Genomic DNA, 56648 nt, shown 5'->3' with positions numbered 1-56648 from the left:
TTCAAAATCCTAACGGACAATCCGAACCATTCATCTTGTTATCCATATTAATATGTGTTTGAAGACCAAATTTTACATTTTTTTAGAAATTTTTTACTATTTTTTAAGATTTATTGAATATTAATGGCTTTTAATGGTCCAGATTTGTCTGAAAAATAATGATTTTCAATAAATCTAAGAAAATTTCAAAAAATGTAAAATTTGGTCTCAAAAAAAAAAAACGCTTCCAACATTTACTCAAAAAAAAAAAAACATTTCAATAGTTGGATGACTGGACTTCCAACCTTTACTCAAAAAAAAAAAAAAACGCTTCCAACTGTACAAGGATTTGTTCACGAATTGTTTATCAAGCTTATATACTACTATTTTTTTTTTCTTATGTATCCTTGATATAAATACCTAAAATAATATACAATATGATCTATAATTAATTCTATATGCATATACATTGTTTTGGTTTTGTTCTCCTCACATTATATTAACGAAGTTCATCCATGTACGGCATCATATATTAAAAAAAAATTGGTTGCGGCATAGCCGCAATGACGTATATAGTTCTTCTCAATTATTCATAATAATTCTTAAGTACGTATTTTTGGCGTTTTAAATTACAAATATTTTTTTATAGCTTTTAATTTTTTTTATTAAAATTGACGTCGCAGCAAGTTTTTTTGTGGAGACAGAGAAAGGAGAAAGAAGTGTTTTGCATGATCTATCATGCATTTTTTATTTTAAATACATCTTGAAATGTATAAATAATAATAATCATAAATATTATAAACATAAGTAAAAGTTTCTCAAAAAATATATATATTTTTATTTTTTTTCTTACTAATAATGTGTGAATAAGACATAGCTTTAGTAATTATATTTAAAATTTCATGTTAGTTGCGCAATAAAATATCAGAGAAAATCTAGACCAATTTTTTGAGATTTGTAAAGTATATACACGGGTTACAAAGAATTTTTTCATTGAAGAAGAACAAAGATTGTAAGGATATAAATTATTTAGGTGAATGAGAAAAAAAATATGTGCACTAAAAAAAGTTTGAGGGTTAAAGATTATTGATATCGTGGTGCAAAAAACATTTTACTCACCAAATGGGTTATGCAAAATCGGAAAAGAACCCGAGGCCATTAGACCACTAAAATGAGGTTACTATTTAACATTAGAGAAGCAGATTAAATCAGAGCGGGCAACTACAACTTTTACTTATTAAAAAACTTGGCAAATTTGTCGTTCTTCCATGAATGCTTAATAAGAGTTGATGTGCAATGTGAATTATCATGTAAATTTGAATTATAATGTAGTAAATTTGATAAATTATGATACAATAAGGTAAATGTTTGAGTTGGAAACTTAATTAATAGTGTGTTGTATCATGTCTTTGACCAATCAACATAATAAAATAACTTAAAACGCATCTTTATTTAAAAAAATATATATTTTTTTCACAGGAAGACGCATGTATAGATAATTTAATCTAATGAAGTAGATTGTGCTTCTTTACAAATTTAATCGTCTCTTGTGTGAATAACCATGTTTCATGGATATGGATATAGGTATTGTGTCGGATACAATACATATATGACGATATACATTAATTTTTAAAATAATTAAATACAATACAACTATCATATATGTGTGTGTCTACACATAGACATACAGAAAGAGAGGAGTTGGCTAATATCAAAATGTTAGTTCCTAGACCGTAAAATAAACGCTTCAGCTTTTACATTTTTAAAGTCTAAACAGTAGTCGATCCAACCCGTTTAACATTCAATCGATAATAAAATGTGGTTGGAGACCAAATTTTACATTTTTTGAAACTTTTTTACTATTTATTAAGCTAATTTTAAAATTGTTATTTTCAATGATTCAGAATTTTTTTAATGTTTATTAAAATCAATAATTTTAAAACTGACTTAATAAATAGTAATTAAACAAGTTCCAAAAAAATGTAAAATTTGGTCTCCGTGCACATCTAATGGTTTGAATCGGCTATTTGAACTTTGAAAATTGAAAAATCAATTAATTGCACCATGACTCTAGAACAAAAGTTTTGATATTAACCCCTCTCCACATCATATGATAACTTAGATTATATATGATATTATATGTTGACAGTTTCTAAAGCTAGTTTGATGTCATTATGGTAACTTGGAGGTTGAAGGGCAAAATTGTCATTATATATAAACCAACACTGTTGTGAGAAATAAAAATGTAAGACCAGTAAAGGTGCAATCTCAAATTTACTAGTAGTTGTCAACTTGTATTGGTTGGGTCATATAATTGAGTGAGGCTGTGGTAATATCCATATTACAGGTCAATATATTAGACGAGGTGGACCGACTAATTAACACAATGAGCGATTCTAATCCTCGTGAGGTATGTAAACTATTTTTGTTGTTAGTTTACTATTATTTAACTTATTTAGTGTAAAATTTGTAAGTTGGGTTAAAATGACTGATATGCAAGTTGTAAACTATTTTCAGAAATGATGTGTTTATATTATGGAGAGTCCTCACTTTTTAGATACTGTTATTTTCAGGTACAGACTCTCTAGTCGATAGCATAGTCACAAGATTCGTTAATTAAATTCGAATAATTCGGTTGTTTGGTGATGCCGAACTAAACGCCGAATTGTTTGGTTGACCAAACTTTGATTGAATTAAACCTGAATAATTCACAAATTTTATAAACTTTTTATGAATTTTTTCCAAATTTTTCTTAGAACAATTTTTTTTTTCTTCTGATTTTTATTTTTATTTTTGCTCTCTTGGAAGACTGAAATCTCTGGTCCGAATAATTCCGAATTATTCCCGAATTATACTCAATTATTCCTGAATCACGAAATTTTAACCTTGTCAAACCGAATCCGAATAATTCATTTTGTCAATATAGTCCATATATAGGGATAACTACAAACTTGAAGAATTGATCGATTATTTAGTTTATCACCAGCACTGGGACCCATCATATATTGGCTCAAGCGCCCAATAAGAATTGCCTTGTAACATATTTTTCAAAAAAAATATATTGCCTTCTAACAATGGTTTTGAACTTTTGATGCAAGACAAAACGTACAATTTTTTTTTTCAGAAAATGAAGATTTCATTTGTCCTGTAATGTATTAACAAAGATATTCTTATAGAAATTGAATTTTACTGATACTGATTTGTTGTGGTAAATACAAAAATAACATTGCCAATGATATTAATTGTGGTAAATCTTCTATGTACCTGTCTAGAGATTGATTTGTTATGCATATTTACTTCAAGTATGAATCTATTGATAATAAATTAATTTGATAGTTCAACATCATAAATTAATTTAAATTGAAATTACTAAATATTGATAAGTACCTAACTACAACGAAACATATATGAAAAGTAACACAATAAAAATAAATTATTATATTAAACTAAACACAAACTAAAAACTAACAAAAAGCTTCAAAAGCCAACTACAACTGAAATTAATTACAAATTTTTTTTCGATAAGCAAATAATATCGCCTCTTTTTAATTGCAATTCATCTATTTCATTTAAGTCATAAAAGATTAACTCAACAACCAACTTATTTCAAAATAAATCCACATCAGCCTACAAAATAAGGAACACAAGTTAAATATTCCATAACTTCAAATTATACTAGCATTTGAGGAACATACTCTTTTAAGAAAAAAAAAATTAACATACCTATAAAAATGGTATTTTAATGTTATCACCATCCCAAAGCTACGAACATTTCAAACAAAAAATGCCACAGGAAATCCTAATGATTAGGATAAGAAATATCAGGTATATACAATTTAGATTTTAGAATCAAGTTAATTAAAAAACTTGAAATATAACTTGTTAATCATACCTATCAGATTGTTTTGGAATATCCTCTATTATTTTGATAGGCCATAATATTATATTTTCTGGAGGATTTTCCAATATTTTTCCGGTACTCAAAACCAAAAACATTTGAATTTCCAATATCTGTGCAAATAAAAAAATATTTTTTGATTTATGTTTTTTATTTTAAATAAAATTGTTGGTTTACTTCAATATCTTAATTAAATTAAGACTTCTGATTAATTCATTATCTTCCATATTTATCTAAATTAAAAATATAGTTGTTATAAAGACTTAGATCAAGGGAAACACCAAAAATGTATATGCTAAAAGTTGTGTTTGTTCACACTAATCAAATGTTTGAGACGCATGTTTATTACATGTTTCAACTAATATACAAGAAGAACCTTAAAAAAAAAATACTAATATGCAAGAAAAATACTGTGATTGATTAAATGAAAATGTTAATTAAATTTGTATGACCAAAAAATGACTAGAGAAAATGTAATTTGTAAAAAAAATATTTTTTAACTTTGGCTTGATGTATCGAGATAGGACGAAAAATGCCATAGAATGAATGAACTATAATTCATACATGATTTATTTAAAAAATAATGAAATAAAAATGATTGTGTGCATCATAAATATTTTCTTTTACCACTTATTGTGTGCAACGTAGATATATTTTCTTTATTGATCTGAACTTATTTTAAGTAATTAAATCGTCAAAATTGATAGTATAGTATATATGTTATGGATCTGTATATTTTCTTGGTTTTAGATGAGAAAATTAAAAGTAACAGTAATCGTATTAGTATATGCACATCCTACAATTATAATCTTATATTAATATTTGATGATTTTTTTTAGCCGCAGGTTCAGTCTAGCGGCACGAGCTTCCGTCTCTCCGTGGAGAGATACAATTTTAATTATCAAATTAAATAGCATATCATAACTCTTTAATAAAAAAAAATGGAATACTAAATGAAATGCATTTATATTTTGAACATTTTTTTTTACCACTTGACTCTATACAAAATTAGTTCAAAAATTAAATTTTTTTACTTGTAAACGCATCACTCGTAAGTAAATGGATTTCAGTAATTTAAATTTATCATTTTAAAATAATTCAGTAGATTTTAAATTACGAGTTCACAAAGATACACCGTACTTTAGGCCCAACAAGCACAACTAAAAAAATACCAAATTTGCTTAAATGTTAAAATAATTAGAGTGTGATTATTCGGCCACCTCATGTCTTCATCAAACAAACAAAATAAAAGATATCCAAATTAAGCCAAATGCATGTGGGTCCGGATCTCCTAGAGTAACTCAACTTTTGGTTTTGAATTGAGATCATTCGATTCGAATCTGTTGTTCGAGATTGCTTCGGGATTCGGATTAATTGCTCGAGATGTGTACCCTCCACTTCGGATATTAATTGCTCGAGATGTGTGAACTCTGTGATACCTTGGATTTGATAATTGATTCTTTTTTTTTTCTTCAATTGTCGTGGGGTCACACGCTGCCACATTGATTGGATCTAACTATTTTTATATTTTTTGCATTTGATATTCAGCTCCAAAAATTGCCTCATTATATCTTTATCAAAAATGATCCGGTTTCTGAAACATAGAAATAAATAATATAAACATATTGGCTTTCCCTTTCGGTTACCAAAAGAAGTTCATACATATATTAGCTTTCATTTTCTTTTATTGAAATGAGTTCACACGTTTTTAATCTGTTCAAATGTTAAAAGCACCCTTTTCAATTTTGCTAGTAAAATAAGCCTTTTAATAGGATTCTATTGTAGTCTATAAGTTATATAAGAAATAAATAAATTCGGTATATGCTGTAAACTATTATGCTTTCCGTCATAATTATTTCAAAGTGTAGGTTTTCAAAACATGAATAAAGCTAGCGTGGAAAATTTACCAAGATGGTTATGACTTTTAACTCCAAATGCATCGGTCTTGAAGTACGGATATAAATTGTCAAATTGATCAACATCACAAATAATATATTTATACAAAGTTTGTAATTTTTGAACATAAATGAATCTGAAATCAAGAAAATAGAAAAAAATATTTAAAAATAAACGTTTAAACCTCTATTGATTTAACCATCGCATTTTTTTTTATCTTGACAAATAATTTAATTTTAATTGACTGATCATGCATGAGTGATGAATATTCGACCGTTAAAAACTTTTTACTCAGACCATCCAAAGTTGCACATAAAATTTTCTTTCGCATCTATCTATTTGATTAGTTTAAAACTGTTTCAAATATTACCAGTTTTCTAGTTGAGATAGAACTAGTAACCAAAATAAATAAATAAAAAATAATGTACAAATATACTGTTCAATTTATATGTGTAAACGTTTCTTAAAATTAAGACAATTAATTAAGGGGATTACTTGGAGACTGGAATCATATCCAACAAAAGGTGAAAGAGAAAGGTTATGATGGTTTTTCTAATCAATTGAACTTATGTATGACCATCACTTAATTAATTAGTACCATCATTGTCATTTGGACTCATCACTTCGTAATCACTTACGTCAATAGGGGTGTCAACGGTAGTGGTTGGATACTCGGGCGGGTACGGGTACCCCGGGTATACCCGACTCGGGTACGGGTACGACTCGGGTACGGGTATAAGGGTATTCGGGTACGGGTATGGCGGGTATAGTTTTCAAAAACCATACCCTACCCGCCCTATACCCTTACCCGTGTACCCTTGACGGGTAAGGCGGGTACGGGTATTTTTTTTTTTTTTTTTTTTTTTTTGGTTTTTTTGTTGTTTTTTTTTTGTGTTGTTTTTTTTTTTTTTTCTTTTTTTTTGCCGGTTTTTCTGATGGTTTTTTTTTTTTTTTTTTTTGCTGTTTTTTTTTGGGTTTTTTTGTTGGTTTTTTGTTGATGTTTTTTTGGTTTTTTTGCTGTTTTTTTTTTTGCCGGTTTTTCTGTTGGTTTTTTTTTTGTTTTTTGCTGTTTTTTTTTTCTGTTTTTTTTTCTGTTTTTTTTTTTTAACAATGTCGTTTAAATGTTATTACGTGTTTATAATTCGACTTTTAAAATATGAATAATTCAATATCAAATAGTGTGTGTATATATACATAAAATTATCAAGTCACATCTTTATAATTCCTAAATAATTAAAATTTGTAACTTATATATATAAATTATTCTTGCCAAAATTTGTTTGTTTAGTCGCCTAAGTACAAATGTATTTATTTATTTCTTTACACGAGTCATTTTATTTTATTTTTAAATTCTCGTTCTAATTATATAGTTTCATAATTTATTTATATCTCGAAATTTTTAAAACAATAGAAGTTACCCTCCTCCTTTATTCCGGGCTTGGGACCGGCTATGTAAAAAAACATAGGCGGAGTTCTAACTTTTTTTTTGTTAGTAATTCTTCTTTAAAATGAATAATTTAAAAACTAATTGAAATATTTAGAAATTTATAATTTAAAAAATAACAATAAAGACTAAAAGAGGTTAGAAATTTATACCGACACTACCTATCTAGAAGTTCTCATTCCTATACCATTCTTCGCTCTCTTCCGCACCGTCTGAATCCGAATTAGCCTGGTGCTGTGCCTCGGTACCGCTTTCTTCAGTGTCGACTTCGGATGATGATGCTTCAGGCACATGTTGCCTGCGCTCTTCAGCTTGAATCCAATCTTTCAAGCACACAAGTCTTTCAAAGACATGTGGACCCAACTTACTACGTTTATCGGAGAGGATCCTGTTTGCCGAACTGAAACAACTTTCGGAAGGGACGGTTGACACAGGCACGGCAAATACATCGCGGGCCATCATCGCCAGTGTTGGAAAGGCCCTTTGATGCCTCCTCCACCATGCCATGACGTCAAGTCCATGTTCACTTTCGTTCATCATCGATACATAGGTCACTAGCTCGCTTGTTGTTTGTGGTTCGATCTCCGACTGAAAATCTGCTAACAAACCACCACTGCTAGTGCTCCTGGAAGTGAAACTATTAAAAAATTTAAAAAAGTTAGTGGACAAATAATGTATATATTATAAATAATAAAGATTAAAAAATACATGTATATTTATATTCATACCTAGGGGTGGCACGGGACGAAGACGGGTTTTGGTTGGCACTCATTCTTGAGTTGTATATGTTAAACATCTCTTCGAATTTCGAATCCACGTATGCCTCCACCCTGGTATTGTCTAAACGTAGATTATCTTTGTACCTTTGAACTACTTTGATCGTGTAAAACTTCTTGTATGCCGGGTTGAGGCAGTTCGCGATAATCGCGACGAGCGGTACATCTTCCCAATATTTGAGAAACTTTTGTTTCATGGCATCTACGATTGGTGTGAGAGATTTATCGTGGATTTCAGCTTGTTCCAAATGACAATACACCTTGGAGATGTCATAGAGATGTCTGAGCAACTGAAATGACGTCGGTGAGTATGAACAGGATAGTTGTACGGTTGCTGTAAAAAAGGTTTGAAGGAAATTGCATAGCCTTTGTAGTTGCTCCCATTCTCCATCGGTGAGTTCCAATTGTAGTGCCTCGGGGGTGGAGCTTCTCAAAAACTCCCCTATGACAGCTTTGTAAGGAATGCATCGGTTCAACAACCTATAGGTAGAGTTCCAACGGGTATCTATATCCTAAGGTACTTTCAACTTATCCAATCTATATTTGGCACACAGAGCCCCAAACGTTTGTTTTCTTTCTTGGCTCGAAACAATGTGGTTGAGAGCATTTTTAAATTTAATTATCAATAGTTTTACGGCTTCTGTTTTAAGAACGTTTTCTTTCTTGGCTCGAAACAATGTGGCACGCACACTTTTGGTGAAACATTTCACCATTCATGATCGGGTTTAGTGACCGTTTAAAAATCTCAATGGAAGCTATGTTGTTGCTCGCATTATCGAATGAGATAGAAAAAACCTTGTTAGCCATATCCCTCTTAAGGTTATATTCTTCTAAAACGGAAATAATGTATTTGAAAATTACATTTGCAGTGTGCGGGGAATCTAGCACTCCAAAACTTAATATCCTTTTTTGTAATAACCAGTGATCATCGATCCAATGCCCGGTAACACAAGAGTACCCAAGTCCATGTTTACCGGCAGTCCATATATCGGATGTAATCGAGACCTTATTATTTTGGTATGCAAATAGAGCTTTGAGGTCATCTTTCTTAGAGAGAAACTGTTTTTTTATTTCACCAACCATCTTAATATGATGCATCCTCTTGTACATTGGTTGGCCTAACCCCCGAATGCATAACCGGGAAAAACTCATGCAACTACCCATACTTATTGGTTGTTCTTTGTGGGTAATGTACTGAGCCAATTCACTAAGCATTTTTTATTCATCGAATTTTGGGTTGGTTCTGGTACCATCCGCGTTAATAAGGGTTTGGATTATTTTCGGTTGAGCATCTGCACTTGGTTCCTCATGCTTTTTTTCATGCATTTCGGAATGTCTTTTAAAACTGCTCATACCACTACCTCCTTTATACTCAAAATGTCTATTGCAATTTTTTACCAGACAATCTAGATATTTCATAATACCTCTTTCATCTTTGGTAATCTCATAAAATCTCGCCCACGGTTGATTGTATTCGGGAGGAGCTCTTTCTCTTTTAGTCTTCTTTTCTGTTGGTGCTTCTGGGGGTCTACTTGTCGAAGGAGCGACAACTTCTTCTTGAATTTCAGGTTCAGCTGTCGAAGGGGCAGTGTCAGTGAATTGACTCGATGCTACAGAAGAGCCCATGCCTCCATATGTATACGATGGTGTCGGTTGAAGTGATTCTTGTGGAATGAATACGTTTGGATCATTTGAAGTATAATACGGTGGCGGTGTACTCATTTGTGGGGGTTGTTGATAATTTAAATCTAGCATTTGGTCCCTTCTTTGATAATTTTGTGGATAATTGTGTGGATAATTTTGTGGATAATTAGGTGGTGGCATTTGGGAGGAAGAACTATCAAGATAATTAGGTGGATAATTTTGTGGATAATGAGATCGTGGCATATCGGGGCCAAAAAATGAGGCCGACAATCTCGAGGCAAAATCTTCTTCCCCGTCCCGAGGAGGAGTTGTCATATTTTAAACCTATTCAAAAAATAGAAACAAAAAAACAGAAATTAAAAAACAGAAATTAAAAAACAGAAATAAAAAAACAGAACTAAAAAAACAGAAATTAAAAAACAGAAATTAAAAAACAGAAATAAAAAAACAGAACTAAAAAAACAGAAATTAAAAAACAGAAATCTAAAAAACAGAAATCTAAAAAACAGAAATTAAAAACCGAAATTAAAAAACAGAACTAAAAAAACAGAAATAAAAAAACAGAACTAAAAAAACAGAAATAAAAAAACAGAACTAAAAAAACAGAAATTAAAAAACAGAAATCTAAAAAACAGAAATCTAAAAAACAGAAATAAAAAACCGAAATTAAAAAACAAAACTAAAAAAACAGAAATAAAAAAACAGAACTAAAAAAACAGAAATAAAAAAACAGAACTAAAAAAACAGAACTAAAAAAACAGAAATTAAAAAACAGAAATCTACAAAACAGAAATAAAAAACAGAACTGAAAAAACAGAAATTAAAAAACAGAAATTAAAAAAGAGAAATAAAAAAACAGAACTACAAAAACAGAAATTAAAAAACAGAAATTAAAAAACAGACATAAAAAAACAGAACTAAAAAAACAGAAATTAAAAAACAGAAATCTAAAAAACAGAAATCTAAAAATCAGAAATAAAAAACCGAAATTAAAAAACAGAAAATAAATCTAACTTATTCAAAATAAATCTAACATTTTCAAAAATAAATCTAACATTTACAAAAATAAATCTAACCTATTCAAAATAAATCTAACATTTTCAAAAATAAATCTAACCTATTTAAAATAAATCTAACATTTACAAAAATAAATCTAACCTATTCAAAATAAATCTAACATTTACAAGAATAAATCTAACCTATTCAAAATAAATCTAACATTTACAAGAATAAATCTAACCTATTCAAAATAAATCTAACATTTACAAAAATAAATCTACATAACAGAAATAAAAAAACAGAAATTGAAAAACAGAACTAAAAAAACAGAAATTAAAAAACAGAAACAAAAAAACAGAAATTAAAAAACAGAAACAAAAAAACAGAAATTAAAAAACAGAAAATAAATCTAACCTATTCAAAATAAATCTAACATTTTCAAAAATAAATCTAACATTTACAAAAATAAATCTAACCTATTCAAAATAAATCTAACATTTACAAAAATAAATCTAACCTATTCAAAATAAATCTAACATTTTCAAAAATAAATCTAACATTTACAAGAATAAATCTAAAAAACAGAAATTAAAAAACAAAAATGAAAAACACAAATAAAAAAACAGAAATAAAAAAAAACAGAAATAAAAAAACAGAAACAAAAAAACAGAAATTGAAAAACAGAAATTAAATCTAACCTATTCAAAATAAATGTAACATTTTCAAAAATAAATCTAACCTATTCAAAATAAATCTAAAAAACAGAAATTAAAAAACCGAAACAAAAAAACAGAAATTAAAAAACAGAAACAAAAAAACAGAAATTAAAAAAAAGAAATTAAAAAACAGAAAATAAATCTATCCTATTCAAAATAAATCTAACATTTTCAAAAATAAATCTAACATTTACAAAAATAAATCTAAAAAACAGAAATTAAAAAACAGAAACAAAAAAACAGAAATTAAAAAACAGAAACAAATTTAATTACTTTACATCTAACAAATCTAACATAAACTAAATAAATCTAACATATTCAATAAATCTAATAAATCTAATTACTTAACAAATCTAACATAAAATAAATCTAACAAATCTAAATATCTAATTACTTAACATCCAATAAATCTACATAAACTAAATTTACTCTACAAAAATAAATTAATCTAACATGAAATAAATATAACCTTTAAATCTCGCGGAAAAATCTTGCGGAAGCTCCCGAACTTCGTAATTCCGTTTGCTTATTTGTAGAAGGAATTAAATGAACAACTATATATTTTTTTAACAATAAATTTAAAATTTGAGAATTATAGAAATTTAGATTAAGAGAATAAGAGAATGAGAGAATGACAATTGAGATAGAGATGTAAAAATGAAGGGAGGAAGAGGGGTATTTAAAGAAATTTTGGTTGGAGGGATAAAATTTAAATTTTTAATTTTTAAAGAATAACAGTAATAGTAAACAGAAAACAGAAACAGAAACAGAAAAAAAAAAAAAAAACCGTCCCATCCGGTCGGTCGGGTCCGGTCGGGTCCGGATGGGATGGCACTGGTTTGGGGGGGGAAAAATCAAATTTTTTGAATTTTGAACTGTGGTGAACAGTACTCGGGTATACGGGTATGGGTACTCGGGTAGTCGGGTACGGGTTTAGTCGGGTACGGGTTAACTCGGGTAGGGTAAACTCGGGTATTGGTCTAAAATAACGGGTCCGGTCCGGTTTTTGCCCGTACCCGCGTACCCGACCCATACCCGGGCTCGGGCACGGGTACCCTAGGCGGCGGGTATGGGCGGGTATACCCGTTAAGGGTATTATCCAACCACTAGTCAACGGTACATAACTGTCACATGGGCTGTACCGTTCCGTGCCATTTTGTGCCGGAACCGGCTCCGCTGTGCCATTTTTCCCACTCTACCTACAACTCATCATTTCTCTTTTGATTATTTCTTAGTGTATGCAACATCATGTCCCATGTGTAATTAAATATATATGTAGCATCTCTTTTGGCTAAAATTGCAACCTCCTTTCTCACTTCTCAAGTCCAAACCTCCAAAGATCACTCAACAATTCAAATAGCATTAAATATATATACTCATGGGAAAAAGAGTGCTATTATTGTTTCCACTGCCTTATCAAGGCCACATTAATCCCATGCTAGAACTCGCTGCACTTCTCCATTCTCGCGGCTTCTCCATCACTATCTTTCACACCACCTTCAACTCAATAGATTCCACCAAATACCCTTCGTACCGCTTCATCTTGGTTGAAGATGGAGAAATAGCAAACCGGTTCACATCCACGGTTGATGACACGGTGCTTCGAATGATAGCTTGGAACAATAGTTGTGAGCAGCTATTTTATGATTGTTTGACAAGTGTACTTTCGGAAAAAAATGAAGAGCCCAACGCGTGCTTGATCATGGACATGCACTGGTACAACTTGCAATATCTTGCGAATAGGCTTCGAGTTCCGACTCTGGTACTTAGGACAGGTAGCGCAGCCACTCTAAATTGGTTCATGACATATCCTCAGTTAGTCCAGAAAGGCTTCATACCAGTGCAAGGTTAGTATATATATATAGAGAGAGAGATTTCCTGCTCAACAATAACACCACTATATAGATAGACTTCTACATGTCCATTACTGTAACTAATATATTTATTTGTTGAATTCATATTTGAATAGAGTCACAACGGAACATGCCAGTAATCGAACTTGCCCCTCTCCGAATGGGGGACTTGATTCGTGTTGACAATTGCAGCCACGAAGTGTTACGTGACTTATTGACACACGAGATGGATGCTATAAGAACATCCTCAGGGGTCATTGTAAACACTTTTGATGCCATTGAGAGTACAGAGGTAGAGAAGTTCCAAAAAGCAATACCAGTTCCTGTGTTTTGTATCGGTCCTCTCCACAAGTTTACTCCGCCGGCCAGAAGCAGTTTGCTAGTTCCAGATCATAGTTGCTTAGAGTGGTTAGACACACAAGTTGTCGGCTCTGTGCTTTATGTGAGTTTTGGTAGCCTCGCTTGTATGAACTATGAGGAGTTCATTGAGACTGCATGGGGTTTGGCTAACAGTGACCAGCCATTTGTTTGGGTGGTTCGACCGGGTTCAATCCTCGGAAAGGATGAGGTTGATTTGCCTGACGGGTTCATCGAGGCAACAAATGGCCATGGGAAGATAGTCAGTTGGTCCCCACAACATGAGGTCTTGGCACATGCTGCAGTTGGTGCCTTCTGGACACATAATGGTTGGAATTCGACACTCGAGGCTATCTGTGAAGGTGTTCCCATGATCTGTAGGCCCCAGTTTGCTGATCAAATGGGAAATGCTCGATATGTCACGGATGTTTGGAAGGTTGGTATCATATTAGAGGGGAAACTAGAGAGAGGGATGATTGAAAAGGCGATCAAACGGTTAATGAGAGACGATGAATTTGGTGCTGAAATTAGGCAAAGAATGAGAGCTTTGAAACATGAAGCATCTTTATGCATCAAGAGTGATGGATCTTCTTCTATCAATATTGACAAGCTCGTCAACTTCATATCATCCTTTTAAGATTCTTTAATGCTTCTCATCAAAAATTGTTTTACTTTGACTTGATTATTACCGAACTTATATTATCAATAATTCTTACTGGTCGAAGAAACTGTGTTGTATCTATGAAAACATGCATATGATTTATTTACTGATTTTCATTATACTAAAAGGTGTTGTGCTAATTTTGATAGTATAATTGAGATCAGGACTAAATAAATTATGATAGTATAATTTTATTTTAAAGGAGAAGCTAAAATGTATAAGTATTTATATAAATTATAAAATTTTAAGAATTGAAGTGCTAATTTATAATTTATAAGAAGGGCACGGCTAAATTGCTGCCGGCAGCATTTCAGCGGAGGTGCTGCCGGAGCAATATCGTAATTTGTGATGTTCAAACAACAAATCCAAACTGTTAGATGTTTAATTTATATTAAAATCTACTTGGAGACCAAATTTTACATTTTTTGGAATTTTTTTACTATTTATTAAGCTGGTTTGAAAACCGCTGTTTTCAATACTGCAGAAATTTACTGAAAACAGCGATTTTCAAACCAGCTTAATAAATAGTAAAAAAATTCCAAAAAATGTAAAATTTGATCTCCAAGTAAATTTTAATATAGATTAAACATCTAACGGTTTGAATTTGTTGTTTGAACATCACAAATTACGATATTGCTCCGGCAACACTTGGCTAAAATGCTGCCGGCAGCAATTTAGCCGGACCCTTATAAGAGTACTAAGTCACCTCTAACTAACACATAGTTCCACCACTGAATAGCTCATTCGTTTATTACCTATCTTTTTATAAATATATTAGAAACCTAATTACTTTAAAACATTGAACCTAATTTATTGAATACGAATGTTTGAAATTTTGCAAGATATTTAGGAGATTTATATATAATAAAGCCAAGAAACTCATTGTATCATGTCATTTTTTCACCTATATATATATAGGTATGAGCATGAAATTTCAATGAACTCATTTCATCTCTAGACAAAATAATTTCGGTCAATTAATTTGTGTGGCTGAAACCCATTATCAAACCCAATGTATCATGCATTGGGCTTTGCATATCTTTTCTTTTGTACACTCTCATTATTTTAACATTTAAGCGAATTTGGTGTTTTTAGTTTGTACTTGTTGGGCCTAAAGTAGGGTGTTTTTAATTATGTTTATTAAGTATTTTTTGTGAAGTCAATTCTATTTTTTTTTTAATTGTCTTCAAATGATAAGTTTAAATTATTGATCATATATTCAGACGAAATCCAGCTTACAACAATTTTAAAAATATATATATATTGGGAAAAAAAAAGGATCTAGTTAATGGTCAGATCCATTGAAATTCTGATATTTGAAATACCGGTCCACAAAAGCGATATATATGTATAAATTTATTAATTATTTCTTGATTCAATTACTTTAATTATTTTGTTTTACATATGTTAATCAAGGATAATCCCTTGAATTGAAACTTCAAATTTCTTCAGTCTAACATGATACTTAATTTGTATTAACCAAAAAAATAAAAGATAATTTTCTTTAATAAACAGCAAATTCCATTACAACCTCAAAAGTCAAAACTAAACAAGCAATACATTAATTATATATCCTAGCAAAGAAACTTACATTAATTATATATCATCTAAATAACCCCTAATGTATACATAATATCATCTAAGAAACCGTAATTTAAAGTCATTAATCAGGCTCCAGCTGCTGCTCTATTTGTTTTCCAAGCTTTTTCCGAAATCTGAAGGTTTAAACATTTGTTATTTTCAATTTACTCCCTACACTTACATTTTTCTAAAATTGGTTTTAAACCCAGATATATTTGATAATTCAATTCAATTCAACAAAACTCTGATAGATGGCTCGTCGGAATAAAGTACTTGGCAACGCAAGCAAGATCGCTTTATTATCTAACAAAACAAAAAGAGTTTCAAATATAATTTTATTCAATTTAAGTTCAACAATAAAAGAAGAACAAATTAAAAAAATAATAATAATACCTCAGCCACACTTGTTTTCAACAGTTTGCTATTTGAGCAAGGCAAGAAAATATGAATCATGTGTTCACCTCATCAAAAGAGATGGATATCCTGAGAAAATATGAATAGAAAAAAATATTGTTTGTTATTAACTTATTATTGTAATTGTTTCTCATTTAGTTAGAAGTCCCCAAGACCCAAACTATCTTTCATTAATATAAAAATTAGTAGAAGCCAACAAAAATGTTTCCCTAAAAATATTATTGGTTGTTATTGTTACTGTTTCTCATTTAATAAAAAAAAGTCTCCTTAAAAATTATTACTTTATTGGTTTGGGATAACTTTTTGGATCCACTATCATCCAATTAAACCTAACAGAAATTAATTGAACCCAACAAAATTGTTTCCCTAAAAAGAAAAAAAAAAGTAAATAAATGAAAGAAAATACAAGATTTATTCTGCACCTGTAAGTGGCTTGACTTTGTAATTCAAATATCCAACAACTGAGACAATAAAATGAAAAATTAGAAGGAAAAACAAATTAAGCAAAACACAAAATGAGCGTGTATTAATTAATTCTTACAATGAGATTAATCTAAATGCACACCTTTTAGAAGGGACCCCCGACACACGAATGCTCTACTATATTTTCATTAACCTGATTAAAAAATAAAACAAAGGAAAAATTTATCAGCTTTTTTTTAAAACATAAATGTATATACTAATTAATTAATCATTGATCACTGTATGAAGAACCATTTTTCTTTTTCTTTTTTTATAAAAAAATGTTAGACCCAAATTGAACTGCAATTTTATTGAGAAAAACCAGTTTCAAAAGATAAGACGTACATAACAACTACAATGAATGTTGTAAAGTCAGAAAATTCTCTGAGGCTGACAAATCTAAACTCTTGATTAGAAAAAATTGCTAAGACAGATGATGCCCTCAACATGTAAAGAGGTCCTAATGTAAACATATAAACTGCAACTGTCGGCCACACATAATATGAAATTTACGTCCCATGTACCATCTTCGGGTAGGAACTCTATTGATTTCCTCAAATATCTTAACAAATCAATACATATTATCTTTTACATCTTTCATGACATGTATTATATATCTTTTTATAAATTTATTAGCAACTTAATTACTTACAAAAATGAACCTAATTTATTGAATAAAAATGTTTGAAATTTTACAAGATAATTGGGATATTTGTATAGATAAAGTCAGCAAGGAACTCATGTTACTTATTGGATCATATCATTTTAATTTTTCACCTAAAGAGGTATGAGCATGAAGTTTCAATGTACTCATTTCAACCTAGACAAGAGGGTTTTGATCATTTAATTTGTGCGGCTAAAGCCTAGAAAGAATTAATTATTAAATTTAATATATCATTGGGCTTTGGATATCTTTTATTTTGTTTGTTTGATGAAGACATGAGACAGCCCAATAATAACACTGTCATTATTTAAACTTTTAATCAAATTTGGAATTTACAATTATACGATAAATACAAGTAATTGCAATTAACTTCTTTAATTCATTCAGTTACTTTTAATTGTTTTGTTTTACATATACATTAATCAAGGGTTTCCCTTAAAACTTCAAATTGATTGTGACAAGGGGTTGGTTGTTCATGGACAAGATGATGTTGTACCAGTATTCAGTTTCAGTTTCACAGAACACATAAATGGGCTTTTTTGGGCTCTAAGAACCTCATTAGACCTTTCTGTACTTTTTTTTAGTTTTTTTATCTTATCTAAATGGGTTGCCTGTGATCTATTTATTGGTTATTTAAGAAAATGGGTTCATGTGCGTATCCTCTGAGATATCTCAACTTTTGCGTGACCGACGTGTCCGGTGTCTATTCGGGGATGGTGTGGGTGGCCGTATTATGTATGCTTTGAGATTTGTACACAACGTATTTAAACGGTTGAGATTTTCCATAAAGTCACGCAAAGTTTGAGATAACTCAGAGGATACGAATTCCAATAAAAGAAGGCACAAACAAAGCAGGAAGCCTTCAGCATGTTTTATTGTGAAGTAAAATCTATTCTGTTAATATCATTACCCTTTTGTCCTCACAAATCCCGCAATCCGATCACCTCACTAATTTCAAACCCTTGGATCTATCCTTCTACCAACCGCTAGATCTCTGCCACCTCATCGATCCGCTCCCTTTCCATCCAACCAATCAAAACTCAACCCGTTCCCTTATAAAACACCAATTCAATCGAGTCTCTCTCTCTCTCTCTCTCTCTCTCTCGAATTAGAAAAATCAGAAATGGCGCCTAAGGCAGAGAAGAAGCCAGCGGAGAAGAAACCCGAGGCGGAGAAGAAGCCCGCAGAGAAGAAACCCAAGGCGGAGAAGCGCATCCCTACCAAAGACGGGGCTGGAGGTGAGAAGAAGAAGAAGAAGAAGGCGAAGAGCACTGAAACCTACAAGATCTACATTTTCAAGGTGCTCAAGCAGGTGCATCCCGACATTGGTATCTCTAGCAAAGCCATGTCGATTATGAACTCCTTCATCAACGACATCTTTGAGAAACTTGCCACGGAGGCGGCCAAATTGGCAAGGTATAACAAGAAACCTACCATTACTTCTCGTGAGATCCAGACCTCTGTTAGACTTGTTCTTCCTGGTGAATTGGCCAAGCATGCTGTTTCAGAGGGGACTAAGGCTGTTACTAAGTTTACCAGTGCATAGGGTTTTAAGGGCTACGGTTTGATTAGGACAATTAGGGGATCTGAATGTGGTAGCTGATCTGGTAACTGTGTGTATCAGATTGTGTATATGATGGTTGGATTGGAGGAATATATATCTCTTTTATTTTGCTGGAATATGAATTGACAATTTGTTCAAGTTCTTTGTTTTGTTAATTAATTTCAATGGAATTTTACTTTCATACCTGTGCTTAATGAGGAATTATCTCACTTTTCGTTTATAATCTTGTGAAAACAATTGTTATTGAAACATAATAACTCCATTTATTGGATATGAAATGAAAAATTAAAAGGTGTTTCAGGGGTATGAAGGCTGTTACTAAGTTTACCAGTATGTTGATTTTTTGGGTTATGGTTTGATTAGAGGTTGTAGTTGTTGATATTTAAATTTTCTTTTGTAGTGATGGAAACTGAAGGAGTTGTCTGATCTGGTAAACTGTGTATATTAATGAGGAATTATTAGCCCTTTATTTTATAATTCTTGTGAAAACAATTCATTGTTGAAGCAGTATAAATCCTTCATTTGACTCAAAATTAAAAGTTATATGCTGTTATGTTGAATTAGTTAAAAATTTGGATGGTATTGTTGTATTTGGTAATCATTTGTTTTTATTCTTATTAAAATTAGTTCTAATTTTAATTTTGGAGTCATAGTTAATTGTATAAAATTTCAATTTGCATTAGCAAGGTAAAATCAGATGTAAGACTTTTATTTATTTGCTTTTAATTGCAATGTTGATTTATTGAGATCAGCAAGAAGTAAAATTGTTCTTAATTCATATTTGCATAACAATGTATCTTTCTTTCTTGGTCTTTAGTTTGATTAGAGGTTTTCTAGTTGAGGGTAATTAGGGGAATCTTTAATTTTCTTTTGTGCAAGGGTGTTATGGGGACATTATATTAGTGATCAAAACTGAAGTTGTTATCTGATCTGGTAACTGAGTGTATCAGTGTGTATATGATGGTTGGATACTTGGATTTGATGAATATGTATCTCTTTTGTTTTGATGGAAAAGTGAATGAATTGATAATTGGTTCAAGTTCTTGATTTTGTTATTTAATTTCCATTCAATTTTACTTTGATTTCTGTGGTTAATGTGGGAATTATTACCCCTTTCTTTTTATGCCTCTTGGGTAAACAGTTTATTTATTTGTTTTTAATTTGAATAAACAGTATCTTAATCTAAAAGAGACAATTGCTTTAAATTCTGGTAAAATGGTATTGTATTGAGATATTGCTGAAAGAGAAGTATTTACTGGGTATTTGAAGAAACAATTTTGCATGTTTGGCTTCATGGTATATGTATTGTTTTTATTTTGCTGGAATAGTGAATGATTTGACAATTTGTTCAAGTTATTCATCTGGTCAAAAATACAAATTTTTTTTTTTTTAGATTCTGGTACCATACAGATAGGATGACAATTTCTTAGAATTCACAGATAGGTCCTCAGTTTACCAGAAAATATAAATATAACCCGTACCAGTACATCAGGGGTGTTCTGGTACAAATTGGTACCAGCATGGAGAAACACCAGAACTTGATTTGTAATTGATACTTCATAAAGAGGTATTAAGCCAATCAACTTTTTTGGCAATGCCATATCATTGTCATTTTTATCCATTTGATTCAATTTCTCTTTGTTTATATTTCGATTGGATGCCTCTTGTATCATGTTTTTTTATTGATAAGACAAGTATTTGATGTGTCTAAGATGGCATTATAAATTCTTAAATAATATAATTTTTGGAAGTCCTGGACTTTTGGTACAAACATACGCAAACTTCATAGAATTAAAAATATATAACCCATAATGGAAGAAACCACAAATAGTAGTTTCTCATGATAAAATGAACACATATATAAACAAAATAAAGAAAAATAAATAAAAGAAAGAAAGAAAAGATTGTAGTGCCTAGTGAATTGAAAATATCCAATTGGGCCAGACTCGATCCGGCCAAATCGTGGACCACCTCCGAACCGGTCCAACCCTAACTAGACTTCTGGACCGGTTCGGACTAACTCTAGGGTTGGATCTAACAAGGATTTGGGCCAGTTTTTTGAACTAGACCTCCAAAAACCTGACCCGACTAGCCTCGACCTGAACCAACTCGAGACCCGCCTAAACCCGGACCGGATCAAACCTGAACCGAATTGGACTAAACAGAAACAATGTTGTTTCAGCCAGAAACAGTACATTGTTTTTTTTTTTAAGAAAAACCAGACTCGGATTAGATTCGGACTCAACCTGCATGCTCGGATTAGATTTGGACTTGACCTGCATGCGACCCGTGCTAATTTTGGACAAAGGTCTAGCATGAATTTGATCCAACTCCCCCAAATTAGACCCACCGGACCCTGACTAACCCGTAGACCAGCCGGATCCGAAGACCGTGAGAACCATGGCCCAGGCGAGTTCGGACCGACGGGACCCGACCCGATGGTAAACACTAGTAGTGCCCCAAGTGACCCTAACCGATAAGGTAAGTTACCACTTTACCACCACCACCGGTCTTTACTAAATAACTAGCAATTCAATTATTTTATTTTTATATTTTATATTTTATTTTGCTATTTTTTATATTAGTTAGTGTAGGCAAAGGAGTGTATTTGATGGGCATCCGAATAAATCTGCTTGGATATTTCAGTTTAGATCGTTCAATTTGCTTTAAGATTAATGTGCAAACTAAAATTATAAATAATTCTATACATCTAAACGCTAAGCGCAAATTTCAACACAATTCGAACAATTTAGATATAACATCAGATCAAATTTAGTTTGATATCTATCGATTGGAGATTTCGCTCCCGTTAGCAATTGAAAATGCCGCTTATTCTTCTTATTCAAAAGCATTCAATTATGAGTCATCTACCTTTCCATTAATGTATTGTTTGAATTTAGTTCCGGATCGTTTGATCAGAATTTAAAGTAATCTAACCAATGCCTCTATTGTTCTGGGTCCTTTAATATCCATGTGGATTCCGATCAAACTGTTTGTTAATATGAATTCTGCAAATATTGGTTTGGAGTACACAAAGCTCGTAAATTAGAAACATTAACAAAGATATAATTTTTCTCAGTTTCAAGATTTTTCAGACCGGTGTTTTTAGCGTTTTTAAATGACTAGTAATTTTTTTTAATAACTTTTAGTTTTTATAACAAAAAAGTTGATTTTACAATAAGTATCTTGGGTATATAGACAAGGAGAGGATAAAAAAAATATGTTTTGCATGATCAATCACACGTATCTTGTTTTGAATACCTTATGCATTATATATAATGTTAACTATCATTTATTGTATATAGAAAACGAAAAAAAATTCTCAACAAATAAGCATGTCTTTATATTTTATTAAGAAAGTTGATAAAACATAGCTTTAGTAATTATATTTAAAAAAAATAAACGAGTTCCTAAATTTTTAAAATATAATATCAGAGAAAATCAATAAAATATATCTTTATATATAATTGTTATTATTGTCAAAAAACCGATTGATAAATATATTTATCTAAATATTAAGGCATCCAAACTCCATCCTTCCATAAACTAGTATATAATAAAGCGATCATTTCCTTTAAAACAGTAGCATAAATGTTTCACAACATTTGAATGGTCAAAGCTAGTGATTATCTTTAACTTATTTTGAAATTTAAAACACATAATTCTACAAACAAACAAAAAATTAAAACAAAATAACCTATCAAATTAAGATTACCTACCAAACAATTTTTTTTCTAAATATTTAGCTATTTATGGTCCATATTTTCCCTTTTCAAAACTTGTGGTTCTACAAATGCTATATACCATATTTGCATACTACCACAGTACAACTTAGTTCTTATTTATTTTTTTTTATTAATTTTTTCGAAAGTAAAACTTAGTTGCTGTGTTTAATGAACTAGATTTTTCATTTCAACATTTAAAGTTACAACAAAATAACCTATCAGATTAAGATTGCCTACCAAACAAAACAAATGTTTGTCTAAACATTTAGCTATATCTATTTTTAATTTATAAAAAAACTATCTCGCAGAGCATTAGCAAATGATTACTTTACAAAAAGTTATATTTGTTGTATATTTATTTGAAGTAAATGATTATTTCCTTCTTTCCAAAAAGTTATATTTTGTTGTATATTTATTTAAACGTTCATTGACCACAGTTATTGGTCATTACACACAATATATATGGTACATATTAGCAGATGGATATCTACAAGTACAACAAAAAAATAATATGCACTACAAGTTCATTTGGCATAACTCAAATTGTTTGAGATCATGATAAGGTTTCATTCACTTGATAGCAACTTTCCTTTCTCTTAGTACCATGATATACTGTAGCCTTCTCTCCTTTTGTGATTGTTTCCATGGACATAATAACATTTAAGATAGATTTATTGATTATTCTAAATTTTGTACAAGAATTCTAAAAAAAATGTAAAATTTAATCTACAAGTACATTTTCGAGATCATGTTGAAAATAAAGATATTGATTCATAATACATACCAAATTTGCGCTATGCATAGTATCGTGGATATAATAATTGTTTATAAATCTATGTTTATATTTATTTATAAACATAATAGTATTTCTTCTTTGTCAATCAACAAATAAGCATGTCTTTATATTTTACTAAGAAAGTTGATACATAGCTTTAGTAATTATATTAATTTTTTTTACACAAGTTCATAAAATTTTAAAACATAATATCAGAGAAAATCAATAAAATCTATATTTATAATTGTTATTATGTCCAAGTAACTGATTGATTTATAAATCTAATATATTTAAATATTAAGACATTCAGACTCTATTCCTCAAATATCTTAATGAGTCAATACATTCTATCTTTTAGATCTTTCATCACATTTATCACCTATATTTTTATAAATATATTAGCAACTTAATTACATTAAAACATTGAACATAATTTATTGAATAAAAATGTTTGAAATTTAGCAAGATATTTAGGAGATTTATATAGTGATAAAGCCAGTAAGAAATTCATTGAGTCATACCATTTTAATTTTGCACCTAAACAAGTATATATGAGCATTAAGTTATCAACTTTATTTATATTTCTTGTTTTAATATATTTCTATCTTTCTTTGTAAAATCTGATCCCATTAATTGATGTCCGTATTAATGGAATCTAGATGCCTGATCTTCATATTTCAATTTTTTTTATAAAAAAAGAGAACATGTGTTTCTTTCTTTAACCACTTCCATTATTTTTATTAATAAATATTTGCCTAGTGGGACCCGTACTTAAGTGGAAATCATAATAATTAATTTCTCAAATAATTACTTGTTTGAATGAACTTGATATTACAATGTTTCCTTTAGATGAAGAAAATGGAATATATATATTAACTAATCTTAGAACAATAATTTGTTGAATTTGTTTTTGTTCTAAGATTCAAAGCTTTATTAATTTATTTTTTTATGATCCAAAAAGTAGTATACAAAGGACCATATAAAAAGATGATAATTTAAAACTACTTTAATTTTTTTTTCCTAAACTATCTGATCATATTCAGACGAAATCAAGCTTACAACAATTTTAAAGCAATTATTGAGAAAAAAAAAGCACATAATTATCGGATCTAGTTAATCGTCAGATCCATTACGAAAATTTATTAGATTCATAATCAAGTCCATTAGCTGCAGTTAATGGTCAGAGTGATCTATTATGTACAAGTATATTTTTAAATATAAAATTGCAATTATGTTTAATTATTTCTTCATTTAATTACTTTAATTGTTTTGTTTTCATACGTTAATCAAGGCTAATCCCTTTAAACTTCAAATTTCTTAAGTCTAACATGACATTTTGTATCAACCAAAAAATAAAATAAAAGAGAATTTTCCTTAATAAACAGTAAACAATAACAACCTCAAAAATAACCAAACAATACAATAATTATATATCATAACTAAGAAACTAACTTATATCAGCTAAAATTAAACCTAATGTACCCTGATTAGGCTCCAGCTGCTCTTCTATTTGTTTTCCAAGCATTTCCGAAATCTGAAGGTTTAAACATTTGTTATTTTCAATTTACTCCTTACACTTATATTTTTCTAAAATTGATAATTCAATTCAATTTAATTTAACAAAATTTGATTGACAAAGAAGAAATGTACCTCAATCGTGTGGTGTTTCTCCAAATCAATAATTTTCAATACCTAGCTACTGTGAATTGTTCTTTCTATGTGCAATATGACAGTGCTGTCGCTGTGCCATTTGTATTAAAAACAAATGGGCTATAGTGATATACAATATTATCATTATGAATTGATTTGTGTTATAGATACATATCTCTATTTTTAATGTCTAAACAATGAACCGTTAAATAATTGTTATATAAAATCATTTTGTATTCTTTTACTATTTTATAAAATAAGCACACTTCATATAAAAATTATACACAAAGTAGTGATTTTTTATCTATCTAAATAAAAATAAAAGTGTTTAAAAATATGTAGATTTCAGTCTTTAAGTACATTTTCATATAGAGATCACGTATCGACTGATTCAAATTTAAAAATAAAGATATAAATCCAGAGCATAGGTCGACCCATAATATGCATATTACCATATATAACCTCACTCAACAATAAAAAATAATTATTTCCTATTATTCTAATTATTATAAGCAACTAACTTGATTTTTTTTTTCTAAAAACAAATACCGTAACAAAAGAACCAAATAAATCCTGTTAATTACCTTCTTATCCGGCTACAGAAGACCCCTAAATCGGTCCAATTTAATTTTAAACTTGTATTTAATTAATACGATTGCACGACAGGCCACTTCCCGGCACGCGTTTAATGACCAATTAATATCCCTAATTAAATCATATAAATATAGATAGAGTAAGGCTTGGGTGCTATATATATATATATATATATATGGATATGGATAGCAAAAGATTATCCGTGCTACGGCTTTAAAAACTTATCGTATAAACTTGAAACTTCTATTTAAGTATTTAAATAAATTGGTTATATAATAAACTCATAGAATACTAACTTTTACTATTTTTGAATTTTTTTTACTATTTTTTATGATCTATGAAAGATGACCTAGAAATAAAAGAAAATTGTCAATATTTTAAGCTATCTTTTGTCATTTTTCATTAATCATAAAAAATAAAAATAAAAATTCAAAAATAGTAAAAATTAGTATTATACTATATAACCAATTTATCGAGCTACTTAAATAGAATTTCAAGTTTATAAGATAAGTTTTTGAAGCCGTAGCACGGATGACCTTATGCTATCCATAGCACCCAAGCCTTACTCAATTAGCAACCAAAATCAATCTCAAACCCATCTTCATTCATTCAATTCATCATGCATAATATAGCATCAATCCTTCTCCTTCTCTTGCTGTGTGTTACAAACATTTCCTTCTCTTGCAGCACACGAACCGAACTGATCCACATAGATGCCGGCACCAACTACACGAAGCTCGAGCTATTACAATGCATGGTGCAGCATAACAAGACCCGAGCAAGATTCCTTGAATCAAGATACATCGATCCCCCCACTAGTACTAGTCAAATTAGCGTCCCGTCGTCATCCCCAAGCAACGGGCAGTACCTCATATATTTATCGATTGGTACACCGGCTCAACCGGTTGCTCTTACTTTAGATACCGGAAGCGACTTGATCTGGACTCAGTGCCAACCATGCCTCCAATGTTTCAACCAACATCTCCCTCTCTACAACCCGTCTAATTCCTCTACTTTCTCTGACATATCATGCGATTCTGAACTTTGTCAGGCACTACCGAACTCTGCATGTCATAACAAGTGTATGTATCTTTACGGATATGGAGACGGGTCGATAACAGTAGGTTCTCTAGGAATTGAGACTTTCACATTAGGATCAACCCAAGTTCAAAAGGTTGGTTTTGGATGCGGGTTTCTGAACGACGGTATTTTCCAATCAAATGAATCCGGTATAGCTGGTTTCGGCCGTGGACCCTTTTCATTGATATCGCAGCTTGGGTATCGAAAATTCTCCTATTGTTTCACATCCTTAGGTGAATCCAAGGGCAGCCCAGTTTTGTTTGGTTCGGCAGCTGAGTTAAACAGTACACAGACCAGAGGAAGAATTCAGTCGACACCATTCATAATCAATCCTGCTATGGCTACATTTTATTACCTCAATTTGACTGGTATAACAGTTGGTACGACACTTTTGGAAATACCCAAGTCGGCATTTTCATTGAAAGAAAACGGCACAGGTGGGGTGCTCATAGACTCGGGCACGAGCATTACTGTACTAGCAGAACCCGCTTACAATCAAGTAAAATTAGCATTTTTGTCCCAAATAAAATTACCAGTTGTGAACAGTACTGTCAATGAATTTGATCTTTGCTTCAGGTTGCCTTCCTCCTCATCTGACAAGGTTCAAGTTCCGAAATTCACATTCCATTTTGACGGTGCAGATTTCGAACTACCAACCGAAAATTATATGGTTCCAGATGCCAGTAACGGCTTGATATGTTTGTTCATGGAAATTTCTCTCGACGGAACAACGACAATCGGCAATTTCCAGCAGCAAAATTTTCATATACTGTATGATCTTGAAGGAGAGAAGCTATCTTTTGCCCCGGCACGATGCGACCTGTTGTAATGCTACTGAGTCCTGACTCTATTTCGGTTGAGGCAGTATTATGCCTGGCTGGCCAACGCCTGATATATTGGTCTTACTGCCTTAGACTAATTAATTAGTTTTAGTTGTATTACAAATATTCTTTTGATTTGTAGATTTTACTTGTATCAATAGATTTGAGGCAGCATTATGCCTGGCTAGCCGCACCTGATTTCATCATTGATCACGATATGAAGAACTATTTTTTTTTCTACCAATAAAGATTGAGTATTATACTATTTATTGTCAATTTTCTTTAGACTCAAAGTGAACTGCAATTTTATTGAGAAATGCTAGTTTCAAGAGATATAACATACACAACGACTACAAAAAATACTGATAAGCCAGAAAATTCTTTGAGGCCAACAAAGATTAGCTCTTAAATAATACAATTTGCTAACACTAATGATTTCCTCGAACGATGAAAATGCTCGGTTGCTAATGAACATGTTTCATGACGATTCTGTGGCGAGAATTACGTTTTATGCACTATAGTATAACTCTATTGATTTTCTCAAATATCTTAATGCATTATTACATATTATCTTTAAAATCTTTTATCACATTTATGATCTATCTTTTCGTAAATGTATACTAGCAATCTTATTACTTTAATTATAACATTGATCCTATATTTATAAAGTTGATCAAGTCAGCAAGAAACAAATTGGATCATATCATTTTAATTTATAACCTAAAAGGTATATATGTGCATGAAGTTTCTTTTTTTGAAATGCTTGATAGTGGCTATCAAGGTATAATTACAGTCTTTGTTCATGTTAGAAAACACATCTCAGCACTAGTAAGGCAAATGCAACAGTTGCATTTTTACAAAACTACCCAAAGAAAAACAGCCCCATCTCCCTTACTATTCTATGCCACTTCTGTTTTTGGAGCCCCTGCAATGTCACAGTCACAGTCCACTTTCAGTCAAACACTGATCTACTAGCAGTGTAGGTGGCATCAGTTTATTTCAGAAAATTTTCTCATTCCTTTGTCGCCAAATCAGCGATAGCACGAACATGAACCTGGATATATACCCATTCTTTCTTCGGCAAAGATCTGTGACTGGCGTAAGTGCATGAGAAGAAAAGGTGATGTGCTGTCTCGTGGTCACAGGATTCACAGAGAACACATCTCATCTCACAATGCAAATTAATACCGCGCGCTTTGCCATGACTTCATGAGTCAGGACTTTGTCTTGCAAGAGTAGATAAGCAAAAATTCGGACCTTAGATGGTGTGTAGCTGTTCCACACTTCATCACACTACAGCAGAAAGGATTTTCAGGGACCGTTATCAGCGGCCGGTGCTGACGTCAGTCACAGAAAATGATTTTCAGCGATCGGTATCAGCTGCTGCCAAAAGACTGTCTGTCATTAAATATTTCCAATGTATCATGCATTGGGCTTTGGATATCTTTCCTTTTGTTTGTTTGATGAAGACATGAGATAGCCCATTAATAACACTGTCATTATATATTTAAACATTTTATCAAAATTGGTATTTACAAATGATTGCAATTAACTTCTTTAATTTATTCAACATGGTTTGTGAAACCATGAATAAGGTTGGAATCAAAAGAGGGATTTCCTACCTAATGAACACAAAAGTATAATTTAATTGAGAAAACAAGAACTACATCTTAGCAAGCAACCACAATTTCAAATATCCTTACAAAATGGCATTGACAAAACTTTTAAAAATAAATAAATAAATAAAAGTTTTAAGTTAATTTTTTTTTGTTAATCCAAAATATATATTTCATTTATTCTTGTATTCATCTATACTGATGCGTGGCAACTAAGTGGATAACTTTGGATCCGAAAATAAAAATGAATTCCAAATTATTTTCTTTAATCCATCACTATTACGAAAATAACACAATTATTCTCCCTGTATTATTTAATAATAATTTAATTATATAAACAAAAAAATCTGGTTGTGATGAGCTTTATCTCATTACTACTATTATATTTTGTGTATATACCTAAAAAAAATTAAATAGATACTCGTTCTCTATTGTTACTAAAATGAATTACCTTTTTTATTTATAGTCTCAAACATACTTAAAAAAATATTTTGTGATGCATTCTATTATATGTGTATATATTTTTTAGTTTGACGTCAAGAAAGTTTTTGCTCAAATCTTTTTTTATTGTTGTTTAACAAAATAAAGTTCCGTTTACGATTAATACTTGTCCGGTTCTGCCATTTAATTTTCATTTTCCCTGTGGCATTGAAATTGTTGTCAATTGAATATATTTCTCCACCAAGCCCTGTAATCAAGAACGAATATTTATATATTCTTTTCAAAGCTTATTTTGTTAACCATCTTAATTAATGGTTTTGATCGTGCGATCTGTTTTATAATTTTTCAGCCTATTTTTTTTAACGTTTTTAAATTAGTAATAAAAAATTCGAAATTTTTTAATCTTTATTATAAATGATTCTGCAACAAATTTTTTGTGTCATGAGAAGGAGAAGAGAGAAGGGACGTTTTGCATGATCTTGTTTTGTATACGTTTTGAATTATATATATAAATAATATTTGCTACGATTTATTGTATATAGAAAAAACAAGAGTTTCTCAATAAATAAGCCTCCATTTATTATTTACTAAAAAAGTTGATAAAATATAACTTTAGTATTTCTATTCAAAATTTTATATTAGTTTTGAAATTCTTAAATTAAAATATTAGAGAAAATCAATAAACCAATTTTGCTAATCTGGTTACATGGACATTATACTTAACAAGGTTAAACAATCAGAATTAACCGTATAATTATTTCAAGTTTTACTATTATATAACATTTTTACGGTATTGAAAACCAAGATTGAAAATATACAAAAAGTCAAACTGCTTAACGATATTAATAGAGTCGATTTTTTTTATTAATATTCTTAATTAAATAAAAATTACACAAATACTTGCTGTTTTTTTTTTTTTTTTTTTCTAAATCTCCAAACTTCCAAAAATTATGGTAGTCCTGAGTGTGTGTGTCTATATATATAGAGAGAGAGGCGGGCTACGGTGAGTTGCGAAGTAAAACGACTATTTTACTTCACGCTTATATTATGCGATTTTAAAGTTCAAAACATCGATCCGAACCGTTCATCTTGTTCTCCATATTGAAATGTGCTTGGAGACCAAATTTTATATTTTTTGAAATTTTTTTACTATTTATTAAGTAATTTTGAAAGTCGCTGATCTGATGGCCCAGAAAATTTTACTGTTTTTTACTGTTCACAGCAAAACAGCAATTTTAAAAAATGCTTAATAAATAGTAAAATAATTCCAAAAAATGTAAAATTTGGTCTCCAAGCACATTTCAATATGGATTAAACATCTAACGGTTCGGATCGATCGTTTGGACTTTCAAAATAAAAATACGGCGTGAAGTAAAAATGCGTTTTACTTCGCAACTCACCGTAGCCTATCTCTCTCTCTCTCTCTCTCTCTCTATATATATATATATATATATATTTGTAAAATTGAGAAGTATTTGAAGAGTAATTGAGTAGTAATTGAAGATAAATAGTGTTATATATTGTTGTGTTATATTGTTATATAATTTTTTTTTTTTGTGTTATATTGTTTTTTTTAATATATTGGCCGTTATGTTTGACAATGTTTTTTAGTACATGTTTATTTGTTATTTTTTAATGTTTGATAATGTGTTTTTACATGTTTATTTATGATCTTGTAATGTTTGACGATGTTTATATTAATTTTTTGATACAATTAAAGTTATATTTTGTTTTAGTAAAGAAGCATCCAGATAAATTAAAATCCAAACATAAAATATCAAACATAAAGTACCAAACATAAAATACCAAAAAGTATTTGATGTATATGAATTTGAAAGAGATAATTAAAGAAAACTATTCAGACACAATAAAAATAAGTATTATAAAATAATAGAATAAAAGTTTAAATAACAAAATTGATATGGAAGACTACAAATAGAATCTGATATTTATATATGAAGGTGTTCGGCTGGACCGTCCGATCAGCATCTAAACACAAAATTTGTGAACTTAAAGAGGTATGAGCATGAAATTTGAGTTACTCGAGTGAGGATGAAAATGTTTGAACTTCAAGAGGTATGAACATTAATAATTTATTGAATAAAATGTTTGAAATTTGCAAGATATCTGGGATATTTGTATAGATATATAGATAAAGTCAACAAGGAACTCATTGTATCATATCATTTCAATTTTTTTCACCTAAAGAGGTATGAGCATGAGGTTTCAATGAATTCATTGAAACCTTGACAAAAGGGTTTTGGTCATTTAATTTGTGGCGGCTGAAGCTCAAAAGGAATCAATTATTAAATCCAATGTATCATGCATTGGGCTTTGGTAATCTTTTTTTTTTTTTTTTTTTTTGATGAAGACATGAGATGACCCAATAATAACACTGTCATTATTTAAACATTTAATTAAATTTGATATTACTACTTGGTGAATGTTGGGCCTAAATAATAGTAGATTAGTAGTCCACCAACAAAGTAAAAAAGAAGAAGTTATAGACAGAATATCGGATACATATGGATACAGATTGGATATTAGATGGATAATCGGATATCAGATATCCATAGATTATATATAAATATTTTCATAATATATATTAAATTGTATGGTATATATCTACTATATATTCGGATAAATATAATTTAAAATTGATAATTATAGATACAGAGATATTAGACGGATACATATAGATATAGATCATAGAGTAAGGCTTGGGTGCTATGGATAGCATAAAAGCATCCGTGCTACGGCCTCAAAAACATATCGTATAAACTTCAAACTTCGATTTAAGTAGCTCAATAAATTGGTTATATAATAAGCTTGTAGAATACTAATTTTTACTATTTTTGGATTTTTTTTTTTTACTATTTTTTATGATTTATGAAAGATGGTCTAAAAATATAAAAATAAAAAATTGTCAATATTTTAAGCTATTTTAGGTCATCTTTCATAAATCATAAAAAATAGTAAATTTTATTTCAAAAATAGTAAAAATTAGTATTCTACAAGCTTATTATATAACTAATTTATTGAGTTACTTAAATCGAAGTTTGAAGTTCACACGTTATGTTTTTGAGGCCGTAGCACAGATACCCTTATGCTATCCATAGCACTCAAGCCTTACTCTATATATATCAAATATATGTAGATATATACATAAATATTTTCATAATATATATTAAATTGTGTTGTATATATCAACTATATATTCGGATACGAATAATTAAAATTTAAGATCATATATGTACCATTAGGGCCTGTTCGTTTGTCACGGAATTGTGCGGGATGAGATTTGACGGGAATGGGAATGCACTTTTAAAAAATGGGAACCCATGAGTACGGGAAAACACATGACTGATTATGAGAATATACTGAAATGAGTGTTCGGTTGTACAATGAGATTGGTTGTGAGAAATCGTATTTTACTTTCTAAATGTTTGATGTTATACAATTATTTTTATTAATAAAATTATTAATAATGCAGTTAAATAAAATAGATTAAATATAAATATTACTTATATTATTATTTTATAAAATATATATTTATAAACATTAAACAGTCGCAACTAACTTTGAAAATGTATGCTAGATAAATTGTGTCAACATCATATATTCAACATGACAATCGACATATGCAACCTATTATTTTGTTTTAAATATAACATAAAAAGAAGTATCCTTATATATACATATCATGATTTGTATTTGAGTGAGTCTATGGTACTATGCATATTACGATTTGTTACCGTGCTACGGCTCTATATTCGAGTTTTCAAATCCTAACGGTCGATCCGAACCGTTTATCTTGTTCTCCATATTAATATGTGTTTGGAGACCAAATTTTACATTTTTTGAAATTTTTTTAGATTTATTGAAAATCACTGTTTTTGGATGGTCCAGAATTTTCAGATCAAGTGATTTTCTAAATATCTAAAAAAATAGTAAAAAAATTTCAAAAAATGTAAAATTTGGTCTCCAAACACATATTAATATGGAGAACAAGATGAACGGTTCGGATCGACCGTTAGGATTTGAAAACTCGAATATAGAGCCGTAGCACGGTAACAACCTGTGATATACATAGTACCATAGACTCACTCTTTGTATTTGTTTGGCAGAAAAAGAGAAAGAATGTAACATTTCACAAGAGAAAGATCCTTCCTTGGAAGGAGAGAAATGTGGTCCCCTCAAGATAATCAAGATAGAGAAGAAATGGTGACTTGAGGATTTTGTACCCTTGAAATTACACTGAAATGAAGATTTTATTTGGCCAAAAATTGACTCGCCGAACACGGTATCGGTATATGAATATTCGGATTTTGAATATTCAAATCTAATTTTCAAATATGGGTTCGTTTTCACCCTTACCTCCAACGGTCATACAACTACTACCTTGTAGGAAAGCGAATTGGCCGCGTCTAATTGGTCAAATATTTGATGTCCAGGTCTTCTTTTGAAATCCACATTGGTTGAAAGTTAAAGTTTAAAATAATAATGTACCAACTATCAAGGGATCTACTGTGAATTGTTCTTCCTCTATGCAATATGCATAGTAACAAGATTTGCGTATTATATCTGAATTATATCTGAATGATTTGTTTTTTTGATGAAGCCGAATCGAATGCCGAATTATTCGGTTGACCGAACTTTGACCGAATTAAACTTGAATAATTCGTGAATTTTACTAATTTTTCTTGAATTTGACAAATTATTAGCAAATTTTTTTTTTTGGCTCTCTTGCAAGACTGAGATATCTGGTCCGGATAATTCCGAATGATTCCCGAATTATACCCGAATCACAAATTTTTGACCTCGCCGAACCGAGCCCGAATAATTCATTTGACACTATGGCAATATGACGGTGCTGTCGCTGTGTCATTTGTATTAAAAACAAAAGGCTATAGTAATATACAATATTATCATTATGAATTGACTTGCGTTATAGATCTATATCTTTATTTTTAACCTCTAAGCAATGAACCGTTAAATGATTTTTATATAAAAACATTTTATATTTTTTTTTACTATTTTATTAAAAAGACACACGTCATATAAAAATTATACACAAAGCAGTGAATTCTTATCTATCTAAATAATAGTAAAAGTGTTTTAAAAAAAATGTAAAATTTATTTTTTTAAGTACATTTTCATTTAGAGATCACGTATCAACTGATTTAAATTTAAAAATCAAGATATAAATGCAGAGCACAGGTCAAACCCATAATATGCATATTACCATAGTCTCACTCAACAATAAAAATAATTCTTTCCAATTAGAAAATTATAATAAGCAACTAACTTCATTTATTCATTTTTTTTTTCTGAAAACAAATACCATAACAAAAGAACCAAATTAATCCTGTTAATTACTTTCTTATGCGGCTACAGAAGATCCCTAATCCTAATACAAAGTACTTATACAGGCGACCATGCATGTCCAATACAGTGGTCTGGCTTAATTATTTAATACAATGCTCTGGCTTAATTATTTAATTTTAAACTGTAATTAAGCCACATGCTCTGGCTTAATTATTTAATACAATGGAACGACCCCTTCCCGGCCGGCACGCGTTTAATGACCAATTCATATTTATATATAGTTTCTCAATTAGCAGCCAAAATCAATCTCAAACCAATCTTCATTCATTCAATTAATCATGCATAATATAGCATCAATCCTTCTCCTCCTCTTGCTGTGTGTTACAAACATTTCCTTCTCTTGTAGCACACGAACCGAACTGATCCACATAGATGCCGGCACCAACTACACGAAGCTCGAGCTATTACAACGCATGGTGCAGCGTAGCAAGACCCGAGCCAGATTCCTTGCATCAAGATACATCGACCACACCACTAGTGCTAGTCAAATTAGCGTCCCGTCATCATCCCCAAGCAACGGGGAGTACCTCATATATTTATCGATTGGTACACCGGCTCAACCGGTTGCTCTTACTTTAGATACCGGAAGCGACTTGATCTGGACTCAGTGCCAACCATGCCTCCTATGTTTCAACCAACCTCTCCCTCTCTACAACCCGTCTAATTCCTCTACTTTCTCTGACATATCATGCGATTCTGACCTTTGTCAGGCACTACGTCCTCAGTCTGCATGTCACAACAAGTGTATGTATCTTTACGGATATGGAGACGGGTCGATAACAGTAGGTTCTCTAGGAATTGAGACTTTCACATTAGGATCAACCCAAGTTCAAAAGGTCGGTTTTGGATGCGGGTTTTTAAACAACGGTATTTTCCAGTCAAATGAATCTGGTATAGCTGGTTTCGGCCGTGGACCCTTGTCACTGATATCACAGCTTGGATATCGAAAATTCTCCTATTGTTTCACATCCTTAGGTGAATCCAAGAGCAGCCCGGTTTTGTTTGGTTCGACAGCTGAGTTAAACAGTACACAGACCAGAGGAAGAATTCAGTCGACACCATTCATAATCAATCCTGCTATGCCTACATTTTATTACCTCAGTTTGACAGGTATAACAGTTGGTACGACACTTCTGGAAATACCCAAGTCGGCATTTTCGCTGAAAGAAAACGGCACAGGTGGGGTGTTCATAGACTCGGGCACGAGCATTACTCAACTTGCAGAACCCATTTACAATCAAGTAAAATTAGCACTTTTGTCACAAATAAAATTACCAGTTGCGAACAGTACTGTCGAGGAATTTGATCTATGCTTCAGGTTGCCTTCCTCCTCATCTGACAAGGTTCATATTCCGAAATTCACATTCCATTTTGACGGTGCAGATTTTGAACTACCAACCGAAAATTATATGGTTCCAGATGCCAGTAACGGCTTGATATGTTTGTTCATGGGAAATTCTCACGACGGAACAACGACAATCGGCAATTTCCAGCAGCAAAATTTTTATATACTGTATGATCTTGAAGGAGGGAAGCTATCTTTTGCCCCGACAAGATGCGACCTGTTGTAATGCTACTGAGTCCTGACTCTATTTCGGTTGAGGAAGCGTTATGCCTGGCTGGCCGATGCCTGATATTTCGGCCGTAGACTAATTAATTATTTTTAGTTGTATTATAAATATTCTTTTGAGTTGTAGATTTTACAACTTGGTGATGGAAAATGATATGTGTACAATTGTGAATGTAATAAGATCTTATTTGTAAAATTTGCTGCTATCAATTGTTAATTAACTTTATTTTTTCCTGGTTGAATATGAAGTGCATATATAGTTGGGACCAATTGTGAATTTATTAGTGTGTTAGTTTCTTCAAGAATCAGTATGTTTGTTTCAGTCTTGTTAGGCACTGCACAACAATATAATGAAATGAGATCAAAGTCTCTATTTTAAATCCAAGTTGCTACTATGATTTAATGCAAAAAAAAAAAATCCAACGACTGAGACAAGAATATGAAAAATTAAATGGAAATAAAAAGAAAAAACAATATCTTATCAATAACTCGAAAATACAAATCTTATAGAAGGACTGTCAATACACAATTCTCTACTATGTCAAAAAATATCAGTTCTCTTAAACATAAATGTATATACTAATTAATTATTGATCACGATATGAAGAACTATTTTTTTTTTCCTAGCAATAAAGATTGAGTACTATGGTCAATTTTCTTTACACCCAAAGTGAACTGCAATTTTATTGAAAAATGCTAGTTTCAAGAGATATGACATACATAACGACTACAAAAACTACTGCTAAGTCAAGAAATTCTCTGAGGCCGACAAAGACTAGCTCTTAAATAATACAATTTGCTAACACTAATGATGTCCTCGAACAATGAAAATGCTCGGTTGCTAATGAATATGTTCAACAACTTGGCGACCATGTGGCGAGAATTACGTCTTATGCACTATAGTATAACTCTATTAATTTTCTCAAATATCTTAACGAATTAATAGATACTAAATTTAAATCTTTCATCACATTTATTATCTATCTTTTAGTAAATGTATACTAGCAACTTTCTTACTTTAAAACATTGATTGTAATTAATTTATTGAATAGAAATGTTTGAAATAGTGCAAGATATTTAGGAGATTTATATATTGATAAAGCAAGCAAGGAACTCCTTTGTACTCATTTCATCTCTATACCAAAGGGTGTTGGTCAATTAATTTGTGGGGCTGAAACCCAAAAGGAATCAATTATCAAACCTAAGGTATCATGCATTGGGTTTTGGATTTCCTTCCTTTTGTTTGTTTGATGAAGACATGAGGTGGCCCATTTAATTAAATTTGGTATTACTACTTGGTGCTTGTTGGGCCTAAATAAAGTAAGTTAATAGTTATTTCAATAACGGTATCTTTTATAAGTTTAGCTGATCTCATCAGGAAGATTAATGATTCACAATTTTCCAACTAGAGATATTAGCTTTCAATCGAGAAAAGGTTTTTGTCCACACTGTTTTGTTCACCATCTGTCAACAACACTAATCTAACGAACTGTCAACTGTATCCAACCTTCCTTTTATAAAAGAGATGCTAATCTCTTTTTCCGCTCTCTCTCTCTCTTCACAGAAGCAAAACTTCTTTCTCTCTTTCCGATCTCTCTTTCTCTCTTCACAAAAGATTCTCCTCTCCTCAACCCCTTCCCTCCGACGACCTCTCCTTTGACGGTCTCCTCTTCGACAGGTTCTTGATCGTGCAAATCTAAACGGCCTCATCTCCTATAGTTCATTTTTCAACGGCAATACCACTACTCGCTACTCGCCGACGCCACTACTCGTTAGCACTTTCTTCTCTCCAACAGACTTCTCTGGCATCTCTCTTAGATTCTAATGGAGAGAGACGATCTAAGAGAGGCAATCTGGAGGAGCGATTTGGTGGAGAGAGATGAGATTGAGGCGATCTGGAGAAGAGAGATAAAGAGCGAAGCGATCTGGAGCATAATCGGGTTATTTTACAGTATTCAATTAGTAGCTTTACAATATACATCTTGTGATTTTACAGTATTCAAAACAACTTGTTTATTTACTAATTTATTTAAGTTTCGTTCCTTCTATTGATTTGAATTGATAATCATGATTTCCTTGCTTCTATTGAAGTTTTATTTGAATTGATGTAGTCTCAGGTATGTATGCATTATATGAACATTGATTTGAATTTTAATTGTATCATTTACTGTTCAATAACGGATCTCGCATTATCTGATGGTCTGATTTGAAATGCATAGTTCATTTTCTTTATATCGTTGTTTTGAATTGTCTGATGTATGAAATTACATGATTCTATATTTTGTTTTACAGCATTCGATTTCACCTTCGAAAGAAGAACACGACGGGATTTTGTCGTCTCTGAAGTAGTCAATTAACATATACCACTTCAGATCTGGTGAAATATGTAGAGTATTTTTACAGGATATAGTTCACGTTTTTACATGACATATATGCACTATTTTATAGTATATATTATTATTGATGTTTACAGGTTTACAGTATATAGTTCACAATTTTACATGATATAGTTCACTGTTTTAGATGATACATGTGTTTTATATGATATAGTTTACAGTTTTATAGTACCTGCATGTAATAAATCCAATTTGTTACATTGTTTATTTTATTTGTATGCAGGATGATATCTCGAAAGAACGTGTGGTTTTGTGATGAGGCTTCTTACTCATCCCAACAATGTTCACAGGAAGTTGTTAATATAGAAGTTTTATTTTTTCATAGTTTGTTTGATGTTATTTTGGATGTTGAATGATATACATATGTTTGGTATTGTGTGATGAATATTATGGATGTATTGAACAGATGCTGTTGAACTGATGTGTTTTGTTGAGCAATTGTGTATTACAGTTTGGATTTATTATATTTGTAGTTAAGATGTGTCATTTTACAGTATTGAGCTATTGTTGTTTTTATTTATTTACTTTTTATTTTGAATGTTCTTAATGTTGTATACATGCAATTGATTTATAGTTTAGATATAGCAATTTTACAGTATTGGTTTTTATAGGTTGTATCTTTTACTTTTATAGTTTAAGTTGACAATTTTATAGTATTGAAATTTTGTATTTTTTACATTTTGTTTTATCGTTTTCATCTGCTTATTTTACATTATTGAAATTTTATAGTTTTTACGTTTTGTTTTCACAGTTTAAGTTGACAATTTTACAGTACTGAAAATTGATACTTTTTAAATTTTATTTAATCATTTTCATCTGCTAATTTTACATTGTTAAAAATTTATAGTTTTTATGTGTTGTTTTTACAGTTTAACTTGATATTTTTACAGCATTGAAAATGAATATTATTTAACATTATATTTTATCGTTTTCATCTGTGAATTTTGCATGTCTGTAATTTTATAGTTTGTACATTTTATTTTTATAGGTAAAGTAGTCAATTTTACAGTATTCAATATTTTGATGATTTATTTGTGTGTTCATTAAATCGATAAAAAAAAATAAAAAAATAATTGAAAATTTTAATTTTGTCTTTTTATCAATTTTTTTTAATCAAAATAACTACTAATAACTAACATTAACTGCCAATAACTTCCTAAAACTGCAATATCCGAAAGTACAATTTTTTTGCCATGTAGTGCAAGTTGCAATTTGTTTTTAACTATCATGAGACCACTTCAAATAGTTGCTGGATGTTTTGTGATTAACTGATATATTTTATGTGATATATTGTATAATTATATAACATATAGGAGTAGTTTTACAGTATTTGCGCATGTCAAAGTTGTAGACAAATGGTGGACAAAAGTCTGTGAACAATTTGACGCTTTCCAAAATTAAATATCCATGCATTACCCCCAGATTCCTTACCAAGTTTATTTATCTTCCTTGATTTTTTTTAATTTTTTTTACAAACTATATATGACACCTCAACATTTCTATGCATTAAACATCATTTGAAAAATGAAATGAACTTGTCCGACGATGACTAATTCTTCTCTGAAAAAAATATTTTAAAATGTAATTTTCAAAAATTAATTTTTTTTTTTTTTAGAAAGTTCAACTATCAGCGTTAATTTCTTCAAGAATTACTTGTTTGTGTTTGCTTTAGATGAATAAAATTTTGATTTTCCTTTAACAGTCAGGACTATATGTCGATATTATTTTTAAAAGAAATCATCTAATATTAGTAAGATTATTATTATAGGATGTGCGTATAATAATACGATTACTATTCAAGCTTTATTATTATTATTATTATTATTATTATTATTATTATTATTATTATTACTACTATAATTATTATTGTTGTTGTTATTATTATTTTTTAATGATCGAAATAGTAGTATAGAACAGACCATATAAAAAAAAATGATAATTTTAAACTACTTTCAAAAATTTGTCCAAAACCATCTGATTATGAACAGACGAAATCCAGCTTACAACAACTTTAAAATTATTACTGAATGAAAAAAAAAAAAAAAAAAAACGCGTCTCAGCAGTACATAATTATTGGATCTTGTTAATGGTCAGATCCATTACGGAAATTCAGAGGTTTTAAATCAAGCGGTTCACAAAAGCGATGTATGTATAAATATTTATTAGATTCATCAAGACCATCAGATGTAGTTAATGATTAGAGTGATATATGTACAAGTATTTACAATTATTTTTTGTAAATAAAAAAAATTGCAATTATCTTGAATTAATTATCCCTTGATACTTCAAATTGGCAAGTGACACAGGGTGGTGAAGATTTTAAAATTTATGGTATTTTAAAATTTTTTTGATGATCATTATTATTGGATTTATTAGGCTCATGATGAAAAATTACACAACAAGAAATATAGAAATCGTACAACTATATTCTAATTTGGCTAAAATTTCTTGAGCCTACCATGACATTTTGTATCAACCAAAAAATAAAAGAGAATTTTCCTTAATAAACATCAAACAATTAACACCTCAAAACTAACCAAGCAATACATTAATTATGTATCATCGCTAGCTAAGAAACTAAATTATATATATATATATATCACCTAAAAACCTCTTAATGTATAAAACCATCAATTAGCTAGCTAGGTTATTTTATACATTAAGAGGTTTCTCTCTATTTTATACCTAAAAACCATCAATTAGAGTCAGGCACTAGCTTCTCCTCTATTTGTTCTCCAAGCTTCTAAAAAGTCTACAGGTTAAAACATTTGTTATTTTCAATTAAAAAAAAAAAACTTGATTGACAAAGAACAAATGTACCTCAATCGTGTGGTGTTTGTCGAAATCAATAAATTTCAATATATGCGAACATCTAGAAAAAATCATGGCCCTTTTACTGAATTTTAAGGTGTTTATATCTTTAAATTTAAGTTGACTTGAGCAGGTGACTTCATATATATATTGACTGTCACTGTTGCCCATCAGATTGTTTGGTTAATGATGAAGACAACTAAGAAAAAATCACAGATGCATGTGGATGTTTGAATGAAAGTAAATTATTGATAATTGCCGATTTTTCTTCTGATATTTTTTTTATAACATTTGTTCCTAAAAAACTGATTAATTTATCCACTCATTAGGGATAATGAGTGTATATAGGGCTGACGAATAAATTCGTAGTTCGTGATTCGATTCGGGTTTGATTCGAGTTTAATTCGATTCGAAATGGTTTCGAATTGAAAGAAACCAAACCAGGTTCGGTTTGAAATTAATTCAAACCAAACTCAAACCTAGCCTAGTTCGATCGAAATGGGTTCGGTTACTTTTATAGTTTGAATCTCATAATAACATCAGCCGTCTATTTACCTGATGAAATTAAAATCCAAGATAGACATTCATAATTTAACTTAGCCGACACTCTCTCACTCTCAAATCTCAATAACCTAGTTCTCTCTCCACCTCTCCCTAACTCACTCTCCCTCTAGCTCTAAAATCTAGCCGACGCTCTCGGCGACTGGCTGTCTCTCCAGCTGTCACTCCTCTCTCCGTCCTAGATGACTGTATCTCCTCTCTCTTCGGTCGTCTCTCATAGTTCATACCAGGAAAGCCGTCTCTGATATATTTTTTCATGAACAATTTTTTAACTTAAAAACACTTATTTCATAGTTCATACCGGTAAAAGGAAGCCATGTGAATTTTGTCCCGCGAGAAAAAATTAATGTATAAACTACCGGTATAACTAGGGCTGCTAAAAAATATTTTAGTTTGTGATTCGATTCGGGTTCGATTAGAAAAATGTGTAGTTCGCAATTAATTCGATTCGAAATGGATTCGGTTCGAAACGAATCAAACCAGGTTTGATTCGAAATTAATTCAAACCAAACTCAAACCTAGGATAAGTTCGGTTCGGTTCGATTCGTTGCCACCCCTAAGTGTATATATGGACATTGATGAGTTTCAAAACAAAATAGTGATAAATTAATGTGTGGCTGATTAATTATTTTGAGATTATTATTACAAAATAGTGATATTAAAAATAGTTTGGAATTATTCAAAGGAATGAAAAGTAAACAATGACTATTCAAAATAGTGATATATATATATATGAATTAATGTATGGCTTGCTGGCTTTGAAATTTATTTTCATTCTATAATTATATTAAGCGTGTCCTTTTGAAGAGGTCATCATTTTGGAAATATCAGTACGTCTGATCGATGTTAACTAAAATTGAGAAGAGCCTCAAATTAAGTGTAGGAAAGCGAATTGGCCGCATCAAATTGGTCAAATATATTATCGATGTCCACCTTGGTTGAAAGTTAAAAGTTTAAAATATATAATGTACCAACTATCAAGGGATCTACTGTGAGTTGTTCTTCCTCTCCTCTGTGCAGTGTGCAATATAATACGACGATGCTGTCGCTGTGCCATTTGTATTCAAAACAAATTAATCCTGTTAAGTACTTTCTTATGCGGCTACAGAAGACCCCTAAATCGGTCCAATTTAATTTTAAACTTGTATTAATTTAATTAATACAATTGCACGACCATCACGGCACGCGTTTAATGACCAATTCATATCCCTAATTAAATCATATAAATATAAATATAGTTTCTCAATTAGCAGCCAAAATCAATCTCAAACCAATCTTCATTCATTCAATTTATCATGCATAATATAGCATCAATCCTTCTCCTCCTCTTGCTGTGTGTTACAAACATTTCCTTCTCTTGTAGCACACGAACCGAACTGATCCACATAGATGCCGGCACCAACTACACGAAGCTCGAGCTATTACAACGCATGGTGCAGCGTAGCAAGACCCGAGCCAGATTCCTTGCATCAAGATACATCGACCACACCACTAGTGCTAGTCAAATTAGCGTCCCGTCATCATCCCCAAGCAACGGGGAGTACCTCATATATTTATCGATTGGTACACCGGCTCAACCGGTTGCTCTTACTTTAGATACCGGAAGCGACTTGATCTGGACTCAGTGCCAACCATGCCTCCTATGTTTCAACCAACCTCTCCCTCTCTACAACCCGTCTAATTCCTCTACTTTCTCTGACATATCATGCGATTCTGACCTTTGTCAGGCACTACGTCCTCAGTCTGCATGTCATAACAAGTGTATGTATCTTTACGGATATGGAGACGGGTCGATAACAGTAGGTTCTCTAGGAATTGAGACTTTCACATTAGGATCAACCCAAGTTCAAAAGGTCGGTTTTGGATGCGGGTTTTTAAACAACGGTATTTTCCAGTCAAATGAATCTGGTATAGCTGGTTTCGGCCGTGGACCCTTGTCACTGATATCACAGCTTGGGTATCGAAAATTCTCCTATTGTTTCACATCCTTAGGCGAATCCAAGAGCAGCCCGGTTTTGTTTGGTTCGACAGCTGAGTTAAACAGTACACAGACCAGAGGAAGAATTCAGTCAACACCATTCATAATCAATCCTGCTATGCCTACATTTTATTACCTCAATTTGACAGGTATAACAGTTGGTACAACACTTCTGAAAATACCCAAGTCAGCATTTTCGCTGAAAGAAAACGGCACTGGTGGCGTGTTCATAGACTCGGGCACGAGCATTACTCAACTAGCAGAATCCGCTTACAATCAAGTAAAATTAGCATTTTTATCCCAAATAAAATTACCAGTTGTGAACAGTACTGTCGAGGAACTTGATCTTTGCTTCAGGTTGCCTTCCTCCTCATCTGACAAGGTTCAAGTTCCGAAATTCACATTCCATTTTGACGGTGCAGATTTCGAACTACCAACCGAAAATTATATGGCTCCAAATGCCAGTAACGGCTTGATATGTTTGTTGATGGAAAATTCTCTCGACGAAACAACGATAATCGGCAATTTCCAACAGCAAAACTTTCATATACTGTACGATCTTGAAGGAGGGAAGCTATCTTTTGCCCCGACACGATGCGACCTGTTGTAATGCTACTGAGTCCTGACTCTATTTCGGTTGAGGAAGCATGCATTATGCCTGGCTGGCCGACGCCTGATATATCGGCCTTAGACTAATTAATTATTTTTAGTTGTATTACAAATATTCTTTTGATTTGTAGATTTTACAACTTGTATCAATAGATTTGAGGCAGCATTATGCCTGGCTAGCCGCGCCTGATTTCATCATTGATCACGATATGAAGAACTATTTTTTTCTACCAATAAAGATTGAGTATTATACTATTATTGTCAATTTTCTTTAGACCCAAAGTGTACTGCAATTTTATTGAGAAATGCGAGTTTCAAGAGATATGACATACATAACGACTACAAAAAATACTGTTAAGCCAGAAAATTCTCTGAAGCCGACAAAAACTAGCTCTTAAATAATACAATTTTCTAATACTAATGATGTCCTCGAACGATGAAAATACTCGGTTGCTAATGAATATGTTTCAAAAAATTGGCAACAATATTGTGACGAGAATTATGTCTTATACACTATATATAGTATAACTCATTAATACATATTATCTTTTGAATCTTTTATCACATTTATTATCTATCTTTTTGTAAATGTATACTAGCAATTTTATTACTTTAATTTTAACATTGATTCTATATTTATAACGTTGATAAAGTCAGCAAGAAACAAATTGGATCATATCATTTTAATTTATAACGTAGAAGGTATGAGCATGAAGTTTCAATGAACTCATTTCATCGCTACACAAAAGGGTGCTGGTCATTTAATTTGTGCGACTGAAGCCCAGAAGGAATCAATTATTAAACCCAATAAGGTATCATACATTGGGCTTTGGGCTTTGGGCTTTGGATGTTTGTTTGATGAAGACATGAGATGGCCCAATAATAACACTGTCATTATTTATACATTTAATCAAATTTGGTATTACAATTATTTGATAAATACAAATGATTGCAATTAACTTCTTTAATTTATTAAATTACTTTTAATTGTTTTGGTTTACATACCTTAATCAAGGGTATCCCTTGAAACTATTTGATGTATTATTTCATGAACAATTAAAAGCAGTTGATGGTTTATCTGAAATTCACAATAGATACAACTCAGCTTCTCTCTAAACAAAACAGAGAAGTAACAGCGGGTTGAACAGTAAGAGGAATCTCAGAAGGGAACTGCGCACAGAGGCGAGAAAAAAGTGGGACCCACTGTTCTTATTATAAACTCAAGCCAGAAAAATGGGGCCCAGATGTCAATGAGATTGAAAATGCTTAAAACGGATTCTGACCCAGTACTGACTGTCCTGATATGATTGCCCGCTCTGCACAAGCTAACCGGAACCCTCAACTGGATAACCACCTCAGTGTTGGTACAATTTAATGGTCTGGTAATTTTTCAATGGATGCTTGCTTCTGATATTTTACTGAGAGAAAGCAACCTGCTCTGATACAATCTCTATTACAAAGCTTATACATATCTATCCATAGCTAAATCTCTTTTTCGACCGTGGGTTACTTTCTAATTTGACAAGATTTTATATGGCTTATTATAGTAATTAGTTTTATACCCTAATTAATCTAATTACAACGGCTAATTGATTGGTATGCATTGTTGGCTAATCTCTCAATTAGCGATAAGCTGTATAAATCACAAAGAAATAGATAAAAAGAACTGAGCGAAGGATACCGAGATAAAAACAAGAGCTATGATTGTCAGATTATTATAATCAAAGATTTCAAAGTGGATCCAAAGTCCAAACAATAGATAACATAAATTCACAATTATAAAATAACAATAGAAAATCATATCATAAATTTGATTAAGATTTAAAATCATCTCACCAACAACTACAACATACTGTTAATTGCCTTTGAACTAGGTAATATGTTTTGTATCTCAACTGCTGGTGCCAATTACCCACCGTCCTGTATCTTTAATTAAAGCCACCATTGCTGCCTCCTCCGCTAGCACCATTTCATCTCTTCCTCCTCTAATCAATGGTGGAAAGAACAACCAAAAAGCAGTCACCGCTACAAAACCCAGTGTTAGCGGTGTCGCCACTGCTTTCGGTGGGCTCCACCACTTTTGATACTTGGTCCACCACCGTTCCACAAGAACACAAATACTATGCAGCATGAAGAACGCCGTCACTTCTCCTGTCGGCTTTCTTAGTGTGTTGTAATAAAACATAAGCTCGTGCATTAAACCGGAGGTTAAAAACACGGCAAATACTCCAGCGTTAGGTCCAAAATAGATTTTAATGGGCTCATAGATCGACGGTCTGAGAATGGCAGAGACCATTAAGTTCCACCGTCGACCCCAGAAGTCTCTGAGAGAGGTTGTAAAATAGGGTTTGTTAAAATGAGGCTCTAATTCCATGCCAAGTGCTTGGCTAGTAATGGCCGAGGTGGAGAGAACTAATTCTAAGAATAAGTAAATATGAATACAATACACCAAGAGGAGGACATAGTAATTTAGTTCTTCCTTGAAACGGTAGATGGAGAATAGTGCAGCTAGGAGCGCAGCTCGAATGGCAGTAGAAATTACTAGTTTGGGAGAAAATGTTGTAAATGGTCTTGAGTTTGGGTTGTGATCTTGTAGTTTCACAGGAAGGGTAGAAAGAGCAATGAATTGGATGAGAGGAAGCGACGGGCCAAGTGGGCCACGGCCGAAGGAGAGTAAGAGAAGTTTGGTTAAACAAAGCCATGCAAGGAAGAACCCGGAGATGCCACGAAGATGGATTCCAGACAAGGTTAAAGGGAGAAAGGGGAGAAGAGAGACTACGGGAAGAAGAGAAAGGAAGCGTGGAAGGCCAGGGCGGAGAATGGACGATGCGAAACGGGCATAGGTAACTAAGATGATTACAGTTAGTATTAACTTTGGGAGGGTTTTCAGATCTGATTGAAGGGCTTCCATGGCTTCATCCATTTTGCTTCTTGGAATATATATCAGAGAGGCTTCAAAATTTGAAATGTACTTAAGAGGGACTGTGTCTGTATGACCCTTTGGAATTGAGAGTAGGTCCAATGCTCATCGGACCTATTTTGATTTGATGGGTTTAATGACCATCTGATTCACTTTGAGATGTGTGCGTTCTACTTTAAAATTTGTATGTACCGGTTCTAATTTTTGTGCGTAAAGATCTGAAAGCAGATCGGACGGTCTTGGAGCTTATTGGACCCAAAAATCAATTTGATGGGTATAGGACCTACTCCGTTCTTGACCCTTTGAGGTTATAATTAATGTTTTTTATTGAAAGGTCAGTAGAACTTAGGCCTGCTAATGGGCTGGATCCAACCCAAAACTCGGTCCGGCTCAATCAACCTTCATTAAAGGTCCAACTCGGACTCGGATCAAATATGAAGAAAATAGTCCGGCTCGACTGGGTCCATTTGCAGGCCCGAACTCGGCTCAGCCCGAACTTTTGATTCAGAGTCAATTTCCTATGCTGGTAGCTTCTACTGAAATGTAAAACATGAAACATGAATAATATTGATATACCACCAAATCGACCACTGATCATAGTGCCAAATTATAATCAGCATTGCATGAGGCAACATATGAATTTCTAAGATCATTGTGACTAATAAAGGTTGCACTAGTTGGTTATCAAATTTACAAATAGTGTTACTCAGCATGATCATGGATTATTCGGATTTATTCCATAGAACCATTAAGTATTGACAAGAATACAAAATTCATCAATATAAAAATATTTCACCAAAATCATAACCATGCTTTTAGAAATTCACTTTGCTACCAATAAAACCTAAGTCACAGAAAGTCGGGGATCATCAGCTAAAATTAGAAGTCAACAATTTAATTACCCTTTTACAAACCATGATGACATACCTGTAATCGATCGATCCGAGACATTTCCTCACAGCTAAAAATAAGACCGGAAGTATTTTTCATCAGTAAGAACACTCAAGCATGCTGCTCCATTTTCCTCATAGCTTTGAGCTCTAGCCACCTGTTGATTTGACCCATATAATATATTATATCAGCAAACAGTAAACATTCCCAGCAGGTGTGATCAAAAGATAGCTGGGTTTTCAGAGTTTCGATGATCTTTTGGTTCCATTACCAGAATCTTCACAAAGATAGGTGTGATCAAAAAAATTCTATTTTGTAAAAGAAAACAGAAAGGAATTACAAAATAAATAAAGGTTTTATGCTGTGACAACTGACAAGAGAAAGCGCACTTCACAAAGAAAAAAGTTAGAAGCAAAAAATTACAGCCAAGCAATACATTGAAACTTGAAAGTAACTTTTTTTTACTAGAAGTTACTGTTACAACAGAAAAGTATAATTAGATCTTAAAAAAGATGGGTGTTACAGATAATTTCATATCTCAACATGGGTTTTACAGGGGCCAAAACCCAGAATGGTCCCAAATTGTACCAGTATCAGCGCTACGATTGTACCAACTAGCTAGCGTTTTATCCAGTTCAAAAAATCTAAATGCAAGCAAGAAAGAATCTAAAATTTAAATGCAAGAATCCTAAAAATACAGCCAATTTAATTAGCAATTAAAACTATATGATTCATAAACTCTTAAGTTTTCAGGTTATAACTAGGTTATACATATATTTTTTTTAAAAAGCAGTTCGAGTTTAGCTACAAAGCACAAAATTTAAACGAGTCATTCAGAATTCTGAAATACCAGAATGCAACAGAAATAAATAGGAGATGGGGGGGCACCTGTAAAAGGGTAAGTTGAGCAGAGAGAGTGGTAGCCTCGGTCTGAAGGGTTAGCACCTTCCTCTCCAATTCACTTGTGTACTTTATCTTCCTTTCTTTTGACCGAGCAGCTGACAGTCTATTTGCAAGAATCCTAAAAATACAGCCAATTTAATTTAGCAATTAAAACTATATGATTCATAAACTCTTTAAGTTTTCAGGTTATAACTAGGTTTATCTAGAAAATCTGCTTGGTGTCTGTAAATATCAACAGACAATGAAACAGTACCAGCTGATGCCTTCATTCTCTTTCAGAATACATGGAAGTTAACAACATAGTCATAAGCTCTAAGTTCGGCACAGCAACTCAGCAAGGCCTATAGTGCCGATTGTTGGCTGAGAAGGTTCTACATGATGTCCTGATTGCATGTTTTGGAAAAGGAAATTTTAATGTGAAAAGTTTGTGAAATGAGCCCCCATAACATAAGAAACCCTGAATTAGATAGAAAGACCAGATAAGGAAAGCAATTACATCATAATTCAATCCTTCATAAAAAGAAGTCAAAGCCAAAGCTACGATAATCTACAAAGCCTTAGTAAATTAAGTAAATTAAAGGTCCTAAGCTATATACTATAATCTTCATTACAATAAAAACACAATAACAATAATATAATTGCAGAAAAACTAGACAAACAAGGAAAGAGTAAAGAAATGCACCTCTTGGCCCGTTTAGGATCAATCAATGACAGTTCAGCAAGACGTTCAGGTGCCAGCACCTTCTTTACTGTGTAAATTTATATGACTTAAAACTTAAAAGTACCAGTATCATGGCTTTGCCAGTATCACGAAAGGTAGGTACCAGTATCACGAAAGGTAGGTACCAGTATCATGGTATCAGTTCAACAATTAAAATTTCATGGTACCACTGATACACTGTAATCCAAATATCCAAAAAAAAAATTAAAATGCGGATTGTTGCAAAGAATGGACTGTCCAATAAATTTGAATATATTTAGAGTGAGGGTCAATTGTACAATCGGGAGCTTAATTAGATCATATTGGGGTTTAATTGTTAAATAAGGGAACAGCATATTTGAGCAAAAAGGGTCTAGCTTTAAAGCGGGGGATCACAACTACACAAGTCATTCGCATTCCTACTGATACTAACACAGAGATCATTTCTTAAGCTCATTAAGTGCATTCAAGAAGTAGGCTAAAAACTAGTAAATTAGGAAAAAAAAAATTTCAGTCGAATTGGAGTAAGGAAAATAATTCACTAGCTGAGTGAGAAGGAGAAGTGTAAGATTGAAGAGAAAGGGATGGGAATTGGAAAGAAGATCTTACGATTGGTGAGGAGAGAGAGGCATCGCCATGATCTGACGAGGGAGACGGTGTGCAAAGAGAGGCGAGCAGAATAGATAGCGATCTGGGGAGGAGGAGAAGAAGAGGAGGTGAAGAAGACGAGGAATTCGCATCCTCTGAGATATCTCATATTTTGCGTGACTTTTTGGAAAATCTCAACCGTTCAAATACATTCTGCACGAATCTCGAAGCTCAAATATTACTGGCCCCTCAAATATTATATGAGAAGGGTTAAAATGCACTCTCCCTTTTGTGCTCCTAACGTGCACCCTATCCTCATATCTTCATTTTTAAAGTTCAAATAGTCGATTTGAACCTTCTCTCGTGTTCTTCGTATTAAAATGTGCTTGGAGATCAAATTTTATGTTTTTTGGAAATTTTTTACTATTTTTCAGAATTTTTGAAAATTATGACTTTGCTGAATTTTTTATTATTGTTTAGTTTAATCAAAAATTCTGGAAAAATAGTAAAAAAATTTCAAAAAATGTAAAATTTGGTCTCCAAGCACATTTTAATGTGAAGAACACGTTGGAAGATTTGAATCGACTATTTAAACTTTGAAAATAAAGATATAAGAGGACGGTGCACGTTAGGAGCACAAAAAGAGAGTTCATTTTAACCCTCCTCAATTTATATTACAAAACATAAATAAAGACCAGTGACGACCAATCGAGAGATTGAGAGAGAGAAGAGACAAGGTAGCCAAAGAGATGAAAGCGACAGGAGATGAAGTGCGCTCGACTTGTAAAGGACAGGAGAGGCGAGTGTGGATCAAAGGTAGAAGAAAAGAAAAAGAAAAACATAAGAGGAGAAAGGACGAGAGAAGAAAATGACTAAGAAAATATATACCGAATCATTAAAGCCGGTCTAAATTGTAAGTAAACAGACATCAAAATTCAAAAATCAAACTTAAATTCACAATCAAAGAAAAAAATATTTGATGTATATGAATTTGAAAGAGATAATTTTAGAATACTATTCAAGTACAATAAAAATAAGTAGTATAGAATGATAGAATAAAATGAAAATAACAAAACTTATAACAATAATAATATAATTTCATGTTTATAATAGATACAAATATATGAAGGTGATTGGCTGATTGTTACTTGTTAGTCTTGAATAAAATTCTAACAATTGAATTTTTAAGAGAAGGGGTTGAAGTCTTGAATAAAATCATATTTTGAACCACTGTGAATGCCGAAATTTTTAAATATGCCATCATTCCAAAAAAGATAAACCCAAACACCCCGGTTTTGAAAATTTTCGAATTTTGACATGATCGCATCGCCTAGATGCGGGCACTTTTCTGTGGGCCGCATCTAGGGGCAGCGGCCCATTTTTTTTTTTTTTTTTTGCTTTGCTTTTTTTTTGCCTTTTTCTCATGTGACTTTGAACTGAAAACAGGGTGGCCGCTCCCTCGGAATGCGGCCGTGTCAAAATTTGAAATTTTTCAAAAAAAGGATGTTTGGATTTATCTTTTTTTGAACCATGGTATATTTAAAAATTTCGGCTGTGAATGAGAATTTGTACAGAATTCCTTATTTTAAATATATGATATTTAATGAAGAAAATTCATCATCTTTTTACTTAAAATTTGAACAAAATTCGTTCTTTAAATATATAATATTTAATTTTCTGTGCATCAAACGTAATACCAACACTGGTTGAGAAGGCAATACTTCGTTGGCAGCGTTCAAGAAGAATTTGGATCCCTATAGTACCTCAAAATTTGAGTTTAGATCCGAACAGTCATCAAAACTGGCACAAATATTAAAGTTGCCTCTCTAAGACGCAATTGGTCCATATTTTAATAGGACGATCCAAACCCAAACTCGAGATTTGAGTTACTTTAGGGGATTTGGCCCCCTCAGAAATGGAATTCAGATCCAGTGAGGTACCCTGGAAATAAATCTGCTGTGATTCTAAAGGGATCGCAGCACCCTGTGATTTCAAATCTAACCTTTAACTTTTTGAAATGCATAAATTTTCATAGCACTTTTTTGCACGAATTTCTAGACAAATAAATGAATGGATTTGGAATAACAGGGTCCTACGATCCCTTTAGAATCACAGCAGATTTATTTCCGAGGTACCCTACCATGTAGAATGAGAGATCTGAATTGATTGTTTGAACATGACACAAATTTGAAAGGGAATTTTTTATTCATAGTAATTATAAAAAAAATTTACAAAAATATATAGAGTACCTCGTTTTCAACTAATATAGTAAGATTGTCAGTACAGATCACGATCCACATTTTATGGATCGTGGGTACTAACAACGATCCATCTTTTTTTTTTCTTTAAACCGTTTTGCAAAAAAAAGAGATGGATCATTGTCAGTGCCCACGATCCATAAAAAGTTGGATTGTGATCCGTGCTGATGATTTTACTATATTAGTTAAAAACGAAGTACTCTATCTGTTATGTACATCTGAATTTAATGATTACTATGAATAAAAAATTCTCAATTTTAAAGATCTCCGTACATCTAAAGTTGGCCTACAAAAATCGCTCGACTAAAATTGTATATAGAGAATGTGAATATGTTTATATAACTGAAATTTTATTACCTTAAGAGGGAATAATTTGTACGAACAAGAATATATTATGAAAAGCTGCATGTTATATTCAAATTGCCCCCTATAAAACATTAATAATACAGATCAGGTCCATCACTGTTAGATTGAAGGGGCCTTGGAGATTAAACTCATTACTATTATTAAAATATTTTTATATATCAAGAAAGAAATTTAAATAGATCTTAGTTCTTAATTTATTGTTACTAAAATGAATTCTATTTTCATCTATAACATCACACACATTGAAAATTTATTTTGTGGAGCATTCTATTATGTGTATTTTTTAATTTGACATGAAGAAATTTTTTAGCTCAAATCCTAATTATTACTGGTAGTTTACAAAATAATATTTTCAAAGATGATTGTTATTATAATGCAATCCAAAAGATACTTAGTCATTTATACAATTTTAATTAATTTAATTATATTTTGAAAATTTAATAGAAAAAATTCTTCAAGTTATAAATATATTAGTCCCTCTCATGCATAAAATATCACATATAAGTAATTTGTAGTCTAATAATTAGAATTACACATTGCGATTGAGAAAGACAAGCTTAAATCTCATCTACTACACATTAAAGATTTTTTATATTTTACTTTTCAGGTATTTCTATTTAAATTTTTTTAGTTCCGCCTTTAACATTAAACTTGTTGTCAATAATTGTCTTCAGTGGCCACTTAATTAATTAGTTAATTAGTGCAGGGAACGGAGTGTATTTGATGGGTTACATGGATGTTTAATTTTGACCATTTAATATGTATTAAGAATATTGTGAAAACCAAAATTATAAATCACATCTAAACAGAAGAGTAAATCTCAACACGAGTCGGACAATCTCAATTGTTAATGTAACAATGTAATAAAGGCAAAATTCTTCTTAGTTTGATAATTTTTCAGCCCAATATTTTTTAACGTTTTTAAATAACTAGTGAAAAAATTGATAACATGTTGGTTTTTATAAAAAAAAAATAATAATTTTGCAACAAGTGTTTTGGGAGAAGAAGAAGATGAGAGAAAAGGTGTTTTGCATGATTAATCATGCATATCTTGTTTTAAATGCCATATACACAATATAAATAATGTTAACTATGATTTATTGTATATAGAAAGGGATAAAAACTTCTCAACAAATAAGCAAGTCTTTATATTTTACTAAAATAAATTATAAAACAGCTTCAGTAGTATAATTGTTATTAAAAAAATTAAAATTACATGAATTCATAGGTTTTTAATATATAATATCAGATAAAATCAAAATCTTGATAGATGTTATTATGTCGAAGGAACCGACAGAAATATAAATCTATTGAAATATTCACAATGGTTGAAAACTTATGAGATTTTGAAAATTCGATGAGTTGAAACAAGAATTCGAGCTCTGGCAAGAATTGGGCTTTGATAATTTAAAGGGGTGCTAAATAAGTCTCTATGATGCTACTGTGTGTTTTTAGTGTTTTTAGCGTTTTTTAGTAACAATTGACTTTGCAACAAGTATCTTGGAGACTTGGATGTACATAGTAACAGAAGAGAAGAGAGATGTTTTGCATAATCAATCATACATGTCTTGTTTTAATTACCTTATGAATTATATAAATAATGTTAACTATGATTTATTGTGTATAGAAAAAAAGAGTAAAAACTTCTCAATAATAAAGCATGTCATTATAATGTACTAAGAAAATTGATAAAGCAAAGTTTTGCAAATATATTAAAAAAATATATGAGTTTGTAAATTTTTAAAATAAATATTAGAGAAAATCAATAAATTAATCTATCTTATTTTGTTATACCTATAGTAAACTTGATAAAATTAACCAGTCAAGTTGTGAACAACATTTTCCAATTTCACTAATAATTTATTATTTCATATATTTTTTATAACCCCTAAACATTATATAATATTTTTTCCTTGTCCTTTGTGATCTCTCTGCCACTTTTTTTTTCAACTCATCGCTAATTATGAAACAAAATTAATAATGATGAAAAATAAAAGTTATGAATTGTCTAGTCATTCAGTAATGATAAAAAAATGGATGGAAACAAAATAAACTTTGCTAAGAAGTGTTTAATTATTTTCTATTATTTGTAATTACTAAACTCTTAATTCTATATATAAGTGACGAAAATTATTGTAAACGCTAAGTAAAATTAATAAAGATTTATGTTTCTATCTATCTTTATACAAAAATAACCGAAACTTTTATTAAAATCCAAAAAAAATTAAAAAAAATTAAATTCTACCCGCTTTTCAGCGGAATTTCGGAAAATGCCCAAACCGGTGAGAATCTCACCGGTTCTATAATTTCTCTCCGATGAGATTCTCACCAATTCTCTAATCTCTTTCCGGTGAGATTCTCACCGGATTTTTTTTTTTTACAAAACATTTTTTATTTATTTAATTTTTGTATTGAAATATTAGAAATGTTTAACATATTTCTTTGAAAATAGATGGAATATAATATAATTTGATTTATTAGAGAGACTGTGACAAAAAATACCCGGATCAATTTTTTTCAAGCCGGATTTTTCGCGGCTGTAAGAATAATTAAAATATTTCTTTATATGTTAATGGAAAAAAAATATGCTTTGAATGTGAGTTATTAATCGTTGTTTAAAAGTCACTTCTAGGTAATACAGAAAATATTGTTATCTTCTAGTACATTTAATTTCTAAAAGGTGTATCTATTTTTGAAAAATACAAACATTAAATAATTTATGTTTGAAAGTTTTTGGTTTTCTCAAAAATAGATACAACTTTTTAGAAATTAAATGTCCTAGAAGGATGACAATATTTTATGTTTTTACTTAGAAGTGACTTTAATTTGAGCCAGGATCAATAACTTAGAATTCAAACATTTTTATTTTTTGCCAATAACACATAAAGAAATATATTAATTTTTTTACAGCCGCGAAAAATCCGTCCTAAAAATATTGATCCGGGTTATTTGTCACAATCTTTCTAATAAATCAAATTATATTATATTTCATCTATTTTCAAAGAAATATATTAAATATTTCTAATATTTCAATACAAAAAATAAATTAATTAAAAAAATTGTTTTGTAAAAAAAATTATATAAAATAAATTGTAAGTA

General features: G+C 31.2%; 2 protein-coding genes and 4 pseudogenes across 6 annotated transcripts; 5 read left to right on the top strand and 1 right to left on the bottom strand.

Moving 5' to 3' along the window:
* The first annotated feature begins 12616 nt into the window (after nucleotides 1-12616).
* On the top strand, nucleotides 12617-14290 carry LOC144546265 (UDP-glycosyltransferase 76B1-like). The gene is made up of 2 exons (XM_078294811.1): nucleotides 12617-13199; nucleotides 13322-14290. Exons 1-2 carry the CDS (start codon nucleotides 12731-12733, stop codon nucleotides 14197-14199), a joined length of 1347 nt encoding a protein of 448 aa, XP_078150937.1. The 5' UTR covers nucleotides 12617-12730; the 3' UTR covers nucleotides 14200-14290.
* A 4137-nt stretch (nucleotides 14291-18427) lies between these two features.
* LOC144546264 (histone H2B.3-like) lies at nucleotides 18428-19089 on the top strand. Its single transcript, XM_078294810.1, has one exon. The coding sequence runs from the start codon at nucleotides 18468-18470 to the stop codon at nucleotides 18888-18890; it is 423 nt and encodes a 140-aa protein (XP_078150936.1). The 5' UTR covers nucleotides 18428-18467; the 3' UTR covers nucleotides 18891-19089.
* A 7157-nt stretch (nucleotides 19090-26246) lies between these two features.
* LOC144546370 (aspartic proteinase nepenthesin-1 pseudogene) lies at nucleotides 26247-27623 on the top strand (annotated as a pseudogene).
* Nucleotides 27624-35251: 7628 nt separating this feature from the next.
* LOC144546310 (aspartic proteinase nepenthesin-1 pseudogene) lies at nucleotides 35252-36753 on the top strand (annotated as a pseudogene).
* A 6857-nt stretch (nucleotides 36754-43610) lies between these two features.
* On the top strand, nucleotides 43611-45181 carry LOC144546321 (aspartic proteinase nepenthesin-1 pseudogene; annotated as a pseudogene).
* Nucleotides 45182-46622: 1441 nt separating this feature from the next.
* On the bottom strand, nucleotides 46623-51045 carry LOC144546524 (putative long-chain-alcohol O-fatty-acyltransferase 5 pseudogene; annotated as a pseudogene). 4 transcript variants are annotated; one of them, XR_013508817.1, is made up of 6 exons: nucleotides 50947-51045; nucleotides 50320-50386; nucleotides 49891-50020; nucleotides 49623-49755; nucleotides 48771-48891; nucleotides 46623-48379 (listed from the first exon to the last, which is right to left on the bottom strand). The product of XR_013508817.1 is annotated as a putative long-chain-alcohol O-fatty-acyltransferase 5 pseudogene, transcript variant X3 (transcript). The 4 variants fall into 4 exon arrangements; XR_013508815.1 differs by lacking the exon at nucleotides 49891-50020; XR_013508816.1 differs by lacking the exon at nucleotides 49891-50020 and having other exon boundaries at nucleotides 46623-48376.
* Between the last annotated feature and the right edge of the window lie 5603 nt (nucleotides 51046-56648).

This window comes from Carex rostrata, chromosome 29 (assembly GCF_964058835.1).
Source record: "Carex rostrata chromosome 29, lpCarRost1.2, whole genome shotgun sequence".
Classification (NCBI taxonomy): Eukaryota; Viridiplantae; Streptophyta; class Magnoliopsida; order Poales; family Cyperaceae; genus Carex; species Carex rostrata.
The sequence above is the reverse complement of the archived record's forward strand: the minus strand, read 5'-3'. Positions and strand labels throughout refer to the sequence as shown.

Coding starts and splice junctions, on each gene's coding strand:
- LOC144546265 (XM_078294811.1), top strand. CDS start 12,731: ATGGGAAAAAGAGTGCTATTATTGTTTCCACTGCCTTATCAAGGCCAC. Junction 13,200..13,321: donor AGGCTTCATACCAGTGCAAG/GTTAGTATATAT, acceptor ATATTTGAATAG/AGTCACAACGGAACATGCCA.
- LOC144546264 (XM_078294810.1), top strand. CDS start 18,468: ATGGCGCCTAAGGCAGAGAAGAAGCCAGCGGAGAAGAAACCCGAGGCG.